At 45.7% G+C, this 71,136-nt stretch overlaps 5 protein-coding genes and 1 pseudogene across 6 annotated transcripts; 3 read left to right on the forward strand and 3 right to left on the reverse strand.

The window, feature by feature from the left end:
* Positions 1-4,806: 4,806 nt before the first annotated feature.
* LOC136492671 (leucine--tRNA ligase, cytoplasmic-like) lies at positions 4,807-10,148 on the reverse strand. The gene is made up of 3 exons (XM_066488663.1): positions 9,925-10,148; positions 9,749-9,818; positions 4,807-8,396 (listed from the first exon to the last, which is right to left on the reverse strand). The coding sequence occupies exon 3, from the start codon at positions 8,390-8,392 to the stop codon at positions 5,126-5,128; it is 3,267 nt and encodes a 1,088-aa protein (XP_066344760.1). The 5' UTR covers positions 8,393-8,396; positions 9,749-9,818; positions 9,925-10,148; the 3' UTR covers positions 4,807-5,125.
* A 17,648-nt stretch (positions 10,149-27,796) lies between these two features.
* Positions 27,797-28,953, forward strand: LOC136490619 (uncharacterized). Its single transcript, XM_066486826.1, has one exon. It carries the CDS (start codon positions 27,890-27,892, stop codon positions 28,529-28,531), a length of 642 nt encoding a protein of 213 aa, XP_066342923.1. The 5' UTR covers positions 27,797-27,889; the 3' UTR covers positions 28,532-28,953.
* A 2,569-nt stretch (positions 28,954-31,522) lies between these two features.
* On the forward strand, positions 31,523-34,924 carry LOC136492672 (zinc finger CCCH domain-containing protein 31-like; annotated as a pseudogene).
* A 298-nt stretch (positions 34,925-35,222) lies between these two features.
* LOC136492673 (probable plastid-lipid-associated protein 13, chloroplastic) lies at positions 35,223-38,871 on the forward strand. Of its 2 annotated transcripts, XM_066488664.1 has the most exons (7): positions 35,223-35,342; positions 35,647-35,768; positions 35,945-36,028; positions 36,141-36,237; positions 36,643-36,859; positions 37,419-37,471; positions 38,501-38,871. In XM_066488664.1, exons 1-7 carry the CDS (start codon positions 35,256-35,258, stop codon positions 38,609-38,611), a joined length of 771 nt encoding a protein of 256 aa, XP_066344761.1. In that variant the 5' UTR covers positions 35,223-35,255; the 3' UTR covers positions 38,612-38,871. The 2 variants fall into 2 exon arrangements, with proteins under 2 accessions (XP_066344761.1, XP_066344762.1); XM_066488665.1 differs by lacking the exons at positions 37,419-37,471; positions 38,501-38,871 and adding an exon at positions 37,505-38,341.
* Positions 38,872-39,498: 627 nt separating this feature from the next.
* On the reverse strand, positions 39,499-40,377 carry LOC136494772 (VQ motif-containing protein 17-like). The gene has a single exon (XM_066490949.1). The coding sequence runs from the start codon at positions 40,246-40,248 to the stop codon at positions 39,745-39,747; it is 504 nt and encodes a 167-aa protein (XP_066347046.1). The 5' UTR covers positions 40,249-40,377; the 3' UTR covers positions 39,499-39,744.
* A 20,405-nt stretch (positions 40,378-60,782) lies between these two features.
* Positions 60,783-61,574, reverse strand: LOC136494664 (dirigent protein 2-like). The gene is made up of 2 exons (XM_066490835.1): positions 61,361-61,574; positions 60,783-61,273 (listed from the first exon to the last, which is right to left on the reverse strand). Exons 1-2 carry the CDS (start codon positions 61,528-61,530, stop codon positions 60,916-60,918), a joined length of 528 nt encoding a protein of 175 aa, XP_066346932.1. The 5' UTR covers positions 61,531-61,574; the 3' UTR covers positions 60,783-60,915.
* Positions 61,575-71,136: the final 9,562 nt, after the last annotated feature.

Consider the following 71,136-nt stretch of genomic DNA (forward strand, 5'->3'; position numbering starts at 1 on the left):
GATGACGTCATTCTGCTACGGGCTGTATGGCACAAAGTAGTGGCACTGAATGCCCTCATCAGCGCAGTACAACATTAATTCAACCGACGTTGTTAGTGCGCAGCACGCGTAGCTTGCGACCGCACTCCGCCTCTACAGCAGCCTGCGAGCACCTGATGGCGTCCGCAGCCTCTCCCTTGCTACCGAGGACCATCACCCACATGTAGTGGGAGAGGTCGTCGATGAGCAGCAGGAAGTAGCATCGTCCTCCTAGTGTGGTCGGTGTCACATGGCCACACAAGTCCCCGTGCACAAGCTCGAGCCTCTCCTTGGCTCAAAAGCTCACTTGCTGGGGAAAGGGGAGTCGCCTCTGCTTCGTCAACACGCAGACGTCGCAGAGCTGCTCCACATGGTCGAGGCACGGCAGGCCTCACACCATCTCCGTGGCACTGAGCCGCTTCAGGGCCTCAAAGTGAAGGTGCCCGAAGCGCTCGTGCCACTGCCACACCTCATTATCTCGACGAGCAGCGAGATAGAGGGGTTGTGCCACCTACACGTTAAGGACGTAGAGTCGATTTGCGCTTCTGGATACCTTGGCAAGAAGGCGGCGACGGCGATCCCAAATCCTCAACCACCACGCGCGAACCGTTCTCATCTAGCTGTCCCAAGCTGATGATGGAGTTCCTCAACACGGGGATGTAGTAGACTCCGGTGAGCAGTCTGTGCTCACCAGACATGGCGGTGAAGATGATGAAGCTGACGCCCTTGATCTCCACGCCGGAGGCATCCCCAAACTTGACGGAGCCTCGGACGCTAGAGTCAAGCTCGGTGAAGAACTCCCATCGACTAGTCATGTGATGGGTGGCGCTGGTGTCGAGGCACCACCCGTCAGTCTTGTCATTGTCGGAGCCGTTGCCAAGGAGGGCGTGTGCTTTTGGCTCGTCAAGGTGGAGGAGAGCCGCTGCGGCCGGTGCTGCTGGAGTTAGCTCGATGCTTGCATGTGCCACGAACAGAGCCAGCTCCTCCTCTGCCTGTGCGACGTGGGCCTAGCCACGTCGTGGCTATCGACAGTCCTTGGCCCAATGGTCAAGCTAGCTGTAGTTGCGGCAGGCGTCGTCTCGTGCCGGCTTATGCTTGCCGGCGGCGCCACCCTTGGCGCCTCTGCGGGCATCACCCTCGGCACGTCCCCGCGCCCCGGCCTGGGCGTCTCTGCGTGCCTTGCGCGGCTTGCCACGCTTGCAGCTGCCAGTCGCGGAAGAAGGCTCCCCCTTCTTTCGGTCACCTTGGCAGGCATCCCACTGCTCCCGAGTGAGAAGGAGCTTCCCGCCAGTGGTGATGGGCCCCGAGAGAGACTGTGGCTCATCGCTGTCGACGACCTTGAGATGACCTATCGCCTCCTCGATCGACATCGTGCAGAGATCCAGCAAGGACTCGATCGAGCGAGCCATCTGCTTGTACTTCTCGGGGACGCAGCGGAAGAGCTTTTCGACAGCTCTCTCCTCACCGTAGGTGTCATCGCCGAACTACACCATCTTCTGCAATAGAGTGTTGAGACAGAGAGCAAAGTCATCAACATCCTCACCTGGCTTGAAGGCTAGGTTCTCCCACTCCTTGCGAAGTGCCTACAGTGTGGACTTGCGGGCGCGGTCGCTGCCGATGCGTGCCGCAGCGATGGCGTCCCAAGCCTCCTTGGCAGTCCGCTTGTTGGTAAGCGAGAACTGCATCTCGGACGGGACTACAGCGATAAGGGCATCCAGCGCCCGTCGATCCTGGTCGTAGTCGACATCGTTGTACCGGACTGCCTCTCACATGTGCCGCACCTGGAGCTTTACCCTCATCACCGAAGCCCACTCAACGTAGTTGGTCTTAGTGAGGGTAGGCCACCCACCGTCGGGGCCGCTGCCCACTGCGCCACCCGCGCTCGCGCTGCCTCCCTCCCCAGCAGCTCGAGGTCCGCGTTGGCGCTGCCGTCAGCAGAAACGGAGCTGCTGATGCTGCCGCGCAGATCCTCGACCTCTACTGCTGTCGCACGCGCTGCATCCGCCGTCGCCGTTGCTTCCGCCTCTACTCTGGCTGCTGCCAGCTCCGCCGCTGCCAGCTTCGATGCCCTTGCCTCCGCCGCAGCGGTCTCTGCAGCCGCTCGCTCGCGTTCCCCTACCACGGCAAGTTCGGCCTCCTGCCGACGTCGCATGCTCGAGACGACCGAGCGATGAGACTGTCCTGCGGACATGACGCGCTACCGGGAGGCTGCTGCGTGGGGAGAGGGCTGCTTCAGACGGCCGGAGCTGCTGCTACTCTTAGCTGGGGCTGTTGCGAGGCTAGGAAAGAAGATGAGCAGGAGATGCTCGGGCTACAGGATAATACGGCTCTGATACCAGTTGTTAGTCGCTGAATTCTTACTCTTGGTAGTAGCAGAATTCTTACTCTCATCGAGAGATGATGACACTAGGAGTTGGGGCAATTTTTTTAGTTTATTTCCAAATGTCATGTCAACCTGAAGGGTTGGGGATACATACTTATAGGCTGCTAGCCAGCCAAGCATATGCCAAGATGCTAGTCTAATGTGCTAGTCTAAAATGCTAAGATGCAAGATATTGTCCTAGATGCTAAGATACTGTCCTTGTGGCAGCAACAGCCAGCAGTCCCACAAAGACCAGACCAGCCAGACTTATCCATCAGGGGGACATCTCTATGCTGAATCCTCATGCCCTGAGTTGTCCTTTGATATTCCAACAAGAGATGAATAGACACCCATCGTTCCGGTAGGGGCAGGCTATTAGGCTAATCAGGAATCAAACAAAGCATGAAAAGGACATAATAGTAAGTAATGAATAGCCAAACAAATGGATCTTGTTTCTTCGATGAGGGGTGACTAGTTATTTGCTTGTCATTCTTGCTGGGTGACAATCGAACAAAACGGTAATATCGAACCGTGTTTTTCCAATTGCTACTGAAGACAACGCTGTTTATCATTTTCTTCAGTCGTCTTTTAGAAATGGCTAGTATCTGTTGGTACATATCAAGTGATTCCTCATTGGTCCGTTGAATCAATTAAGTTGGACTGCATCTATATAATGCACATTCCAGGGGATTGTCCATATCCTTTAGAACCAAAACTCTTCCTGGAAACATACATCAGCTTATGGCATTTGCAGTAGCAAACACTTTTCTTGAGAAAAGCTTTCGTCGTTCTCTAACCGATGTTCGATAACAAAGTTCAATCAAATCCACATCAAATCGATCCAATCATTGCTTTACTCCAGCTGGGAATCCACTGGGTGGTGGTCAGTGGTCACTGATCAGCCGTTAGAAATTACTGCAGGTATCTGAGCATATGGGACATTTGGACTGCTCCTGGCGTCTTCAGAATCCAATGATCCGTAAAGAAGCAAGAGAAACCACGGCCGAAAGTGCCGTCCCGGTCGCATCAACGCGCAAATGGTGAAGTATGCACACGCGTCGGTGGTGCATTGCAGTTTAATGCAGAAATACCAAGGATATAGACAGGTTTCAGCTGTTACCGGTTTCTTACTTTTTTACCGGCAACGCAACAAAGGGAAAACCGAGTTAAATCGATCCGATCCAGTCATCGTTTTAGTTTCAATCTGTACAATGGAGAATCCATTGGGGCTGTCACTGACCAGCCGTTAAAAAGAAGAAGTCTCTTCGGAATCTCCATGGTCAGAAACAAGAACTAGAAACCACTGTAGAGAGAGAGAGGCTGCCGTCGAGGTCCCTCTGGGATCGATCGCATAGTGAGACTGTCAGTCTCAATTCTGACAGCCAGAAACCAAAAGAAAAAAGACCACCTGTGAGCTGGTGCAGTATTTGCAGACGCAGGTATACTCTCTCTCTCTCTCTCTCTCTCGTCAATGTATCCGAATGGACGGTGAAACTTATGCAGATATGGGATTTTCAGATTTGCACGCGCAGGCAGGCGTGCCAACGTGGAAAGAATTGGTCAAGAATCTTATCTGGATGCATGTGTGTGTATATCATAGAAATATATCCTTGCAGCTAGGCTTGGTGCTTCGCCGGTTGGTGCTGGGGTAGAAAAGGCAGCAGGGAGGCTGTAGGTGGTGGTGGTCGGCCTCTGAATGCCTGAAGGGCCATTGCAGCGGATCACTGCTCGGCTCATCGGCGCTCCCAACTCCACAGTCCAATCCTTTTCTTTTTCAATTCCTCGTAGGATTCGTCCATGGCTCGCCCGCGCAAACGACATGGCAAGCCAGGTGGCGCAGGTGTCGAGTGTCACAACCCAACCAAAGTACAAACCCACGATGGCATTCGCATCGCATGGTATCTTGTGTTAGGGACGATGATAGATTAAAAAGAATACAAAAGACTATAAAGCAATCCGTAGTATAATTGTTAAAGGGGATTGCTTGATAATTCATAATCCTGCCCAGGTTCAGCTATTTTCCTAAATTCCTTGTATTTGAGTAATAATTTTTCAGTGCTTCTATACACTAATTAAATGACGGATTGTGGTGTACCTATCAAATTTGTTCAGCTATTTCTTTAAATCCTTTGCATTTAGGTGTAATTTTTCAGCTATTTCTCGGGTTGTCTTGACACAAGTTCGCGGAATTAGTAGTCGGAGCATCTGCTCCACCGTCGCACGTACATATACTAGTACTACATGCTATCCTATCAGAGTAGATAAATACTAGTACTAGTGTGTATCCAAGAGGATGTCAGATGGACGCCTGGCTATAGCAAGCAACGAAGGAATTGTACCTTGTTACTCAAGATGTGATCATCATGAGCTTTCGCCTATATTTCTGCACATAAACTGACCATAGAAATGAACACACCAGATCATAATGAAGTAAAGCCGCATCACCTTAACATACTGTGTTGACAATAACAAAACTGGTTTCCCCACACCAAAGGATAACATAAGCTGTTGACAGAAAAACGACGCTAGTTTCACCAAACCGAAGGGCAATCTGTTGACAGAAAAACGACGCTAGTTTCACCAAACCTTAGGACAATCTGTTGACAGACACGAAGCTGGTCTCACCGAAACAAAAGGCTACTGTAAGTGCTCAATCTTTTTAACATTCGACTCTTATATGTGCGGCAAAATGAATAAGAAAAGGGCCATATGCTCGGACTATTAGCAACGGTGCAAGCTCAGTTTTCAGCCCTGTCTGCTGAGGAAGATGGCGATGGGGACACCAGGTGCGTTTTTCTCCAGCAGCGAAACATGCTCACCGGCCTTAGCGCGAGCAGCTTCGTCGGACGCCGAGAGCACCTCGACTTGCTCAAGGCCCAGCTGCCTCTTGATCAGCTCCATGTTCTCCCGGAGAACATCCATCTCACCAAACGGAAGCTTCAAGTCCAACGCCTGAGGACCAACCTCCAATGCCTCGTCCTTCTTCTTTTTTATGAAGGGCATGCACAGCTTCTGAACTTGCTTCAAGTTCATTTCCTGCCCGATGGGGCACTCCTTCAGAGCTTCTGCTATTTCCTTATCAGGTGCGAAGGAGCGACTTTGGCTGTTGAACTTGGACTGCAGCACCCTCAAGCACTGCTCTTTCCAGCCAGAGTAGTGCTCGTCCACATATATAAGGCCAATGCTCATCTTCTTTTCCTCGGCTGGAGGTGCTGGTGCAGCTCCCTTCTTAGGCTTCTTCGAACCAGACTCTTGCTTCTGAAGCAGCTTCCTGAATGAAACTATGGAATCCTGCAAGTATTTATTTGCAATTCTCAGCGTAGGATCAGGGGTGTCTGCGACTGGCCAGCCAGCTTTTATTGCAAAGCCTTCTTTCTTCATGATCTTCTGCCACACGTGCTCAGCGTAGTGTGGGCAGATGGGGGTGATGAGCCTGGTCTGGACATCCATAAATCGCCACAACAGATCACGGTTCATGCCTGCTGCACCGCAAGAGAGCCTGTACTCATCTCTAGCCGATTGGAGGTCATAAAAGCCAGACGTCAGGGCGGCTCTGAACATGAAAGCATTGTAGCTCTTCTCAGTTTCTATGATTGCAATGTTCATCTCATTTTCAAACACACGGTCAGCATATGTAGTGGGCGGCCCAGCTCTTAATTTAGATTCAGCAGCTGTAACCTCTTCCATCCATGAAATTTCTTTTGTAAGCCTCATCACAGCAGAATTTGCAGTTTCAGTGACAAAGTTTGCATCATCCACGCCATCGCCAGCATCAGCAAGGGCAAATCTAGTGGCATCAGAAGAGTACTTTTTGATGGCATCTTCGAGAGTTAAGAAATTCCCTGTGGACTTGGACATTTTTTCAGAATTAAGCATAAGATGCCCATTGCAGCGGAAACCAAGAGGCCAATGGTGCTCAGGAAGAAGTGCTGTATGATTGTATATGCAGAATGTCAGATGGTTTTGAATAAGGTCTTTACCAGACACACGGATATCAAACGGGTACCAGTACTCAAATTCCTGCTTCATTTTGTTCAACAGAGCAGCAGGGATGTCACTTTTTGGTGCTGGACCATCACAAAACACAAAATCCCAGACATCATCCGTCATTTCTTCTGGCCTTACTGAAGATATTTCTTTCCCATACATATTACCATTTTGCAAATGATGTGCAATTGTATAATAAGCCATGTATAGGGTTGAATCAGAAAGAGATTCTACAAGGAACTGCTCATCCCATGGGATTCGAGTACCAAGGCCAAAAGAACGTGAACAAGCCCACTGGTTCAGCCAGCCCAATGTGTGTTCAAAACCATTACGGGATTCAGTTGAGAATGTATTCATGTGGTCCAAACATTTGACTGCCTTCTGCTTCCATTCAGCCTCACCATAAGTTATGTACCACTGATCAGTGAGGGCAACAACACATTCATCACCAGATCTAGACATGACCTTCTTCTCCGGCTCACTATACAAGACGGCTGTGCCTTCTTCCAAAAGCTTGCTTTTAATCAGCGGCTTCGCTTCTTGAACCTTTCTACCACTGAACTCACCCACAATCATTGTTCCATCAGTAAATCCCTTCAGATATGTCATTCTTTTTGCTTCAGCAAGCTTCTCCTTGTCGTTCTGGCTTTTAATCTTAAGATCATGACAAACCTTCTCTGCTGACTTGTCTCCAAATTCAGGAATGTGGATTATTGGTATAATCTCATAAGGAAGAACCCACTCATCTTTCACTCCATACTTTGCTCTCAGTGCTGGCTTTGCGACTAAATCTTGCAGTGCCATGAAATCATCAGGTGAATCACTTGGAACACTAGTCACAATGCCAGTACCTTTGTCAGTCAAGACAGTGAGCATTGGAAGAGCATATATGGTTTCATTGAAGGCAAGAGGAGATTTCAGTGGCAAACCAATCAAATCAGTGCCAGACAGCTCACATAAGCAGGTTGGTTTTTCAGGAACCCTGGATAGGTGTTGGTATGCAAGATTAAGAGCAGACCTGGCTGTAAGGATGAAGACATCAGTGTCGTTGATCTCAAAAGCACCATACATTCCATCAGGAAGGACCCAGCAATTTGTCTGTCCATACATCGTCTCAGGTCTTAGTGTAGCAGCTGCCAAATATACCTTCCTCCCTTCTAACGCCTTCAGCTTGGGAGGAAAAGGTGATATCACCTCCATTTTAATCAAGACGTATTCTTGTGGCTGCACACCTTCACCTGTTGCCCTATCATGATCAGCACAAGGTTGGCCATCCAACGGAGAGTAGATCGTGTACCTCATGTCTTTGACAACCTTGCCCAATTTCTTCAGCTTCCTCATCTGCCACTTAACAAAAGCATCATAGTACGGATTCATGTCAGTAGTTATGAATGACCTCCTCCAGTCGCAACCCAAGCCAAATTTCTGGAGAACCTCCTTTGCCAATGGAGGGAAGTGAGTCAACCAGTGATAAGGATCTTGAAATCTGGCAATTTCTTCATCATCTAGACCAAAGCTCTTCATGATCTCCCACTGGTACTTTTGTGCACCAGCCTTTGCAGTAGCCTTGGACTTCTTCCCCTTAAACTTATCCGGGGCAACAACATCAGCCTGGTCAGCTTGGATAGCATCTGCTACTGCAGCACTAGAACCCTCTGCCACGGGAAACACCGGAGGATATCCATATTGTTGGATTTCCCTAGCAAGCTTATCAGCTGAGGCCTTGATGGGCATTCCAGTGCAGTGGAAAGCAAAAGGCAAAAGGACATTGGAGCCACGAAGCCTGTGGTATGCAGCACCGAACTCAAGCTTGGACAACGAGAAGGCATGGCCCAGATGCAGCAAGCCATTCATGTAAGGGTATGGAAAGTTCCCAAAGAATTTTTCCCCGGGGCTTGGAGGCTCATTGCCAGGATCAGCCTCAAAAACCTTGTTCTCATCCCAAAACTTCTGAACCTCTGATTCATTGTTGAGCAAAAAGTCTGTCCGGGCACGACTCTTTGGTTCATCAGGATTCGTTGACATTTTCCTGGAATATCAACAAAAAAGAATGTCAAAGGCTAGCGTCTCAAATTGATTCTTTTAACTCAACTAAATTCATATCTGAAGTGTAAAAGAGAGAAGAGCTAACAAAGGCATGAAACATACAGAAACAAACATTTATTTTTGAACGAAGTATAGCATCACAATCTCATGTTAACTCGACTGAATTCATATCTTAGGTGTAAAAAAAGAGAGCTAACAGATGCATGAAACATACTTAGCATCTATTTTGAATGAAATATAAAATCATAATTTGATATTAACTCAACCAAATTCACATCAGTAACTCAAAAAGAAAAGTGCTAACAGGAGCATGAAACATACAGATAGTGCTAACAGGAGCATGAAACATACAAGGTATACCATCAGTCCATCACAATTTGATTGTAGTTCAACTGAATCCATATCTCAAGTGTAAAGAAGAGAAGAACTAACAGATGTATGAAACATACAGATACAAGCATTTATATTTTTTTAAAGAAGTAAACCATCACAGTTTAATGTTAAAAGAACTGAGCTGATATCTGAAGTGTAAAGAAATGGAGAAGCTAACAGGCACATGAGAAAAACAGGAATACACATTTACTTCCGAACAAAGTATAACATCAGAAACTCCGCCCAACCCCAACTTCTAAGAAGCGAGACGGCTATGGATATAACATGAGACAAGCAGTTCAGTTCGATTCAGTCTAACCCCAAATTTGTTTGGCACATCAAAGGACTGCTACTGATAATTCTGTCCCTATCATCCACATGGCAAGAGTTCTTCGATATTTTTTGTCCAAGTTTGTTTGCCACATGAATGAAGTCACATCCACCCAGCAAAGGGATCTGCAATGAAATGGATGAACTGAACTACCCATCACAGCAAGGTTGCGGTTGCGGATGGAGATCACTTTCTCTCCTCTCCACCACGCTCACGCTAGAAACCACCCCACCAAGGCAATCAACAAGCAGATCAATGACAACAAGAATCCCCTGTCCAACCCCACAAGGAGAATCTAGGACAATTGCCAAGAAATTCGGTATATAGAAATACAAAATAACAACAAGTATAATACACATATATATTACATGTGAAAGGTCTAAGTTCAAAACCTGCATGAATTACAATATAAATACTACTAGTTCTAGGATGATTTGCTGATTCATTGGCAATGATGTGTTTCCTAAAAGAGAAAGATACGTAAAATCTTAGTATGACATCTGCTTAAGTGCTTATGGCCACGAACTGAACTGCCCTAGCGATCATTGGGACTTACTATACATTACCAAATAGGCAATTACAAGTGACCAAGCACTGAACAAGCAGGGAAAAGGACTGAAAAAACAACTAACCCTCCGTTCACGCAGCAGATGCACCTGACGACGTCCTTGATTCCTCGGTTCAGGAACTTGTCCTCCGAGGCTGCAAATTCGCCCACAATCAATCATCACGGCGGGACAAGAAGAAACTCAGAACCGAAAACGGGCACGTAATAATCGAACAGGACCAACAGACAAGTATGACGAACCTAGACGCACGAGCTCGAGGGTCCGCTTGCAAAGATTCTTGCCGGCGAGGGTACTCGCGATGCGCGCCAGCGCCCCCCGGGCCCTCTTCTTCGTCGGACGTCGGTGCGACCTGGAGAACGTGCCGCGGCTGCCGCGTGCGTGGGACGGCGGCGGCGGCGGCCGTGCGTAGTCGCTAGGAAGTAGCTAGCGCTGGTGTGGAGAAGAAGGTAGGGTTGGATTAGAGTTTGTGCCTTCATTGGGGTTTGGGTTTGGACTTTGGGCTGTATGATAACCCAGAATCTCAGATCCTTCATGAAAAAAGATTAGGCCCAAATCCATGGTAGTGATGGGCTTATATGGGCTGCCTTTGGGCCGGGCCTGGAACCTCGTGTCCCACGTCGCCGGTGGTTGCTGGTTGTGGGTTGTCACGGTCACGGGGCTGGGAAGCCTAGCTAGGCCAGCGGAGTAAGATTTTTTTTTTATTTCGATACTTTTATTAAATTTCGTCTTTTAAAAAACAATTGGCCCTTTCGAAAAATTGTAAAAAAAATCCTCCCGCCAATTGAAGTGGGTGTGCCCCAATAGTTCCCTTCCTGTGTGAATCTCAAAAGATCATAACTTTTATGTATATAGATAAGCTTCAGTGTAGTTAATAGTTATTTGAAAATTTTAAACATCTGCTCCCTCTGTCCTAATTTATTTGTCGTTTTCGGTTTTCATGTCACAAGTTTGACTCGATTTGTAGAAAATACGTGCAACATTTGTATCACTAAATAAATTTATTAAAAACTAGATTCAAAGATCTTTCCAATGATACCAATTATGTACCATAAATATTAATATTTTTAATATATATTTTGTCAAAGTTGTTTCTAGGGAAACAAAAGCGACAAATATTTTGGGATGGAGGGAGTACATAGTTCATGACCATTTCATCTAAAGCCATTTCTATGCTAGATCTAGACACTATACAAATTAGTTTGACCTTAAATTTGCTAAAAAGGTTCTATGAGATACAAAATTGTAGATCTCACTGACCACAGGAACATTCATGTAAATTCTATCCCTATGCAAGGTTATATTAAAAGATATCAGTTCTCTAAGATATATTGTGCTAGTAAGTGGACAGATCAGGGTGATTTCTTCGCTCCCTTCTTAAGTCATATATACCTAAATTTGTAAAGTTTTTGGTATAGGCTTATATGATAACATTTTTAAAGGAATCGTGCTCATTGAGTTATATAACTTTTTGACTCACAACATTTTTTGACTATATATCGGTTGCAAAATAATGGATATAAAAGAACCATGAACTAATAAAGTTATAGATCTTGACATGCTAGAATTTTCGTATATAACTTCATTTTTGTTCGAGGCCGTATGTAAAAGTTAAGTCCTTAAGAAAAGTACTCCCTTCGTTCTAAAGTACAAGACATTTTGATATTTGTAGATATATATTATTCTTACTGTATGTAGATGTAGTGTATATCTAAGTGTGTAATAAAAATTATATACATAGAAACATCAAAACGTTTTATAGTTTGAAATTGAGGGAGTAATTCAGTTAGCGGTAGAATTTGCTGTTTTCAATCCTGTCACTTCAATTAGCGATAGAATATATTTTAGTAATTTTTTTAATATTTAGTAGGCAATTATTTCATTTATTTTTTAAAAAAAAAAAATCTCCGAAACAAACGTGTGCTACTACTTGAGGCCTACATCCTTCGTGGCGGGCCGGACAGGACCCCCCAATTTCATCTCTCTCTCTCATGTAGTAATGGACGGAGGAGAATTCTGTCGTCGTCAGATCGATCACAACTGACGCGACGCAACGAGGGGGACCTCTGGTCCGTTGGCAATGCAATGCAGCAGGTAGAGGAGGTTCCTGCGACGTTCTAGATGGATTCCTCGTCTGGTCCCTCGGCGAGGACCGTGTGAACGTACAACCGTGGCGTGCGCCGCGCACAGTGACCTGCTGCCCGCAGCGGCAGCGGCTGGCCGGCCGGCAGCCATCAGCGAGCGAGCGAGCGAGCGAACGCATGACATGATCGATCGACCTCACCGACGTCCGGTGCAGGTCCGAGTCACGGATCCACGGGTGATGCGATGGAATCCCTCCTGCCGTTGCGCCCAAGTATAGTTGGCCAACGGTACGGCCTGGGCCTGGGCCAAGCACGGTCCGCAGGGTCCTGCCAGCACGGCACGCCGTACCTCCCGTGTTGTGTCTCTCCGGATCTCGTGTCTCTCCTTCGGTCCAAGCACACAGCTCTACGGGTCGAAATCATGGATTTAAATAGCGGGCTATAGCAACACTATAACACCGCTATAGTCTCTGGAGAAAGCTCCCGCTACGCTATTTCTATTTTTCCGCTATATCATTTATAACTACTATATTATGCTTTAACGTCGCTAAATTGATTAGCCGTGACTTTAAAATAGCATTGCTATTTTAACTTTAGCTTTTAGAGTGACAATCTACTTATTATATATTTATCTTTTGTTGTTAAGTTAATCTTTTAGAAAAATGAACACTTGAGTCTCACAAATTATGCTATAATGTCATATTAAATAATATTCCCTAGACTCCTAAAGCCTTGAAAACATATTTGTGTTCAGTAATTTTCACGATTCTTGTGTTTTTATGAAATAATTACTTGATTTTTTATGGTTTTCTTAAAAATCGCTATCTGCCATAGCTTCGCTATAGCTGAGCTATAGCTTTATAGCTTCTGAAAAAAAAGATGCCGCTATATTGCAATAGCCTGCTATTTTAAACCTTGGTCGAAATCTGTGCCGCGTCGGCCTGGTAAGCACGGCAAAATCCATGAGTCGTGCCAGCCCACAACCCGGTGCCATTAAAACACCTCAAACTGCTTCTCTCATGCAACACTTCTCTATTTTCACAATCACATTTCACAATTCATTCACATTTCAGTATTTCACATTCACAAGTAATAAATTAATCACAGTCACAGATTCTTAATTCTAACAAAAGCTAGCAAAGGAGACAAGAGAATTAAAATAACTGAGTTGTTTGTACAATGCTGCCTCATTAAAAACCTTTCTAGGTAAAACTCATCCTTGTGAGAAACTCTAGAAAAGAAAAAAAAAGTGCAGCACAGCTCTTAATAAGTCTCCCATCGTTGTTCAAAGATCCCAAGTCACACAGTCACAGTCACATATGACAGATACAAAATGGAGATAACAGATTAATTAAGCACTCTCTCCTCTCTCAACACTAATTACCAACAGCCCTAGATGTACCAGCCTCAGCCCTAGATGAACCAGCAATACCAGCAGCCCATCTACATCTTCATCGAGGTACAGATTCTTTAAGGAGTCCTTCAGATCTTGGTTGTCAACATTATGTTGTAATTTGTTTTCTTCCAACTCCTAATCCTTTATGCAAGTTAGCATCTCCACAGTTTCAGACAAGAGACGGCGTCGCCACTCTTCAATTATCCTTCCTCTCAAGCTAAAACATGATTCCGAAGAGACAATAGAAACAAGAACATACATAATATATCTAGTCATTATAGATATGATTGAATAGGTTAGTTTGTGGTCACGTCATTAGAGAAGTAAATCAAAATCACCTCATATGCAGTGACATTATTACTGTCTAGATAAAATGAAAGCTCATTAGCAGTAGAAGCAGATGAAGATAAAGTGGGGGCACAGGCAAGGGAAAGACCAACAACAGATCTAGGGCCTTTAAAGATTCTTTCACATGCCTATTTTCTCTTACCTGTATGGATTATAGGCTGTGCAACCCTTTGACTCCTAGCTGCACCAAACTTTCTCTCAGATTTGTTAAATAACTTGTAAATTTTAGTTTTCACATCAGCATAATATGAAGTATAATCACAACCAGTGCTCTCTTTAAGTAATTCCAGGACTCTAAATAAATCTCTCACCTTAACTCTAGGATCAAGAATGAATGCAAATGGATATAACAAAGGTATATGCTGCCAGTATTTAAGGAATTTAAGCTTCATAGGATATACAACAACAATTAAATTTTGATCTTTTTCACTTGCATGTAAATTAGAAGTAATTTCTAGCAGATGGTGTAGGATAAGTGGACTAGTTGGATAATAAACACCAGAAAGAACAACAGTGGAGTCAAAATAGTTCCAGAAACCCTAATATCTTTTCAGCTATATACCAATGCCTTGCAGACAATAATTCAGAGCCATAATTGGAATTAATGAACACAAAAAAAACATGCTTATATGGAACCAAGTGTTTAAGCATGAGATATGTGCATTCCATATAATATCTAAATCTAAGCCAAACTTTCTAGGTCTAACACCCTGAGCAGTACAGTAGTTCTTAAACATAACAATTCTTTGATTAGAGTAATTTAAAAAGTTAATAGCAGTTCTAAAATCTTCTGTGTAAGGTTTGAATCTCTTTAAACCAGATTTTACAATCAGATTAATGATATGACAAGCACACCGTTGATGCACAAGACTGTACTTACGCTTAGAAGGATCAACAAACTCAGGTGTAGGATTAGGACCCAAATTACCAGCAAACATAGGTGTCAAAGTTTCCATAGCCTTAGTATTAGAAGAAGCATTGTCTAGAGTTACAGAGAAAACCTTATCAATGAGACCAAACTCCTCAACCACACAAGCAACTCTTTCAGTAATATTTTCACCAGTATGTTTTACCTCAATCAACCTAAGCATAATAACATTTTTCTGTAACTTCAAATCAGTACTAACAAAATGAGCAATAACACTAATGTAATCCTCCTTAGCATTACCAGACCAAATGTCCAATGTCAGAGCAATAGAGGAAGCAGCAGACAACACATAATTCTTAAGCATATTACGACGTTCAGTAAACAGTTTACTCAGATCTCTAGTGGTGGTCTATCTAGATACTTTAACAAACCTAAGGTTATGAACACGGACAATGTAATCCTCCTAAGCCTCTGTCTCACCAATACCTAACATCAAATCAAGCCTAGCAATCAAGCGATACAATTCAGATCTAGCAACATCAAGGTTATAGCCCCAGTTATGCATAGAACCATCAGTATTGTAAGCAAGCCTAGACTGAACCCTAGCAGCTTGATTAGTTTTCTGCCTACAAGATTTCTGGTGCCTCTTCAAGTGCCAAGTGTCAGCATTAGATCTAGTAGACAAAGTATGCTTACACATTTTATAGGTAGCTTTAGTGTAGATTTTTCTACCATTCACAGTCTCATAGATCTCATCAAAATCAGCCCACATAGCAGATTTACGTTTACCAACACCAGGTCCAGAAGAGGTACCAGTACCAGCAACAGATGGAGTTGAGCCGTTGGAGCAGACCGAGGTCCTAGTCGTCGTCGCCCCTTCACCACCACCGCCATCCAGATCGATCGGAGCAGCAGAGCCGCTACCGACATGGTTACCAAACAAGACAGCACCGTCTTCATGGGTGTTGTCGTTGTCCTCAAGGGCCAGGCCTACCACGATCAGATTGTCGTTGCAGGTGAGCGGCCAGATGATCTCGTCATCAGCACCAGCCATGGTGCCCTCGACCGCGGAGGGCTCTCTAGCACTGTTTCTCAACGGTGCATGGGGCTACCTTGGTCGCTCTATGCCACAGCTAGAGGATGATGCATTGGCTACCGACCTATGCAAAGAGATGGAGAAGGAGGAAAAGAACATATTAGAATAGATCAATCATTATTCATCAATGAAAGAAGAGGATGGTTAGGGCTAGGGTTGTACCTGTGCAACCGAAGCCTGGTTTAAAGGTCCAAATGGCTAGAGGGAGGGTGAATAGCCTATTAAAATTCCTACAACAACACTTAGCAAACTAGTTAGATAAATATTAGGCGAAATGAGTGTTGCGTTAGCCTACTAAAAATATAAGCTACCTACCACAATTCTAGTTTCTATAATCTCTATCCACACAATGACTATGTCACTACACTAAGTTAGTGTGCTCTCAAAGGCTAACTAAAGAGCCACACTAACCAAACTAACAAGCTCTCACGACTAGCTACACTAAAAAGCTTAACAACTAGTTTGCGGTAATATAAAGAGAGAGAGCAAGATGGTTATACCGTCGAGTCGAGGAATGAACAAATCAATCACTAGAATGAAGACCAATCATCTCGAAATCAAATAGTGACACAATAATTTTTTACTAAGGTTCACTTGCTTGTCGGTAAGCTAGTCCTTGTTGTGGTGATTCACTCACTTGGAGGTTCACGCGCTAATTGGCATCACACGCCAAACCCTCAATAGGGTGCCGCACAACCAACACAAGATGAGGATCATATAAGCCACGAGCAATTTACTAGAGTACCTTTTTGTCTCTCCGTCGAGAAAAGGTCAAGAAACCATTACAATCACCACGATAAGAGCCAAAGACAATCATCAACCTCCGCTCGACGATCCTCGCTGCTCCAAGTCATCTAGGTGGTGGCAACCACCAAGAGTAACAAGTGAATCCCATAGCGAAACATGTACACCAAGTGCCTCTAGATGTAAACACTCAAGCAATGCACTTGGATTCTCTCCCAATCTCACAAAGACAATGAATCAATGATGGAGATGAGTGGGAGGGCTTTGGCTAAGCTCATAAGGTTGCTATGTCAATGCAAATGGTCAAGAGAGTGAGCTAGAGCTAGCCAAACGATATTTATAGACACCCCCAAATAATAGAGTCGTTGGCTTAATTATTGGGCTGATTGCGGGATGACCGGACGCGTCCGGTGTAGCGACCGGACGCGTTCGGCCGCTGTGTCTGATCACTGCTTGACCACCATGTGTCCTAATCAAATGAAGTAACCGTTGCCACCCAATGGCCCTCTCTGACATGCTCTGACGCAACACATCGGACGCACTGTAGTGTCGACCGTACACTGGAGGGACAGCGTTCGGTTGAGTCCATAGAGCTCCTAGAGCCACTCAACTACGATCGGACGCGCCCGGTGTGGCCGATCAGACGCAGGAGGGAAAAGGGTCCGGTCGAGTCTAGAGAGCTCCTAGAGCCGCTCAACTATGACCGGACGCATCCGTTGTGGCCGACCGGACGCAGGAGGGACAACATCCGGTCGAGTCTAGAGAGCTCCCAGAGCCGCTTAACTACGACTGGACGCGTCCGGTGTGGCCGACTGGACACAGGAGGGACAGTGTCCGGTCGAGTCCAGAGAGCCCCTAGAGCCGCTCAACAACGACGGGACGCGTCCGGTGTGGCCGACCGGATGCGCCCCTACGTTCGGTCCTCTCTGGACCAACACTCACGCCCCATGTCCGGTCACTGCTACGAGTCAGAGTCCGATCACCTCGGCGACTCTGCCCACGCCTAGCTAGAATACCGGACGCGTCCAGTATCGATATCGGATGCGTCCGATCATGTTTGGAACGCTGCCACTAAGACAGTATCGGACACATCTGATACGCATGTCGGACATGTCCGGTCATCCCGTGACCAGCCCATTCAACCCCTTTTCAACTCTATCTTTTTTACCCTTGCTCAAATGTGCCAACCACCAAGTGTATCACCTTGTGCAGATATGTTAGCATATTTTCACAAATGTTTTTAAGGATGTTAGCACTCCACTAGATCCTAAATGCATATGCAATAAGTTAGAGCATCTAGTGGCACTTTGATAACCGCATTTCGATACGAGTTTTACCCCTCTTAATAGTACGGCTATCGATCCTAAATGTGATTACACCCACTAAGTGTCTCGATCACCAAAACTAAAAAGCTCCTATCAATTTCACCTTTGCCTTGAGCTTTTTGTTTTTCTCTTTCTTCTTTTCAAAGTCTAAGCACATGATCATCACCATGGCATCATCATCATTATGATCTTCACTGTTGCTTCACCACTTGAAATAATGCTACCTATCTCATGATCACTTAGATGAACTAGGTTAGCACTTAGGGTTTCATCAATTCACCAAGACCAATCACCGGTGTTGGAGAAGACGAGGGCAACCCAGAGAAGACAACACACCGATTAGAAGGACGGCGAGCGATGGAGGAGGGGCAAATGAGGACATGAACTCACATAATCACCGAGATCTAGAGGGGATATAGGGATAGGGAGAAGGGAGATGCGGAGAGGGAGGTGAAAGGTCCTTGTGTGGTTTTGGTAATTGAGTGACAACCTAGGTGGACTAATTGTGTTTATGTGAGATACACAGGTGATTAGTCCACAGGTATATGTATGTGAGCAACATATGCTATGAAGGTGTAAATGGCTTAGAGATGTTGCAAAGCTCACACATGTGATGATGAAGGAGCTCATTACAAATGAGACATGACATTGATTCATGTGATCAAGGTGGAGAAGATCAAGATATGACTTGGCTTGATGGACTGGTTGTAAGCGTGAAGGGCAAGTTGGAGGCTTTGGAGCGATGGACCGCATGGCGGTGAAGCTTAAGCAAGACTTGGCGCCGATGGATGAAGGCAACAGTGAAAAGCAAGTGATATCAAGATTGATGAACCAATATGATCACGTGATGATATGAAGTGGATCATATCATTGTTGATCATGTTGGTGCATGTGTCGCATCAATATTGGAGGAGATGGAATGGAATGCATAAGGCAAAGGTATAACCTAGGGCATTTCATTTCACCAGTCATAGGTGTGTAGAGAAGTTGATGATCGGATTTAGGATAGATGGCCGTACTATCAAGAGGGGCGAACTTATTTGCATATCAGTCGTCTAGTGCCACTCGAGTGATCTAACTTTGCATCGTTGCTAGGATTGAGTGGCGTGGCAAGTTGAGTGGCTAATCCTTTGGAAAATGATTGTGAAAATGCTAACACACATACACATGATGGTGTACACTTGGTGGTGTTGGCATATTTACAAAGGAGATGAAGTTGGAGTTGATGTGGATCAACTCGGTGTTGGAACGGAGGCGAGAAAAGTTCAAAACTCCATCGACGAAGTGTCCACCCATAGAGTGTGGACAGTCCGACGGTGCCACCGGCGCCCTATACAGAAAAGATAAGGTCTCATAGAGTGGACCGAACGCTGATCACGTGGTGACCGGACGTTGGGGTCCTACATCCAGTCAGTGGTGGCAAAGAGCGTGCAGGCGTCGGTCTTCGACCGAACGCTGGCGCTAGAGGTGATTAGATGCTGGCAGGGTGCATACGATTAGGCTAACATACGGTGATGTAGGTGACACAAAAAAGTTGGAGAAGGACCGGACGCGTCCAGTCGCGACTGGTACCTTACTGGAAACGACCGGACGCTGGGGTTGCTGTGTCCGGTCAGTTTAAGCAGCTGCGTCCGGTCATCACTTGATTGTTGAGATCAAGCGACTAAGGTTGAACAGAGGTGACACATGGCGAGCATCCGTTGACCGGACGCTAAGGTCCAGCGTCTGGTCGATATGACCGGCGTGTTCGGTCAACCCGAAAAATGCCCAGTGAAGGGGTAACGGCTAGTTTAGCCCATGGGGCTATAAATAGAAGGTGGTCTTGGCCATGGCTATAGTTGAGCACCTCGGGGGACTTTGTGTCCATGCTTGAGAGTGCTTGGGAGCCCTCCATCTCACATATGCTTGATAGTGATCATCCGATTGTGTGAGAGAGTGATTCTAGTGTGATTGCATCGTGAGGTTGCATCGAGTGGCACTAGGTGATCGAGTTGCAAGCCAGTGGTGCTTGTTACTCTTGGAGGTTGCCACCTCCTAGATGGCTTGGTGGTGGTCTTCGTCGAAGCCTGCAAGAAGCTTGTGCGGTGCTCCGGAGAAGAGCTTTGTGAGGGGCATTGTGCTCACCCCATGGGAGCCGCGAAGAACAACTCTAGTTGAGTGTGTCATTGAGCTACCCTCACTTTCGGGGTAGGTTCTTACGGTGCCTGACGTGCGGGTTTGGCGAGTATGCCAATTAGCCGCCGAACCACCAAGTGAGCGATCGACACAACGGGGACTAGCGTGTTGGTAAGCACATGAACCTCGGGAGAAAAATCACCGTGTCAACCTTGTTCTTCCCGTTGGTTTGCAATCCCTTTACACAAGCTTGTGATTACTTATATATACATTGTGCTTGTGTAGTTGCTCTTATAATTAGTTAGCTTGTGTAGCTCACTAGTTACCTTCTTGCATGTGTAGCATAGAAATAGCTCCCTTGCGTGGCTAATTTAGTTTGTGTAACCTTATTAGTCACATTACTTAGTTTGTGTAGCTAAGTAATTGCGCTCTCTAATTTGGTATTGGTTGCCTTGTTATTGAGCATTGTTAGTGAGCATTTGGTGGCTTTGTGCTTTTGCTTATTAGCATGTGTAGGAGCTCCCCTGTTGCTTAAAGTACTAGTGGCATAGGTTTGTGTGACCTTGCTTCTAGAATTGGTTAGGTGAGCTCTAGCTAGCCCGGTACCTTTGTTGCTTAATTAGTATCTTTGGAAGGTGCTATAGAATATAGATAGAGGGGTGTAGTCTTGGCTAGACCGATAGTCTTAATTCCGCACTTGTTTTGGTTAGCCAACACAATTAATTTTAGAAAGGACTATTCATCCCCCCTCTAGTCCGCCATCTTTATCTTACAGGAGGGGATTAGGTAGGAGTAGGGAGCTACTCACCGATGGGAGGCAGATCATTGAGGTCACCTCACCGGAGTCGGGGAGGACGGAGCCGAGAGCCCGAGACGGTGAGGGTGAGACCGCGAGAGCAAGACGCGGCGAGATGAAATGAGCTAGGGTTCAGGGTGAGGGAGAGCCACCGCGACATGCCGGCTTATATATGAGGGGGGAGGCGGGGACATCGGGGAGCGCATGGGCCATGTGGGCGCTGGGCCTTGGGGAGGAGAGGAGAACTAAGGAGGGGGAGGGGGGAGGTCAGGCCATTACTGGGCTATCTGTTGAAGGCGGGGCCATGCCGTGCCAGCCCACGGGCCTGAGTAGCAGCCTAGGCATGACCCTGCTCCCTTAGGCCGGGGTAGCCTGGGCGCGCTGATTATCGGGTCGTGTCGTGTTTGGTCTGGGCCAAAATTGCGTGATTAGTGTCGGGCCACCGTGCCTCGGGCTACATGAACAAATTTGCGCCCAAGCAACATCACATCATCAGCTCACGAATGATCATAGTTGGCCATGCAGTCTGAGCCCATCGGCCTGGCCCAAGCACGGCCTAGCCCGGAGGAGCAAGCCATGCTTAGGCCTGACCCTAGGCTAGTGGGCCATCACGACATGGCCTGCTATAGAGCAGCTGGCCCGCTAGCAAGCAGGCCTACCAGTGTCGCCTCCTGGCCTCCCCACCCCCCCCCCCCCGCGCCTCCTCACCTCTCCACTCTCCTCGCCCACTCCATAGTTAGCACTCAGCAGTCATCTCACCTCCTCGTCCGCTCCGCTCTTCGCTCCCAACCCTAACCCTAATCCCTAGTTCCCCACTCGCTCGCCGTGGCGTAGTCGAGCCCTGCTCGCCCAGTCGCCTCACCAGCGGCTGGCTCCACAGTTCACTCCCAACCCTAAGCCTAATCCCCACTCACTCGCCGGCTCACCACGGTGCAATCTTTGCTCTCTCTCTCTCTCTCTCTCGCCCGCATCGGCCGTATCCACGATCTGGCGAATCTGAGCTCTCTCTCGTGATCTACTGATCTCGTTTGTCGTCCCCGAATCCAGTGACCTCGATCCGCCTCTCCTCCCTTCTCCCTCTCTCCTCCCTTCTCCCACTCTCTTCTCTCGCTCTCGGTGAACTATGCGAGTTCGTGACTGTATTCCTGTCCGTCCCTCCTCCGTTGTTTGCCGTCGTTTCTAATCGGTCTCTCTCCTCTGGGTGGCCCTCATCATCTTCGGCACTAGGCTCCGGTTGCGCAGGTAGTCCACTAACCCTAAACCCTAAATCTGTCTTCTCCACTTCTTGTGTCTCTTCCACTAACTCTGGATCTATACCTCTATCTCTCTTACTCTATTTTCTCTTCCGTGCAAGTCGGTTGCCGATGCCTCGTCGTCCTCTTCCTGTGGCATAGACCGGGCACGGTGGTCGCGCGCACCATTAAGGAATGGCGCTGGAGATAAGCCGTCCATGGTCAAGGTCGCTATTGTGGATGACGATGATGTCGTCTATCCACTCACGACAACGATGGCCTGATCGCGGCAGGGCTGCTCCTAGAGGACGACGATGACATCCGTGACGACGCTACTACGTTGTTGGGTATCGATGTCGGTAGCGGCTCTACTCCGATCGATCTGGACGGTGGCAACGGTGGTGGAGGGGCGGAGCCGGCACCGTTGGCGATGGCAACAAGGACACCGGTCGGCTCCAACAGCACAGATGGTACCTCATGCCTTGGTAAGCATAAATTTAGTGTCTGGGTTGATTTTGATGAGATCTATGAGACTGTGAATGGTCAAAAGGTTCGAACTGCTGCTATCTGTAAAATGTGTAAGAGTAGATTGTCTGCTAGATCTTCTGCTGGCACTGGCCATTTGATTAGGCATCAAAAATCTTGTAGGAAAAAGGTTAATCATGCTGCTAGGGTTTAGTCTAAGCTTTCTTATAATCCTGATAGATCAGTGCATAACTAGGACTATAATCCTGCTGTTGCTTGCTCTGAGTTGTGTAGGTTGATTGCTAGGCTTATCCTTCCATTAGGTATAGGTGAGTCACAGGCATGGGAGGATTATATTGTTCTTGCTCATAACCCTAGGTTTGCTAAGGTTTCTAGACAAACCACCACTAGAGATCTTGGTAAGCTGTTTACTGAACGTCATGATAAGCTAAAGAATGTTCTATTGCCTGCTGCTTCTTCTATTGCTTTGACTTCAGACATTCGGTTTGGTAATACTAAGGAGGATTATATTAGTGTTGTTGCTCACTATATGAATGCTGATTGAGAGTTATAGAAAATGGTTATTAGTCTTAGGCTGATTGAGGTTAAACATTCTGCTGAAAACATTGTTGAAAGAATTGCTGCTGTGGTTGAGGAGTATTGTCTGATTGACAAGATTTTCTCTGTCACTCTAGACAATGCTTCTTCTAATGCGAGGGCTATGAACACTTTGACACCTCTATTTATTTTTTACTTGGGTCCTGATCCTTTACCTGATCCTTTGAATCCTAGTAACCGTAAGTACAGTCTTGTACATCACCGTTGTGCTTGTCATATCATTAATCTCATTATAAAATATGGATTAAAGAGGTTAAAATCTTACACAGAAGATTTTAGAACTACAATTAACTTCTTAAATTCCTCTAATTAAAGAATTGCATTGTTCAAGAAATACTGTAATGCTAAGGGTGTTAGACCTAGAAAGTTTGGCTTGGATATGGATGCTAGATGGAATTCTACTTTCCTAATGCTTAAACACTTGGTTTCATATAAGAATGTATTTTCTATGTTCATTAATTCTCATTATGGTTCACAATTGTTGACTATAAATCATTAGTATTTTGCTGAGAAGTTATTGGAGTTCCTAGAACTCTTCTATGACTCCATTGTTGTACTGTCTGGTGTTTATTATCCTACAAGTCCACTTGTTCTGCACCATATCCTAGAGATTACTTCTCATTTGCATGCATGTGAAAAAGATCATAATCTAAGAGCTATTGTATATCCTATGAAGCTTAAGTTCCTTAAATATTGGCAGTACATACCTCTATTATATTCATATGCATTCATTCTTGATCCTAGAGCTAAGATGAGAGGTTTCTTTAATGTGCTGCAATTACTTGGTGAATACACTAGTTCTGAGTACAGTTCATACTATGCTGATGTCAAAACTGAATTGTATAAATTGTTTAACAAATATGAGAGCAAGTTTGGTGCAGCTAGGGCTTAAAGGGTTGCACAACCATCACATCATATAGGTAAGAAAAAGCAGACATGGGGAAGAATCTTTGGCCGTGGATCAGGTGTTGTTGGTCCTTTCCCTCTCCCTGCCACTTCATCTTCATCTACTTCTGCTGTTTCTGAGCTATCAGCTTACTTAGACAGTGATAATGTCACTTCTTATGAGGATGATTTTAACCTATTTCTGTGGTGGCGTGACCACAAGCTAACCTTTTCAATCCTGTCTATAATGGCTAGAGATATCATATCAGTTCATGTATCTACTGTCTCTTCAAAGTCTTGTTTCAGTTTGACAGGTAGGATAATTGAGGAACGGCGACAGTGCTTATCACCAGAGACTGTGGAGATGCTGACCTCCTTAAAGGACTGGGAGTTAGAAGAAAAAAGGGAACAACATGCTGTTAACAACCAAGAGCTTGAAGACTCATTCCAGAACTTGTACCTTGATGAAGATGGATCTGCTGGTGGTGCTCCTGGTACTTAGTGAGGTATTGAGGTTGAGACTTGACTCCTGAGTGTGTGTGATCTGTGACTATGAAAGGGTGTGTGTGACTGTGAAAGACTTGTCTATCATTTGAACAATGGTTAATTAAGAGCTGACTGCACTCTTTTTTCCTTTCTAGGGTTTCTCACAAGGGTGAGTTTTACCTAGAAATATTTTTAATGAGGGAGCATTGCACTAAACAGCTCATTTTGGTTATTTCTGTTGTCTGTCGGCTTTGAACTTTGATTCTGTGAATGTATGAAACTGTGATATGTGAATGTATCGGACATTTCAACTTTGATTATGTGAATGTATGAAAATGTGATTGTATCGGACAAGTTTTGAACTTTGATTTTGTAAATGTAAGAAACTGTGATGATGTATTGATGTGAACTGTGAATGTATGAATTATAAAACTATGAACTGTGAACTGTTATCTATTTATAAAATTGTGAATGCAAAGGGTAACAGACCGCGAGCTGACATGGCCCGTGCTTCTGGTCATGCTTCGCGGGCCGACCCGACACAGAAATCGGCCTATAGGGTCGTGCCTGGGCCGAAGGCCAGACCCGTGGCCCTATGAGGCACGGCTCGTGAGGCACGGCGTGCCGTGCCGGCCCATTGACTATCGGGCCGTGCTGGCACGGGCCCGTGCCATGCCGTGCCGACCGGGCCCGTTGGCCATATATACGAATGATTGATGTCTCCGACCGCTTCGCAAGTTGGCATTCGCTTCCATGCATGGCGAGCGAGGGCATGCATGCGCGCGAGAGAGAGTATCCTAACAACTGGATTCGCACGGCCTCTCGCAGGCACGCAAGGCGCATGAGTGCACCGTGCACGCACCCATCCATCATCCATACCTGCGCAGCGCGGCCAATAATGCATGCATGCATGGCGTCGATCTCTCGTCACTCGACGACCGGCCGCAACGAACCGAAGTAGCCGGGAGGAGGAGAAAGAAGAAGAAGAAGACAGGAGCTGGCTGGCTTAAAGCCAGGCTGGATCCTCGGTGTCCTAGGTAGCTCTGGAGTGTGAACAGGCCACAGGGGTTCATAACAGACAGTGTTGGGAGGCCACGCAACGTTCCGTGGAGGAGAGACTCTTTCGTCGTCCTTGCATTGCTCTACCGCTGCTGCTCCTGAATGAAACGGGATAAATCACAGCGAGGATGGCCGCTTGATGATGCTTGTTTTGCTTATCTAGCCAGGGGGGGCAGCTGTTCTGCACACCGTGCTATAAAGCACTCGAGCTGCAGCTGAGCACTTGTCCAAGTTGCAGATAGTGACACTGACACACCATATATGATGTTAATGATGCATACAGTAACATTATCTGTCACCAAAAAAACATCAGAGTTGCCGCACTAGTGTTCAGAGTTGATCAGACATTCAGACGGTAGAATCTTCTCGTATTTTTCTGAACCGATGCTGATCATCAGTCCGTTTGTCTTCTTGTTCTTTTTTTTCTTGCGAGGAAAGTCCATTTGTCTTTAGCAATCAGCGAAACAAAAGGCCTCATCGATACCGTCGCGGCGCGTATTCCGCTATGGAAGGGCCAGCTCATGAACACGGCAGGGAGGGTTGCGTTTACGCAAGCGACGCTCTCAGCCATCCCAGTGCACCTCTCCATTGCCGTATGTCTGTCGCCATGGGCGGTCGACTGCATTGATAAGCTGCGTCGATCGTTCATATGGTCTGGGTCGGCCTCGGTGGCCGCGGGCAAATGTCGCGTGGCCTGGGACGTGGTCTGTAGGCCAAAGGAGCTTGGGGGCCTCGGCGTCATCAACCTGCGCAGGTTTGGTCTGGCACTTAGACTGCGCTGGGAGTGGCTGCGGAAGGTCGACCCAAACAGAACTTGGATCGATCTGCCAACAACAACCGACAGGACCACGAGTGCCCTCTTTCGTGCAGCAACAATGGTGGCAGTCGGGGACGGGACCTCAACGCTGTTTTGGCATGACTCATGGATCCATGGATGTTGTGTACAACAAATTGCGCCGGCTGTGTTTGCCTCTGTCCCACGGGCGAAGACAAGGTCACGGACTGTGGCGTCGGGATTGGCTGGCCACGCATGGGTGTCTGACATCACCGGTGCGCAAACTGTGCAGGTATTCCTCCAGTACCTGGACCTCTGGGAGCGGGTGCGCGGGGTACAGCTGGTCGCGGGGGTTACGGACTCCGTCATCTGGCGTTGGTCCGCTGACCAAAAATACTCCGCGGCGTCGGCGTATGGTGCGATGTTCATCGGATCGACCACACCTTTGGGTGCCAAGCTGATATGGGGGACGCGGGCACCGCCGAAGGTCAGGTTCTTCTTCTGGTTGGCTATGCATCGTCGTTGCTGGACAGCAAATCGCCGGATGCGGCATGGCCTGCAGGACAGTGACGATTGCATCATGTGTCTTCAAGCATCTGAAACTCTGGACCATATCCTGCTGGGCTGTAGCCTCAGCCGCCAGGTCTGGATAATCCTCCTGTCCAGGCTTGGGCTCACAGCCGTCGCCGCCCACGGGGACGTCGACACCTTTCGCTGGTGGGCCTGGGCTAGGCGTAGGGTGCACCGAAGCAGCAGGAAGGGCTTCGATTCGTTAATCATGCTAACCTGCTGGGTGCTTTGGAAGGAATGCAACGCACGGACGTTCAGGAATGAAGCCAAGGACGCCCGAGAGCTGTGTTTGGAGATCCGACAGGAGGCTGACTTGTGGTTGAGGGCTGGGTATTCGACCCTGTCGTCGCTCACTTCGTTCATGTAATTGGTCACTTGTGACGTTGGCCTTTTCTTTTACCGCTCTGTTTTCTGTTTTTTTTCCTAATCGACAGGGCAACCTTTGGTTACCTTACGTCGACGTTGCCGTTGTTTGTTTGGATGTTCTCTACTTCCTCTTAATGAAATACGTGCTACAGTGCACGTTCGAGAAAAAAAGGCTTCACCGAGGAGGAAGTCATATACACTACATTCCTGATCTGGTGTGTACGTGCATGTGCACCACGGTTTCGTTTCTCTACTAACTAACGTACATTTTACACGGCCAAACAACACTGAACATTGCTGCACCCCACCATCATGTTCACGTTTAAACGTACAAAAAATCCACATGGGCTTATTTGAATGCCCATGTATTCACCTCAATCTTACTGCAACATACATGGATTGGAATAAATACATGAGTATCCAAACAAGGTCTTAGTCCACCTAAGATCTTGCTTGGATGATCCTTGTTTCCAAGCAAGGCTTAAGCGCGATGATAACTCACACTTCCCCATCGCGAATTCCAAATTTCCATAGCTGATCGAACGACAACAGCAGCGCATGCAGAGAAATTGCTAACAAGATCTCCAAATTCCGTTAATTAATTAGGACGCCTACGATATCACGATATCCTGAATTCCTGATTGACCGATCAAATTAAACCCTACATTCCATTTTCCAAAGCAGAAATATATACTACTTACCATTTACCAATCAACTAACGATTATCCGATAGATAATATAATAGATATGATATCTGTTCCGCCCTACGGAGATATGGTGGCATCGCTGCGGAGGCCACGGTGAGTCGGTGACACATTTCCGTACACAAGGAGGCCGGTCCTTATAAAGGGCATGGACTAGCACTACCGGCGGGCGTCGTCGATTGGCACACCTCCGATCCACCTCCGCCCCCATCTCCATCTCTCCACCGCCGTGCCAGCTCGACCATTCTTCCGGCCGGCCAGCTCGACTACTCCACATGGAGGCGCTGCTCCGCTCGAGCTCCAGCGGCATCTCGCCAAAGATCAGCACGATCCTGCAGTCGCACGTGTACCCGCGGTTCGGCCGCGTGCTGCGCGCCCTCGCCCGGGTCAAGTCCGCGCTCCTCGACGCCCTCGGCAAGACCAAGTGGGGCACGCGGCGGCGGCGGAGGAAGCAGCTGCAGCAGCACCGCGCGAAGAAGAGGAGGAGCAGCAGCAGGCATGGCGGCTGCAGTTTCGCGAAGAGGCCGCCGCATCTCACCTGGTCCGGCGGCGGCGGCCTGTCGCCGGCTCGGACCGCGGCCGAGATGGCGCTGGACGTGGACTACCACGTGTACCCGTCCTACGAGTCGGTGTGGAACGCGGTTGTCGCCCCCGCGGCGGCGGCGGCGGCTCCCGGCGAGTGCTGCGGGTACCTGCGCTGGCTCGAGGAGGAGATGCCCGACGAGGTGGTGGTCATGGAGGACGACGACGACGAAGGGGAGGAAGACGACTCCTACATTGACGGCGCCGCCGCCGCCGGCGGGAACGAGATCGACCGGCTAGCGGAGCAGTTCATCGCGAGGTGCCGTGCCAACTTCTTGCTGGAGAAGCAGGAGTCGTACGACCGGTGTCAGGAGATGATCGCCAGGAGCCTTTGAATCCGTCGTCTTCGTCAGGATTATCCGATGCGTTTTTCTTCTTCTTCTTCCCCACACACAACCCTCTGGATTTGGCGCTGCGTACGTGTTCAGTGTTCATAATAATCTGCGTACTGTAGTGGCTGCTACATCTGCATGATCGAGTGCTGCAAGCTAGCGTTTGTGGTTCTTTTTTCTTTCTAGCGTCGAGATTGATGAAATATATAGCACGCCGTATACGTAAATTCATGGAGCTGCTGCTGTGGCTTTCTTGCACCTTGAGAACACTGAATATGCTTCTTCAGTTCAACAGGAAATGTGCAAGCGTTTGTTGGACCGGCATGCTTCGTTTGAAATTTCTAAGGGATATAACATCTCTAAGTCAAAAAAAAAAAGGATATAACATCTCTAGCGCTAGAAAAGATGTTTGAGTTCAGTCCAAGTTTTTTTTTTTCGGTTGGGTGTATCATTAATTAAGAAGTTGAATTCCTTGATAAGCCATGACTGAAAGTACTGTTGGCTGATTTGTTATGTCGTTGTGAGAGAAAAATATTGTTCGTTGGTTAAAAAAAATACAGCTTATAAGCCAAGCGAATAGGGCGCAGTGGAACAATCTGCTATGAATTCTTGCTTGAAGTGGAGGCTTATCCATATCTGTATACTCTTTTATTTTGCGCTAATATAAAAAAAGGAAGATTGACAAAACATTTCATCTAAGCAATCTTTTTTTTAAACAACAATCTTTTCTTTGCTATAATAAATGCTAATAGATCCACAGCCCATAGGCAGTAAAACATGGAAATAAAATCAAAGATCTAGACAGCCCTAGTGCTTGAGTTTCATTCATCATACGTTATGATTGCTATATTTGGATCCGACTTCCGAGACACTAAATCAAGAAGTTGATCCTAATTTACCAGAAAAAGGGGAACAAAATCAAGACTTGTTGCCTTGTTCCTAGCACAAAATAATTAAATTGATCAATCAATTCGACCTATTCCCAAAATCAAAATATCGAAATAAATCCACACATATTATCGTGATATATATCCTCCTCCTGCACCAAATTCACGCACACATAAAAAAGGAAAAAAATTGGATGCATACTGTATTTATCATGCCTCCATACATACATGCCATGGATAGTTGCCATGTATCCAGTCAACATGATCTAACCGTGTGTTTAGGAGATTCCCTCGCAGGTGGTTCCCACACCCCCTGCTTTTTCATCTCCACCATGTGCGGTTGGATTGTGTTGATCGGACAGATGGCAAATATGCATGGTATATATGCACGGAGGCACGGTGGATATCGTTTACATCTATTTTTTTTTCCCTAAAAAAGCTTCTATTATTATTAGGTTCTTTACCGTTAACATATTTAAACTTTGACCATCAAGGTTTTTTAACGTTTTCATTGAACATTTGAATTTATTCTTTTAAAAGAGATTAACTCTGCTTTTTAATTTAGAAAGGAAGGTGCCATACAAAGTAATACTGGGGTTACCAGCTACAAAAGGAAAGCCACTACTATTCATTACAAAAAGATCTAAATCTCGACGACATCTGAAAGCAAATAATTAAGAACTAGGCTTGAACTCCTTAAGCCATCTCAGGATCTCTTCCTTCAGCTGAATGATTTGAGCTCTGTCCACCTCCTTAAGTAAGCAGCTCCATTTCTGCATGAATGATAAGGCAAACGTATATGACATCAGCGGGCGCTTTGGGAAAGCGTTTTTCAATCGCCATTCTGTTCTTGCAGGTCCATAGGGCCCGAGCAAATCCTGCAAATGCAAAAACAATTAATCTTTTCGGCCAGGGCCCCTTGCCCAGATATTTGAATTTGAATTTATTACTATAGCTCGGACTTTCAAATAGTAGTATTATAATAAGTTTTTCTAGATTTTGATTACATTTCATTCTTAAATGAAAACGTTGATTCTTTTATAGAAGTTCTGAACCGAACAGTTTCTATTTGGGCTCGGACACGAATCCTTCGCGACGACCAAATCGTCCTGCTCGAGCGAGGCCCAAGGCCCAACCTCCGTTTCTAATAAGGAAAAAGTCTACATTAGCTCCTTCAATTTTCGCGAAAGTCCGCTTTTTCTCCCTGATCTCTAAAACCAAGCAAAACATCTCCCTTAACTTTTTAAACCGTTCATCTTACCTCCTGGCTCTGCTATAAGCAATTTTGAAGGCGGTTTTGTCCTTTTCTTTTTTATTTATTTCTGCTATTTTTTAAAAAATCATAGTAAATCACAAAAAAATCATAAAATAAAAAATTCAATTTTATTGGACTCCGCATAAGTAGATCTACACAGTGAACTATAATATGATATGCTTTAGCACAAAGTTTTTGCTGTGGCTTTAGATATATGCTTTTTTGTATTTAATTGGAATAATTCATAGCTGTAGTTTCTATGGTTCAATTGTGATGAAATTTTTATGGGGGGCTAATTATTGTATGATTGATCTGTAGTAAAAATTTCATACTCATTGGATCATGTATAACTTAGTTATAAATTTATTTATATTTAACATGCATAAACCTAAATAAAATCTATAACTAAGTTATACATGATCCAATGAGTATGATATTTTTACTACAGTTTTAACATACAATAATTAGTCCACCATAAAAATTTCATCATAATTGGACCATAGAAACTACAACTATGAATTATTCCATTTAATTACAAAAAGCATAAATCTAAAGTGACAGCAAAAACTTTGTACTAAAGCATACCATATTATATGTTTACTGTGTAGATCTACTCATATGGAGTCCAACAAAATTAGATTTTTTATTTTATGATTTTTCTATGATTTACTATGATTTTTTAAAAATTTAGCCAAAATAAATAAAAAATAAAAAAATAAAATTACCTTTAAAATCGTTTATAACAGGAGCGAGGTATTTTAAAATTACCTTTGGAGTACTGTTTAAAAAAAGTTAAGAGACGGGTTTTACCCGTTTTTTTGAGCTCAGCGAGAGGGAGGTAATGTTGATTTTTCCTTCCAATAAAACCAAACAGCAACCTCTCGCAGTCCTCCTTTCCTCCTTTGCCTCCGACCTCCGTAGCGAATCGGATCGGGGCCTAGGGTTTCGGCGCGCCTCTCCAACCTGACGCGAGGGCTAGGCTGAGCATGGAGGGAGCAGGCCCGGCCCGGAAGAGGTCCCGGCCGGAGACGGCAAACGGGTCTGCCGCCGGCGGGAAGCGCTCCAAAGGTGAGGCATCGCTATCCCTCCCACCAGTCCCGTCTGCCGTTCGCCTCGATTTTTTGGTTCTACTAGATGTCGGTTGTCCTCGCCCCTTGCGAGAAGTGCTTCGGCGACTGGATCTGCGTGTGTCCTGCGAGAGCGAAGCGAGACGGTGTTCTGTTTGGTCGTTTGATTATGCTTGTTATATGCGTGCCGTGTGCGCAATGAGATGCGCATCCGGCGTGTTCGTGACAGGGGATTTAGTGTGGGTCCTGGCTGGTTAGAGATTTTGTTTTCGTTCAATCACAAGCTTTGCTTGCTTCAAGTAATGCGTGGTTTGGTGGAATAGTAGCTCGTTGCCTCCAAAATTGAAATACAAATCAAGAGTTTTCCCCTCTATGCTGAGGCTGTTACTCTCTAACTTCGACTACTAAATTGAACCTTAAAGTCTAGCTTTGTATTTGACTCTCCGAGTAATGTGTGTGAAGATGGATCAAAAGAATACAATCAAATCTGAAGAAATCAGACAGGGTTGCAGACTGAAAATTTGTATATAAATGTATCACAGTTAGATCTGCTTCATATGCAAATGCAAAAAGTATAAACAATTTTACCCAGCTACTGATAAAAAATGATGTCAGTGCTGACTGGTAAGGCAGCGCACTAACATGTTCTTATTTGAGCAACTTACCCTCCTTTAGTAACCACTAGTACTAAGAAATCCTGTGTGTTCCCAAATATAGTTAGGACTATGTGCCTCACGACAGTAGTAATACAGTAAAAATAGTTTAGAACTCATAGTCTGGAAAAGTTATTTAAGAGTTCAGATAGTGTAATAGTATGAGGCTCATCTAGAGGTATTTTGTTGAAAAGGGGAATAGTTTTTTAGAGAAGAAATAGTAATTTGAAGCATATTTGGGAATCGAAGTACCTTTTGCCTCTTGCATCTTGATCAATGTAATTGGACAATTCACCAGTTCAACGAACAAGAAGAAACATGCTAACCTGTGTGTTCCCGGATCTAGTTAGGACTATGCCTCATGACAATATTGGTACAGTAAAAATAGTTTTAGAACTGAAAGTCTGGAAACATCATTTTAGAGTTCAGATACTGTAATGGCACAAGTCTATTCTAGATGTATTTTGTTGAAAAGAGGAATAGTTTTTAGGGAAGAAATAGTAATGTGAAGCATATAAGGGAATGAAGTCGCCTTGTGGCTCTTGAATATTGATCAAAATGCAATTCGACTGTTCATCAGTTCAATGAACAAGAAGAAAGACGCAGACACATGGTATTTGTCAGTGTAGAAACCCTACTAATCTTTGTTTCAACTGTATAGTAACTATCTTCTGCAGGATAACTACAATGCAATCTTTTACCATGTAAAATCTTGTTTGTTCATCACATACATTGGAGATAAATTCTATATACGTACTTGATTAGAAGATCAATAATGCAAACTTCTAACACGTGAGAAAATGTAATTAATTTTATGCAACAGACACGGAGTCATTTCAAACTGGTCAATCAAGCAAATCGAAGCCTTGCACCAAGTTTTTCAGGTTATAATCTTAACCTATCCGAAATAACATCAGAATGGTAACCTGTATCTTTTTCACTCTTCTTACAGCAAATCAATTCTTTGAAAGTTATTATATATGCCAAAGATGTATGGAATATTTGAATAACGCTAAATTGTGATACATGAGCTGCTCTATTTTATTAATATATCTCAGTAGATGAACTTGCCTTTTTCCTCTGGTTACTTAAGAGTTTATGAGTACGATACATGCCAACGTTCAATCCACTCTTGCTTTATGGTGCATTTAGTATAGACAGGGTACAAGGTATTGATTTTTGTTGTTTTGATTAATTGGAAATTCCTTTTTAGTGATGGACGTGTTTGTCAGAGTAGATTCAAATTTCATTTTGTTATTATATTATGGTATTATGCTTTCTTTACTTTGTTATTGTTACTTCAATATGCCTGAATATATGGTTTAGATGTTTGGGTATTTTATCTCTTATTGAAAGCTCATTCCTGCATACTTAAAATCATTTGATAAACCTTCATAAATAATATGGTCTGCTTTTAATGTTGCAGTACCATCGGGTGCCCGTTTGGTGAGGGATGCCATTTTCTGCACTTTGTCCCTGGTGGTTACCCGGCAGTTGCAAAAATGCTCAATCTAGGTAGCCCTGCTGTATCTGCGCCATCAAGGACTCATGTGGATCATGCCGCTCTTACCGGTGCCTCTCATCCAGTTTCGACGGGCAAGACACGCATGTGCACCAAGTACAATACTACAGAAGGCTGCAAATTTGGTGATAAGTGCCACTTCGCTCATAGCGAAAGAGAGCTTGGGAAGCCAGCCTACATGTCTCATGAAGGACCTCCTATGGGTGGTCGATATGGAGGCCGACCTGAACCTCTGCAACAAGCTTCCATGGGCCCTCCAGCTGGAAACTTTGGTGCTTCGGCGACTGCCAAGATCAGCTGTGGATGCCTCTCTTGCCGGTGGCATAATTGGTAAGGGTGGGGTCAACACTAAGCAGATAAGCAGAGTTACAGGCGTCAAGCTCTCCATCCGTGACCACGAGTCTAACCCCAGCCAGAAGAACATTGAGCTTGAAGGCAATTTTGACCAGATCAAGCAAGCCAGCGACATGGTGAGGGACCTCATCGCGACCATCAGCGCAAGCATGCCGGTGAAAAACCCATCTGCTGCCGTGGCGCCAGCAGGAGGCCGAGGCGGTGGTATGGGGGGCAGGAGCAACTACAAGACGAAGCTGTGCGAGAACTTCTTGAAGGGTGCCTGCAATTTCGGCGACCGGTGCCACTTTGCCCATGGCGAGACCGAGCAGCGGAGCGGTGCTGCTTGAGAGTCGAGGTGCTCTAGGCATGAGAGATGCCCTGTGCTCTCGCCATTTGCTACTGTGAATTTTTCTCCTTGCAGCGTTAGGCGGTTAGACTGTTGTATTGCGATTTCAGTCGATTAAACTCTAGATTTCAGCTTTTTTTTTAATATAAGTTTGAGAAAACGTTAATCTGTCACTCATGCCCCTGAATGTTATGACTTGATGCAACTTGCATTTTGTTGGTCAGTTAGCAGCTGCTGGCCCATGACAAACCTGTGTGACTGTCCTAACGTTTGTCGCTGTGTAAAACTGTAAATTGTCTAAAAACATTATAAAGACATTTGAGGTGGAAATAGGAGTAAGTAGATGGAGGCCGAAATGAAAAATATCAGACGACTTTTCTCGTCTAGGAGTATTCTTTACGATTTCCACGTCGCCTAGGCAGCAGCCTTCAGCAACAGCAACTCACCAGTCACCACCTACCGGCGGCTGTAGTAGTCTGTAGACTGTAGCACGAGAGAGAAATCTGTAGCCCAGCAGCTCGTCAGGCATGGCGGTCCGCCGTGGCACTGACCCCGGCCTCTCCAGCGCTCCTCCCTGTCCCCTTCCGCGGCCAGCCGCGACGGCCGGGCTGCGCCTTCTCGCCCCGGCCGCCCCCGCTACTCCGCGGGGCGCTGCAGAGCCATGGCCCAGACTTTCCAGGGGGGCGCCGCCGCCAGCTACGCCCGCGAGATGGAGCGCCTCTCCGCCAAGGAGTCCCTGCTCCTCGCCGTGAGCTCTTGCTCTTCCTCTGCTCTTCTCAGTCCCTCGCCTAGTACTACTTGCTGACCTTCCTGTGAGGTGCCTGCGGGAGGCTCTTGTCCCCACACCGTACCAAATTGTAGGCGATACTGTCAAATTCTAACCTGCAATTTTAATCTAAATTTCACTTCGATTTTTTTTCTCCACAATCTCAGCATGGAAATGATATTTTTCCATGATTGTGTGTCCGACTTGTGAAATGACAGCTAGTTGATACTGAACTTTTGAGGCATTTCTCAACTAGGGTATGTGAATTTCCTCTTACCAATTTCAGTTTAAAGATGCTGGGGGTTTTGAGGCCTTGGTCAGCGGGAAGACTACTGAGATGCAGAGGATCGATGTCAATGAGCGAATTGTTGGACTTGAACGCCTGAATCCGACACCACGCCCCACAACGTAAGTGTTATGGCTAACAAAAAACGTATTATGCGCTGTATCTTGCTTGAGATAATTTTCATAGTAACCCTATGAATAAGCACTAAGATGAGATGAACTTTCTTTCATTCTGACCAAAAAAGCTTTTCTGTGTAAGCATATTACATTAACTTGAATTCCTTCTATTTACTTTGCAGGTCGCCGTTTCTGGAAGGTCGATGGAACTTTGAATGGTTTGGTGATAGCAGTCCTGGAGCATTTGCGGCCCGTGTTTTGTTTGAGTATGTCCCTGTCGCTGTTTGTTGGGTGCAAGTTATAATTTCAATATTTCATTTGACTTGAATTCATTTCAAGTCAAGCTTCTCCTGATAGCATGTGTGTTCTAATTTGAAGGAGGTCACCTACAGCTGTTGCACACTTTACGGGACTTGATGTGTCGATCAAGGATGGATACTCCAAGCTCTCATCTAACCTCAAGTTTCTAAATACGGTAATGCCAGAAGATTTTAGGAGTGTACCTACTATTTTTGCATAGTTTATGGGATCCATCTTTGATTCTTAAGTTTATTGGTTCTATATGACATTTATGTGCCTGGCAGTATCGCTTACAAGTTACAATATGCAGGATTCACCTTTTATAATAAAACCAGTCTGTGTCTATATCTGTGTTAGTAATAGATTGTGCGCAAAAGCTTCCATAAGCTGAGGATACTTCATAATTATGCTGAAGTCATTTATTAGCAGGTCATTAGTATCTGTATATATATTTTTTTGAAATTAGTACACATTAGTATCTGTATTATCTGCAAGCTGAATGTTTCTGTGTGATTGGGGATTATTTTATTGTTGCACTGCCATTCTCACTATTTAGCAACTTCCTTTTTTATGTTTCCAGATACAAAGCAAGTTCCTACTGACAACTCAATTGTCCGTTGAGGGCCCCATCAGAATGAAAGAGGAATACATTGAGGGCCTTATAGAGATTCCCAGAATCAATGAAGAATCATTGCCTGAACAGTTAAAGGGCTTGCTTGGCCAAACTGCAGGAGCTCTACAACAACTTCCTAGCCCTATAAGGGATGCTGTTTCAGAGGGGCTTAAAGTGCCACTTGGTAAGTATGCAGGGCTTCACACTCTTGTAGCAATATGCTAGTTAGAATACTATCAATCTATCATTGCTGGAACTATATATACTAGGCACACACGCTTCTAGTTTCTGAGGACATATTGCCTGCTTAGATAAAGAAACTACTGATTTTGTTATGTGAATTCTTTTTGTCAATGGATTCTTGCCAATTTATTTGCCAAAATATTAAATTGTTGAGGAACATGTTAACATTGGCAGTTGAGGAATGCTTCTTTGGCTTACTCTCAGGGTTAGGAAACAGAATCGGTCCTAATATTGGGAGGGATCCAATTGTTTATAGGGTCGTAAAAAAACCCCTTTATGATTTTTTAAAAGTGACATTCCTTTTTTACATGTAAATTTAACAGTCATTTCATTTACGTTTTGATTTGCTTGGTTGTATCGGATTGGAGTTGGAGTGTTGGACTATAGTAGATTAGTAGGTCAGTATAGTTATGGTAGTTTTCATGCCATTGTTGCATGACTGCATAATAGCTGCATTCCATGACTTCTGTAGTTACATTACATTCCGTTATTAATTACAGGTGGAGCATTTCAACGCTTATTCATGATCTCTTACTTGGATGAAGAAATATTGGTATGTTTCTTACTTTCTTTAATGTACTTGCAGGGGTACCAAATTCATTTGCACTGATATATGGTTATCTCAGCAGTCAGCACAATCACAAGACAAATGACACAGTGTTTAGTTATTGTACTTTCTAAAGAAAACAAGAGCCACAAATAGAATAGAGAACAAATTGGTTGTCATGCTCATGCACTTATTGAATTTCTTGTTCTGCCCTTATCAGACTTCAATTCTTAAGCTCATTGAGTTGAAGGCTGATGACCAACTGAATCAGAATGCCACAAAGGTTTATTGTCGTTCACTGTGCGCAGTTTAAGGACCTGTTTGGATACCAAGGGCTAATTGTTATAGCCAGCTAAAAATTAGCCAAAATTAGCTCTAACCCATCTGAACAGCAGGCTAATAGGTGGACTAATTTATTAGCCAAGCCTCCAAATAGTTAGCCAACTAGCTGGCCAACCCCTAGCTCCAGCTAATAACTAGCTCTAGCTGAGTGAAACAGCCCCCAAATACGTCGCTTAATTGAGTTGAGTACGCATTCAGAGTGAAACAGCCCCCAAATACGTCGCTTAATTGAGTTGAGTACGCATTCAGCATGCTTTTAGGCGAATGCTATATTGCTATACACAATAGCTAAGAGAAGGAGAAATGGTTTGAATTTGAACACACATACATGTCAGGTATTTTTTTCAGTCACAGATAAGACGCTAGTAATTATCACCCTTCCAGATTAACTGTTTATTGTGTTCTCTCATCATTTTGACTTGGCTCTCACTGTCACTGTCATTGTCCACCTGATTGCCAGGAATGACTCTTCCCTGAAACCTTCGATTTGTATTGTTTATTTGCCCATCCTGCATGAATAATGGATTTTAAACCTCATGTTATTTTACCTAACATTAATTCTGTAGTGTGTGTGGGTGGGTGGGTGGGTGGGGGTGGGGGGGGGGGGGGGGGGGGGGGGGGGGGGGGGGGGGGGGGGGCGGGGGGGAGGTGTGGATTACAACTTTCTCATGGTTTTGCTGTAATCTTCTTCAGATTATCAGAGATGCTGCTGGAGCACCTGATGTCTTAACCAGACTTGAGGGGCCACAACCGAATCCAGGTGATGGCACAGCAGATGCAGTGATATCAGAATATGAAAGCTAATGCCTCAGTACTAACTGTAGCTCCACGCCTAGCTCCTGTTTATGGCTCCTTTCTCCTTCTCTTTGGTCATTTTCTCAGGCTTGCGCATATATAAAGGCTGTAGTGTTGTCAACGATAACGACCGCTTGAGTTTTTTTTACTTAGTACATCCCTTTCGGCTATTCTGATTTTCTGAATGTGAGCAATAATATCAAATGACCATCATCAGTTTATATGAAACAAGGTAAAAAAAAAAAAAACTACTGCTTGTTCAGAGTTAACTGATGAGTTCCAAGATACGGCCTGGTAATCGCTCAATGCCGCACAGAGCAAATGACAATGTGCTCCATGTCCAATGATGGTGTGCTAATGTAAAGGCCGTTCTGCTCTCATCAGCAGGGCAGCTGTGCAGCACCAGTGGCGACAGCAGCAACTGCTCCCCCCCCCCCCCCCCCCCCCCCCCTCTCTCTCTCTCTCTCTCTCTCTCTCTCTCGAAAAAGCAGAATGCCAGACAGTGGTAACCTCGTGTAAAACAATCAAAAGAATTTTGCTGCAGTAGACGCAAATCTGTGTGTTTATTTTCTTGTGATCATGTCTGTTTTGCCCTGCGAACGTGCGGCGCAAGTCTTGGTTCTAAACGAGTAAATAAGAACTGAATTCTGACAGATTAACACTTCAGAGTTCAGAGAAATCCCTTTCCATTTGCAGTTGCAGCGGCATTCAGAGGTAAAGAGACTAGTAGAGTTCGAATCAAACACTGACAAAATTCGTTGTAAATAAAAACAAAACTAATTCGGCTTTTCCGTTGGGCTCATGAAACCATCAAAAAAACTGAACCGGCATTTCCACTGGGCTCATGAAACTATCAAAAAGACAGCTTTGGAACAATGAAACATGGCCAAAGAGACGAACAATGGAAATACATGTCCGGTGATTTATCGTTGCAAACCGAGCAAACTCGATATCTTTCATCTCATAACTGTAAATTCTCATCGTTCTCTAATGCAGGAACATAACTGTAAAGTCTCATCGCTCTCTAGTGCAGGAACATATATAGTGACTGACCAGGAGATTTATATGGGAAAAATATGCCCGGCTCTGCCAGCGCATGCACCTGATCATCGGAAATTAAAACCGCCCGCATGCACCTGAGATCAGAAATTAAAATCGGCCACGGCGTCCATGTCGCAGGAGCTGAAGAGGAAATCCTCGAGGCACTGGTGGAAGCCGTCGTCGTAGCCGTCCAACTCGAGAGCGCGAAGGAACCCTCCCCCTTCTCCACCCGACGGAGACGACGCCTCGGCCTCCTGCTCCTTCACCTTCATGTCGATCCCCGCCGCGGCGCCGGCGCCGGCGCCGAGGCTCTCGTCGCCCGCCGTGTCGAACGACGAGACCGAAGTCGGCGGCGACGGCGATAGCGACGCGTCGCCGCCGGTGGACGCCGACGACGCGCAGGAGCCCTTCTTGGGTGGCATCCCGGTGAGCCTCTGGACGAGCTCGCGGAAGTGCCGGGCCTCCGTCTTGATGATGTGCGGCGCCAGGACGTGGATGATCCTGATCTTCTGCGGCGCCGGCTTCGCGATGGCGTGGGAGAGCCGGTGCGCAGGCGGCGGCGATGACGATGCGCCGCGGGACGGGAGCTTCTCGGCGTGCTTCATGGCGTCGCCGCCGGAGAGTACGTGGTTCGTGTGCGTGTGTGTGTGTGTGTGTGAGAGAGAGAGAGAGAGAGAGAGGCCGAAGGAGACGGAGGCTGACCCAACCAGTACCCGCCACCGCCAGTGGAGAAGGAGCTGCGAGCACAGGAGGTTTATATAGACGCTCGGGGGCCTCGGGGCGGTTCGGTGCCCTTGGTCCTTGTCCTTGGTTCTCTGCGATACATCGTGTGCCAGCAGTCGGATCGGAAAATCCAACGGTCCATGCGGCGGCCTGTGCGGTACACCGTTTGCTCAATCTTACATTCATATAGTACATTTATTAGTTTCTTCATACATATAATTGGTACATTCATTTTCAAGCGATAGCACTCACACTTAATGATATGTCAGCATTTATACGATTATTTTGGATAAATTAATCTACAACAGTGTTCATTTTTTTTTTGTTTTTATTACTTAATCATATGCATTTTGTACATTTATTCCATTGCATGGATATAGTACAACAATGTTCAGTATTGTTTTGTGTTCTCTACTTCCCTTAAAAAGGTTCTCGGAGCATCTCCAAGAATTCCCAAAACACTCTCCCAATTCTTTGTTTTTTTGGCGAGATTGAAAAAATTCATCTCCAACAGCTCCCAATCCCACCTCCTAATCCTTTAGGACTTGAGAAAAAATGACACAATGCGCGCAAAGATACGCGCCCTTGCTGTCGCGCGGATCCTGCATGCAAACGTCAGGTTTCCCGGGAGTTCCGGTGTTCCTCTCTCCCTTGCGCACGGCGTCGGGTTGATCAGGCTGCAGATCACCACGAGGATGCCGACGTCCTTGAGCTCGACGCGCCCGTCTTGGCGAGCAGAAGCTCTCTTCTCCGTGAACGTGCGGGGGCGCTTGAAGCCCGAGCTGCCCTGGGGCTACTACGGCAACGGCTTTGTGCTCAGGTGCACCGAGTCCACGGCGGCCCAGCTGACCTCTTCGTCGCAGCGGCGCTGCGGATCCTGCTCGTCGGCGTGCTTGTCGTGGCTCCTAGCTCGGCCGTGCGGCCCTCTGCTCGCCCGCGCCGGTGCTGCCGCCGCTGCCGTGCCCGTTGCGGCCCTATGCTCGCCCACGCCGGTGTGGCCGCCGCCGCCGCGCCCAAGGCTCCGCGTCGTGGCTGCTACTGTGCGACTTGTACGTGCTTGTTCTCAGGCACGAGCACAAGGCAGCAAGGCCACCATCTACGTGCTTCTCCTCAGGAGGAAGAAGATGATCGTATTAACGAAAATGCCATTGAATGATTGGAATATGCTTTTGTAATATGTTTTTAGGAGTGAATTATTAGAAACTCTTGAAGATGGTCTTGTTTAATCCTTCTAATAGTTTTTTAGGAGTTGCTAAACTACAAGTTTTTAGAAAGAAAAATAGAATACTCTTGGAGATGCTCTTAGTTTGGGCCTATATATAGATACTCGCTCTATCTGCGTTAGCAACATGTGTCAGGTGCAAATGAACCATTTCTGCAACATGCTTCCGTTTGGGAATAAATAGTTTGTGCATGGATGCTAAAAAACAAAATTAAAACTAACACCTCAGTCTATACTGACGTAAGCGACAGTTAAATGGTGTAATAATTTATACTATACAGAAGCTTAGTAGCAGATAAAGTGTGTATAAGAAAAAAAGAAGATATTTTGTTGATCAAGAGGCTTTTCTTCTACATATCCTTTTTGCGATTATATATATATATATATATATATATATATATATATATATATATATATATATATATATATATATATATATATATATATATATAACTACTGTTCTGTAGCTGGCCATAGAATAACTTATTATGTGGCTACTTTGAGTTACGATAATTACTATTCTAATTTACAAGATTACAGTAACTCCTTACTATGTGATTTACTAGAACATTATGGTAAATATCACCGTGAGTTATAGTAACACGATCCTTTGTTGTTGTCAAATGTCGTCGTTTGGTTTCATAAAGACATACTCCTAGGCGTCAAGTTGACATAAGAAAAAAGGACTAGTACAAAAGTAGTGAGAAATAAATAAAGTGGTAAACGAGGTGACAAGGACCTCTCGAATTGGAAAGTTGGTCACTGCAGCGCATGCATGTACACCTAGTACTTTTCCAGGGGCGATTAACTTTTAAGACCATATGTACTTGTCATCCCCTACATGTCTTTAATACATTGGTTTGCTTATCTTTATCTATCTGCTATCCTCATCTACAACATCCATATGTTTGTGCCGAGTTGGCTTTATATAATTTCCTTGGACCTTTCATGGTGTTGAAAAGTTGTGAGGCGTGTGTGCGTGTGCATGAATATGTGCGGTTGAACAATATAAATCATGCATCTATATTCAAGCCAGGGAGGTCATTGATCAGTACATGTATTGCTTTTAATTCAAGAGTCAACTTGTTTGTTTAGGTGCATGTCAACTAGTCGGCCCTGCTAGCTTGCCTCTCTATTCTAGCCGGCCCATTCTGTAACTCAAACAGCTAGCTAGCTGCTAGTGTTAGGTTTTTTAATGGTACACTACTACGGATATAATTTGTAAAGACTCCTCATTTTATGAATAGAGGCGGCTTAATTTAGAACCGCCTCTAAAAACGGTTTCTGAAACGAGCCACCTCTAGAAATACATTTATAAGAACGATTGCTATTTTTAGCTACCTCTACAAATGTCGCTATCTTTACGGCTGGCCCTAGATGCAAACGCCTCTACAAAGGAAAGTCTAGAGGCGGTTGGACTTAGAGCCGCTTCTAGAAAATTTATTTCCAGAGGCGACTGAATCTAGAGCCATTTCTAAAAATAGGTGCAACACAATAAAATTCATAACTTTTCCAAATGTAGTCGAGTGAAGACAAACTTAATATCAAAGTTGTATATATCAAAGAGATCTACAACTTTGTAGTTGATAAATTTTTTATTTGATGTGCATTTCCAAATGTAGTCATGCTTCATACTTGTTAGTGGTAACAGTAGGTAACTTAGCACCTTAGTCGGTAGAACTAGCTCAGTAGCTTGACAAATGTATTTTTATTTTAAGAGTTGTTGTTGCCGTATTACTAAGTGTTGCATCATTATTTCATGCATGTAGACTGCGAGTTGGTAGAGTTCGTGCCTGTGGACGAACAGGACTACGAGGAGATTATTGAGGAGTACGAGGAGGAGATTCTCATACAGAAGGGAGCCCCGGAGCCGTTCGTTGCTGACTTTGTTGACACACCGCCTGCCCAAGGCAAGCCCCGGTACATAACCCTTATTTTGAATGATCACATAATATATATGATGTGCATTTACGTACAAGCATTTTATGGAAACTACATGCATAAATATAGCTACCTATGAGTCCTACTAGTATAGGTTGAGTAGCTGTTATGCTTAAGATTTCGGTAGCGTGAGTAACCTGCCGTTACTCACAATAGGTGATAATTATGATCACTCATGATAAAGTGGTGGAAAGAAAAAATGGTGACCGGGCAGGGACATGGTTTGGGTATTGGTGGGTGTAAGAGGTTGTGTCCTGCGGCTAACAGGGCATAGCTTGGTTACACTTTTTCCGTGTCTGTGTCAGTTAAGGACCGGCCGTTGCGTTGGGTTCTAGGCAAGTCACAGATTTATTATCCCGAGCACATACTTGGGTATGGGCGCAGGGAAGACTTGTTGCTCTCTTGTCGTGGGTTATGGCTCTTTCCGGACCGACTGATTGGAGGCGGGAATGGTGGAGGTCCTTGCACCGCACTGAGTCTAGGACTCAGGATCGAGGGCTTGGAGTCCAAGTTTGGATGGGGACCTAGGACCCCGTGATAGGAGAGTGATGGGTTGGTCCTGCTTGTGCCTGGGGTACAAGCGGGGCGTGTATTTTTGGGGTACCCAGCTAGGGGCATTGATTCACAAATCACCGGGCAATCCGGTACGGCTTGTCTATAGTCTAGCACCGTAGTAAGAACTGAAAGATGAAAGGTGAAGAAATAGAACTGATTGCTCAACCCTTGCTTGAAAGTAGAACATGTGCTTACATAGAAAGGCTAGATAATAAATAAATCATGACTGCTAATAATAATATAAATAAGGATTCACTATTAGTATTGCTTTCCGCAAAAAGAAACCCAGCAAACCATAAAGCTTATCATATTCCTTGAAGTCAGGAAATTATTCCCACTAGTCGGATAAGTCTTGTGAGTACATTGTGTACTTAGGGTTTATTTACCCCTGTTGCAGGTTCAACTTGAGGAGTACCCGTTGTGTGAAGGATTATTCTGGTGGGCACAGATGGATCCTTGCTCATTATCGATAGATGTTTATTATCATTCTGCTGTTTAATATTTCACACTCTTAATTTGGTACTGTAATAATATATTTTTAAGAACTTTTGATGTATGAAATGGATTAAGTATTGAAACTCGTTTTCATTATTGGATCCTTGGGGAAAAATGTGGACTTTTCGGGCTCTCCCTTGGGGTGTGCCCGACAAAACCCGCCCGCTGTGGCGTGCTTTTGGGGTGCTTAGTGTCTGGTGGAAGACGAGCGCCTCCGTAAGTATGTTATTTTAGGCGGTTCTGCCACAGTTGGTACCAGAGCCAATAATGAGTTTATGAGTTCATCACTCTTTTCCAAAACCTCAAATTTGATCAATAAAAGTTTTGCAAAAAGTAGGATGCGATAAAATTATCTAAATAAGTATAAGCCCTAGCAATATGGTCTATCTAGGATAGCGGCACTGGTTTTATCTAATCAGTTTTCTGCAGGTACACTGACTTACGTGGCATAAGAAATCGCTTAGCATACGGAAAGTGAGTGTGCGATGTGCCAAAATTTTACGAATGTCGCTATATTCTGGCTTGAGTGAGCGTATAGGCTGATGCATGCATCATGATAAGAGAATCTTGCTAAAACTAAATTCCCCCTACACGTATAAATTAGATTAGTAAATTGATAGGATAAACTAAAAGAATGCTTTAATAAATGTCTTGTCATTTCTCTAATCCCTTGTTTCTGATCTGGAGGGTGGTTCTAAATGGATGGTTCCTATCTCTTACAGATGAACCTGAGGTCCGGTTGTGGGAGCACCAGTGCCGGGGTAGGCCACGGTCTTGGTGAGGGCCAAGGTGAAAGTGGCCGGGGCAATGAGCACGACAACAGGGAGAGCCATGAGGCTCCACTTTTGGCTCCTCCCCCTCCACCACCACTGCCTCTGATAACTCATGCAGAGATGATGGCGGAAATGTTGGCTGCTCGCCGCGAGTCAGCTCGTGCCATGGAGCTACTGGCATAGGCTGTCGGTGGCTTCGCTCGTGGAGGCCACGGGGGCAAGGTGGGAACAGGGGTGGTGGCCATGGTCCTGAGGGACCCTGCTCTTATTAAGATTTCTTAAAGACACACCCACCCACGTTCACACTGATGGCTGAGCCCCTGGATGCGGAGCATTGGCTTCGCATTATGGAGCAAAAGTTTCTGTTGCTCACCATAACGGATGAGCAGAAGGTGCGCTTTGTGGCGCAATAGTTGTTGGGGTCTGTGAGTGCATGGTGGGATACATTCAATGCCATGCAATAGGTGGATCATCGGGTGACCTAGCAGGAGTTCACTACGGCCTTTAGAGAGTATTATATTCCTGCTAGTGTTCTCAACAAAAAGTTGACAGAGTTTCTGGACCTTCGGCAAGGGAGTATGTCCATGATGGACTACGTCAACAAGTTCAACCACTTGTCCTAGTATGCTGAAACTCATGTTGACACAGATGAGAAGAAGAGGGACCACTTCTATCGTGGCCTCTCTTGCAGCCTACAGAAGGAGTTATACACTTAGAACTATCAGACCTTTGGGGCGATGATGAACGCTGCCATTGCCATGGAGGGCTTGCAACGTGACTCGCAGGCAGAATGGAAGCACAAGCGGGTGGCTATTAGGTCCTCTAGTCACCCCCATGCCTAGAAAGTATAGGTTGTCAGGCGGGTGCCCTATTAGTCTTCAGGCGGGCATTCGTTTCGACAGCCTCAGTAGATTTTTTAGGCTCCTTCCACTCAGTATCGTGCCCCTACTCAGCAGGTGCAACATCAGCAGTCTCAGGGACAGCAGGTCCCACCTCATCAAGGACTGGGGAACAAGCCTGGTGCTTGTTTTAAATGTGGCAAGGAAGGCCACTATGCCTGGGAGTGTCCGCAAAACCAGCTAGCCCAGTTTGTTCAGCCTTTAGCTAACTCCAGGCTAATCAAGCGGACAATGATTAAGAAGAAAGTGCCAGTCAGCTGTTCTGGATAGGTTCATTTCACGGAGGCTGAGGAAATATTGCAAAATGAACCGATGATGGCTGGTATGTTCACCATTGATTCCCATCCAACTTATGTGTTATTTAATTCTGGTGCATCACATTTATTTATGAGCATGGGATTTGCATGCCGGCATAATATACCTCTTATGGCTATACCTTTTGCCTATAGAATCGGTACTCTGGGTGCGCAGATGTGCGTTAATACTCGGACGGATACAGTGAGCTTAGTATTAGCCACTCACACTTACCGTCTCTAGTTCATGGTGCTGCCTAGGCAAGACATTGATACAATTCTGGGGATGAACTGGTTGCGTGTATATGGGGTAGTCTTGGATCTGAAGCAGAGAGTTGTCGACTTATGATTTCCTTCTTCTGAGGATAGGATGTCTCTTCTTGTACCCTCAGATCTAGTCTTACCTATTGCTGCTCATGCTGAAGCTTCCCCTGATCTTGCCTCTATTCCTATGGTATGTGAGTTCCTAGATGTTTTTCCTAAAGATCAACCTGGGTTGCCATCGGACAGAGATGTGGAGTTCTCCATTGAGCTAGAGCCTGGTACTGCTCCTATCTCCCGACGCCCGTACCGTATGGCTCCGAAGGAATTGGCTGAAATGAAGAAGCAGTTGGAAGAGTTGTTGGAAAAGGGCTTCATCCGTCCCAGCTCTTCACCATGGGGTTGTCCAGCCATTTTTGTGAAGAAGAAGGATGGCACTCTTTGGATGTGTGTGGATTACCACCCTCTCAATACGGTAACCATTAAGAACAAGTATCCTTTACCTCATATAGATACTTTGTTCAATCAACTAGCTGGTGCCAAGGTGTTCTCCAAGATTGATCTCCGTTTAGGCTATCATCAAATTAAGATTTGACCATAAGATATACCAAAGACAACTTTTTTACTAGGTATGGGCTGTATGAATACCTAGTCATGTCTTTTGGTCTCACCAATGCTCCTGCATTCTTCATGTATCTGTGACCTCGGTCTTTATGCCAGAGCTGGACAAGTTTGTAGTGGTATTTATTGATGATATCCTAATATATTCCAAGAACAAGGAAGAACATGCCCAACACCTTCGGATAGTACTGGCTCGATTGAGGGAACACAAGCTGTATGCTAAATTTAGCAAGCATGAATTCTGGTTAGATCGAGTGTAGTTTTTGGTGTATATTTTGACACCTAATGGTATCTCCGTTGACCCCAGCAAGGTGCAAGACGTACTAAACTAGAAGTCTCCCAAGTCAATGTACCAGTTTCATCAGTTCCTTGGTCTAGTTGGGTACTATCGGCGTTTCATTCCTGACTTCTCCAAGATAGCTCAGCCAATGACCAAGCTGCTCCAAAAAGAAGCTAAGTTTGATTGGAGCCCAGCCTGTGAAGAAGCCTTCGAAGCTTTGAAGAAATTTCTAACCACTGCTCCTGTCTTGGCCCAACCAGATATTGACAGACCTTTTAATGTATATTGTGATGCCTCAAAGACAGGGTTGTGATGTGTGCTTATGTAGGATGGGCGTGTGATAGCTTATGCTTCACGCCAACTGAAAAAGCACAAAGTGAATTACCCCACCCATGATTTAGAGCTAACTGCTGTGGTCCACGCTCTAAAAATTTGGAGGCATTACTTGTTGGGCAACAAAGTACATATTTTTACAGATCATAAGAGCCTCAAATATATTTTTACTCAGTCTGAGTTAAATATGAGACAAAGGAGATGGTTGGAATTGATCAAGGATTATAACTTGGTGGTACATTATCACCCTGGAAAGGCCAATGTGGTAGCTAATGCCTTGAGCCGAAAGTCATATCAGGTTGAAGAAACACCTTTGTCTCTCAACCATGTAGAGGTGCTAGCTCACATTGCCTTATTCTTAGAATTACTTGATCAGATTTTTCTAGAGCAAAGGCAAGACACTTTAGAAATTCATCACATCAAGAAGTTGATTGCCAAAGGGCGTGGTCCTCAGTTTAGTATTGATGAGCACGGAGTAGTGAGGTACAAGGATAGATTGGTGGTTCCATCAAATGAGGAGCTGAGAAGGAAGATTTTGAATGAAGCTCATCATTCAAAATTGTCTATTCATCCTAGTAGCAACAAGATGTACCATGATTTGCGCCACTTTGTATTGGTGGTCCAACATAAAGCAGGACATCACCCAGTACGTCGCAGAAAGCGACACTTGTGGGAGAGTTAAGGCAGACCAGATGCGTACCCTAGGATATTTGTAGCCCTTGCCCATTTCTGTTTGGAAATGGGAAGATATCTTCATGGACTTTGTGGTGGGTTTGCCCCGCACATCCAAGGGCTATGATTCTATTTGGGTCATTATGGACCGTCTCACTAAGTCTGCTCATTTTATCCCAGTTGACACTAGATATACAGCTAAGAAGTATGCCCAGATATATTTTGATTGGATTGTGACCCTACATGGAACTCCCCTTACTATCATCTTTGATAGAGGGTAAGTTTTTGTCTCTTATTTCTGGGAGCAACTTCAGCAATGTCTTGGTACTTGTCTCTTCAGAAGCTCAGCTTATCATCCACAAACTGATGGCCAAACTAAAAGGGTGAACCAGGTACTCGAGGACATATTGAGAGCTTGTGCCATTTCTTTCCCTGAAAAGTGGGATGATTGCCTGAAGTTAGCTGAGTTTTCTTACAATAATAGCTACCAAGAAAGCATTCGTATGGCACCATTTGAAGCTCTATATGAGAAGAAATGTAGGACACCACTTAACTGGGTTAAAGTGGGAGACCGTGGATATTTTGGGCTAGATTTCATCAAAGAGGCTTGAGAGCAAGTAAGCATTATTCAGAGTCCCTTGAAGGCAGCTCAGAGCCGGCAGAAAGCTTATATAGACATGCGAAGAAGGCCCTTGCAATTTATAGTTAGGATTATGTGTACCTCAAGGTGTCTCCTATAAGAGGGGTGCATCGGTTTGGTGTCCGTGGCAAGCTAGCCCCTCGATATGTGGGTCCTTACAAGGTTTTGGAGCAGTGTGGCCTAGTTGTTTATCGTCTCCAGCTCCCCTATATTTTATCTGTGGTACACGATGTGTTCTATGTATCTCAGTTGAAGAAATATTTGCGGGTACCTGATGAAGCTGTGGAAATTGAAGGAATTCCCCTCCAGCCTGATTTGATTTATATTGAGCACCCTGTCAAAATCCTAGACGAAAAGAAAAGAGTGACAAGGAACAATGTGGTGAAGTTTTACAAGGTGCAGTGGCAAAACCACTCAGACGATGAAGCCACATGGGAATAAGAGAGCTATATATTGAAGCACTATCCCCACCTTTTCTCTGGTTTAGATAGGTAGTTGTTTACATTGAAATATATTCTCTATCTCCTTTCCCACACTAGACACATGAAATCTCGGGTCGAGATTTTGTTTTAGGAGGGTAGATTTGTAACACCCTTAGTGTTACACTATAAATCTTTTGCTAAAACACTGCATGGGTATCCTGTTTATGTGATAGTGTATGAATTATAGTGTGTAAATCAATTTCGGTGACTCGAAACGTTCATCGGAAACGCGAAACGAATGTTATATTTTATGTCGCGTCATATCACTTAGGGTTCTAAACGATTTTTTGTTGAACAAAAATGCTATAGAACGCATAGACAAAGCTTTGATAAAGTTTGTAGTACAAACTTCATAGGTGGTGATGAAATACCAGCGATCACGAAAGGAATTCACTAGCTAGCGTATCGTATAGCTTGGAAATCAAATTCAACGCGAATCCGATCGAGACTTGGTTGAATTTCCTAAGTCGAAAACGCTTTGACGAAGCATACTTCAACAATTTTTGTAGAAGATTTGGGTTAAGTAATGGTGTGGTATTAGGGCTTGTTTTAGAAGTTTAACATACCCTCTTGAGTCTAGAAAAGCTAGTTTGGCATTTGAATCATCGAGTTTCATTGTTGGAACGCTTTAAAAGTCATGCGCATGATGTTTCCAGCCAAGTTCATCGCATGGACACGGTCACCACTACCCTGTACCATCGGCGGTGTGCTGGTAGCTCATGCACGTGTCTGGCCATGACTGGCTAGCCACGGTGGCCGGCTGCCCAGGGCGTGCAGCTGTTCCTTCCCACTGCCACGGCGTGCGCTCCTGTCTACATTGCTAATAGTGCCCTTGGGCCGCCCGCGTTGCGTCATTACCGGCCCTACTCCGCCAGCCGCTGTCGCATCCGCCTGGCTGCTCTACCACCACCTCTGTCGCCACGGGCCCGATGCCCTGGTCGGTCCGCTGCCGTCGTCACCGGCACGCGCTCGTGCTTCTGCATCACTTGCGCTCGCGTCACTTGCGTCGCGACGTCACTCACTACTACACGTGCCCGCTGCACCGTCATATGGCATGGTCATTGTCGTCTTGCGAGTCAAGGCGCTGCGGTCGCACGTTGTAGTGCCGATCTCGTATGTGCACGTGGAGCCATCACCCGTCGCACTACCGTCCTATCCCATTTAGTGACTGCGCCACGCCATGCTCCTATCGCAGTCGTCTTGAATGGCGTTGCGCCGGCCAGATGAGCCACGCCAAGGCCAACCCGCATCGCCTGGCCCCATCTGTGTAATTGCGCACGCCTGGAGCTTGATTTGGAACATAGCTTCGTGCCAAGCCTACCACTGCTGCTGTCGTTCGACGTCTGTCTTCAATTTGAGTTTTCCCCCCACCGTCGACTCCCTTAAGACCAAACGGCGTCATCCGCCTAATTGGCCTCTCATCAACCACCTCCATCCAATTAACCATGCACACAGCTAGCTCGGGTAGTTAGCTTGTGATTGGAGTTGACCCAACGAGCTTTCATCCTCCAGTGAGGTAATGTGGGGCATTTTCCTCACGGCGGTCCACCATGGCCGTCGAGGCGGGTGCTCGGCCAGGGCATCGCTCCGTGCTCCATTGTCTCAATTGAGCAATGCTTTTGCGTCTCCTTGACATGGTTGACTCACCCGTGTAGCAGCTTCGCCGATAGAGCAGCAGGTCACCAGGGACACCGTCGTCGTGCTTGCCGTGAACCGAAGCACTCCCGCGCACATGGTCAACCACCTTGCCAAGCCTCATGACCACGTCTAGTCTGCCCTACACGTCTTTGGTGAGGCCCTCTTGCTCCTAGGGTAGGTGGTTGGACCGGTTGGGGTCTTGGTCACCCAGGACGTGTTCGCTGCCGCCGACGAACTGGGTTGGATGTCGTTCCTGTGGCCAGCACAGTTGGGTGTAGTAGCGGTTCAAATAGGGCTTCTATCTTGTTGCTCGTAGTCTATAGATGGATAAAAGGGTAGCGATAGAGGCATTGGGCTAGGTGATTTCATCGGCACCGGTGTTGCCGTGGCTAGACCCCGCCGCGGCGCACGGCCACGCCTTCGGGCTGCACTATTCGTGGCGTTTGATACCTCGATCGGTTGCACTTTGCACGTAGAGTGTCATGGTGGTGCTGGTAGATGCCGGGGAGGTTCGTGCTCGTTGGCGTTTGGCTGGAGATGCCACGACCTTTAGTAGTTCTGGCCAGGGACCTTGGAAAATAGGAATTGGATTAAAGGCAGGGTGCTAGATGCAAGTCCGAGACTCAGTTAAATAGGGTTCGAGTGAGCTTCGCGAATAGGAAAGAGAACGAGGGCTCTTTAGCAAAAGAGTCAGCTCACGCACGGTGTAACAACCAGTCCCGACATACATGGCCTAGGCCCACTCTTCCGAGGAGTGGTCCGACCCGTGTAGCAACCTGCTTGAACTTTCGTCCTCGCTTCATTCAAAACGGTTAACCGAAGGTTACTACGCGTCCCTGGCCCTAGTATTTAAGTTGATCTGACGATCCTGAGTTTCCAGGATGGCACTAAACCTGGTTGCACACTGTTTTTCGGGCGCTACAGTACAGTGAACAGTACCCCCGAATTTGACCGTCCCATTTTTGGGTGGACAGTGACAGGTCTGCAGTAGACACGGAGACCGGATGCTACAGTACCGCCTGTTTCTCTGCTACAGTACGCTGTCCCATAACTGGATTGGATTGGGCCCACTTTGGCCCATTAGGGTGTTACACACGATCCCCGCCGTGGGCCACGTCCGTGTGCTGCGTGTGTGGGCCGTGCCGGTGGCTCGCGTTTGCGCACGCTGCGGGAGCATGGGCTGAACCACGAGTAGTGGGCCGCGTGATGAAGTTTAGTTTTCCTTTTCTAGTGAAGTTATGAATGTTTATTCAATTTAGTTTTGAGCTGAACTTTGTAAAATTATAGTAAATGTTGTAGTTATCCAAAAATAGTGAAACAAAATTCGTTAGGTTCACAAAAATGCTATCTAGCTAATGGTGTAGTTAGTTTACAGTTAGCTATGATAATGATAGGTTCATAAATTGAATTTAGAAAGCTTAGTATTAGTTAGCTTAATATTTGTAGGAATTTTTGTGGCAAATTAATGATAGCTTTGGCCACAAAATTTTTATAGTAGGATCATTAGATTATTATACACTCACTGTAATTTTGGTAGCCCTAGAGTAGGTTGATAAATAAAGTAGCTAGTACTCCTTGTTTTATCATATATAGAGTAAATTGGTATTAAGAGTAAGAATACCTTTAGTTGCTAAGAGAATATATGTCGTGCTTCATACTTGTTAGTGGTAACAGTAGGTAACTTAGCACCTTAGTCGGTAGAACTAGCTCAGTAGCTTGACAGATGTATTTTTATTTTAAGAGTTGCTGTTGCTGTATTACTAAGTGTTGCATCATTATTTCATGCATGTAGATCGTGAGTTGGTAGAGTTCATGCCTACGGACGAACAGGACTACGAGGAGATTATTGAGGAGTACGAGTAGGAGATTCTCATACAGGAGGGAGCCCTAGAGCCATTCGTTGCTGACTTTGTTGACACACCGCCTGCCCAAGGCAAGCCCCGGTGCATAACCCTTATTTTGAATGATCACAGAATATATATGATGTGCATTTACGTACAAGCATTTAATGGAAACTACATGCATAATATAGCTACCTATGAGTCCTACTAGTATATGTCGAGTAGTGTTAAGCTTAGGATTTCAGTAGCGTGAGTAACCTGTCGTTACTCACAATAGGTGATAATTATGATCACTCATGATAAAGTGGTGGAAAGGAAAAAATGGTGACCGGATAGGGACATGGTTTGGGTATTGGTGGGTGTAAGAGGTTGTGTCCTGCGGCTAACAGGGCATAGCTTGGTTACACTTTTTCCGTGTCTGTGTCGGTTAAGGATCGGCCATTGCGTTGGGTTCTAGGCAAGTCATAGATTTATTATCCCGAGCACATACTTGGGTATGGGCGTAGGGAAGACTTGTTGCTCTCTTGTCGTGGGTTATGGCTCTTTTTGGACTGACTGATTAGAGGCGGGGATGGTGGAGGTCCTTGCACCGCACTGAGTCCAGGACTCAGGATCGGGGGCTTAGAGTCCAAGTTTAGACGGGGACCTAGGACCCCATGATAGGAGAGTGATGGGTTGGTCCTGCTTGTGCCTAGAGTACAAGCGGGGCGTGAGTTTTCGAGGTACCTAGCTGGGGGCATTGATTCACGAATCGCCGGGCAATCCGGTACAGCTTGTCTATAGTCTAGCACCGTAGTAAGAGCTAAAAGATGAAAGGTGAAGAAATGGAACTGATTGCTCAACCCTTGCTTGAAAGTAGAACATGTGCTTACATAGAAAGGCTAGATAATAAATAAATCATAACTGCTAATAATAACATAAATAAGGATTCACTATTAGTATTGTTTTCCGTAAAAAGAAACCCAGCAAACCATAAAGCTTATCATATTCCTTGGAGTCAGGAAATTATTCCCACTAGTCGGATAAGTCTTGTGAGTATATTATGTACTCAGGGTTTATTTACCCCTATTACAGGTTCAACTTGAGGAGTATCTATTGTGTGAAGGATTCTTCTGGTGGGCACTAAGCTCCCTAAGAGCTGGCTACATCGGACGGTTTTCGTCGAGCACACCACAAGGGAGAACTCGAATAATCCACGTTTTTCCTCTAGGATCCAATAATGAGAATGAGTTTACAATACTTAGTCCATTTTATACAACAAGAGTTCTTAGAAATACGTTATTACAATACTAAGTTCAGAGTATGGAATTTAAACAGCGGAATTACAATAAACATCTAACGGTAGAATACAAGGATCCGTCTATGCCCACCAGAAGAATCCTCCACACAACAGCTACTCTTCAAATAGCACCTACAACAGGGGTAAATAAACCCTAAGTACACAATGTACTCGCAAGACTTACCCGACTAGTGGGAATAATTTTCTGACTCCAAAGGATATGATAAACTTTATGGTTTGCTGGGTTTCTTTTTTGCAGAAAGCAATACTAGTAGTGAATCCTTATGTATGTTTCTTATTAGCAGTCATGATTAGTTCATTATCTAACCATTCTATGTAAGCACTTGTTCTACTTTCAAGCAAGAGTTGAGCAAACAGATCCATTTCACCATCTTTCATCTTCCAGTTCATACTACGGCGCTAGGTTGTAGACAAGTCGTACCGGATTACCCGGTAATTCGTGAACCAATGTGCCCAGCTGGGTACCCCGAAACACACACCCCGCTTGTACCCTAGGCACAAGCAGGACCAACCTATCACTCTTCTGTCAAGGGGTACAGGTCCCCATCAAAACTTAGACTCCAAGCCCCCACACCTGAGTCCCAGACTCAGTGTGGTGCTTAGACCTCCACCATCCCTGTTTCCAATCAGTCGGTCCGGAAAGAGCCAGAACTCACGACAAGAGAGCAACGAGCCTCCCCTGCTCCCATAAACAAGTATGTGCTTAGGATAATAAGTCTGTGACCTGACTAGAATCCAATGCAACAGCTGGTCCTTAACCGACACGGATAAGGAAAATAGTGTAATCAAGCTATGCCCCATTTGCCGCGGGACACAACATCTTACACCCACCAATACCCGTACCACATCCCTATCAGGTCTCTATTTTTTTCACCATTTTATAATGAGAGTGATAATAATAATCACCTATTGTGAGTAACGGCAGGTTACTCACGCTACCGAAAAACCTAAGCATAGCAGCTACTCGATCTAAGCTAGTAGGACTCATAGGTAGGTATATCTTTGCATGTAGTTTTAATATAAATCCTATAACATAAATACACATCATATATATATTTCCAGTGATTATTCAGATAAGGGTTATGCATCAGGGCTTGCCTTGGGCAGACGTGGTGTCAGCTCATTCAGTCAGTGGCGGCTCCGGGACCTCCTCCTACACGAGAATCTCATCCTCGTACTCTTTAATCACCTCCTCGAACTCATGATCTTCGATGGTCACGATCTCCGCCAACTCATTCTCTACATGCATGCGATGATGATATAACACTTAGCATTAAGACAACAACTCTTAAAATAAGAATACACATGGTAAACTACTAAGCTAGCTCTAGTGACTAGGATACTAAGCTAACTATCATCTTCATCAAGTAAAGTGTTGGTGTCGGTGCGAAAAGTGACCAACAAGTAAATATTTATAGTTTTGCCGTGCGTTGTGATCAGATGTGGCCTAGCACTCAATGACACAGGATTTATACTGGTTCGGGCAACATGCCTTACGTCCAGTTTTGGTCGGTCGGTGACTTTATTCCTGAGCCTAGGTGCTTGAAGTTTGCTATGGGGTTACAAACGAGTATGAATAAGAAGGGGGTGTTAAAAGCCCGGTCGGACTCTGAACCGAAGGGCCAAGAGTGACGGGGGCTCTAACGTGCGCTAAATATCGGAGCGTATACTCTGTGGTCTACCTTCTCTTTTTGAGGAGAGCCAGAGTCAGAATCCTCAGATCCGGTCCATCTTTTAGGGGAGAGCTCATCCCCTTTTATAGTCGAAGGGGATTGGCTCTTACAAGTCAGAGAAAGAGAGAGAATGTGTACGTGTGCTACCTAGTCTTATTACCCACGCTGTCGGATATAAGACGGTTGTCGGCGCCCACAATATTGCTTATGTCAGATGCATGTGGCAGGCTCCATCGTGTTCGTCTGATATGGCAAATATCGGCGGCCACAATACTATTAGGCAAATGTCGGCGGCCACAACACTGTTTGGGTTCTGACACACCTAGAAGGTTGCATAGTACCTATCTGGCATGGCCTGATGGCACCGTCCTGCAGGTGCACAGGGTATGGCAGGGTATGGTCCTCGGTATTGCGGTTTGACTTAAACGCCTCACCTTATCTGCTCCGCCTGATCCTTGTGCCCTCACCGAGCGGGAGTCCCCAGTCGGTCGTTCCCAGTCGGCCCCGACCGTGTCGGTCGGGGAAGAGCTGCAAACAGAGGTCCGGCGTATTCCCGGTCGAAAAAGGAGGTCGGAGTCGGACTATGTCCCCACCTTGGCCAGGCCTTCTGGTCGGGGACCGGATAGGTCCTTCGTCCTATCATTAGATATCTGGGCCGGCCCGGGAGACGTGCGTTGTCGCTACGCCGCCTACTGGATCGAGTTTTTATAGGGAAGCAGGTTCATTGGGGACCCCGGGTTTATGAACTCGACAGTTAGGTTCAACTAACAAACACCTAGCTTTATAAATGAAGAATATATATTTATTTCTACTAATGATTTATTGTATATTTGAAACAAAGAGCATTTAACTACCCTTATGTTAAGTCTATTCTACAGCTAAAAAAATTATAGTGAACACATAATAATACAATGAAGCTACTGTAAAATTTTCAAAGCTGAAGCTATCACCATTTTACCACAAAAATTCGTACAATTATTTAACATAATCATATTAAGCACTCTCAAATGGTAAAATAGCCACTGGTATCAATAAATATGTATACGAACTAACTACACTAACAGATAGAGCACAATTTTAAGAACCTACCAAAATTGGTTTCACAATTTTTGGACATCTACAGAATTTGCTATAATTTTCCAAAGATCAGCTTAAAACTAAATTAGAAAAACATTTGCTAATTCGCTGGAAAAAGGAAAACCAATTCTCGCGCGGCCCATCCACGCGGCCCACAGGCGCGCAGCGCGCGCACGCGTGGCCCGCAGGCGCGGCCCACGCACGAGGCAGCCCGCGGCGGGAGAGTCCCACGCGCGTCACATTGTTAGCCACTGCAGGCATGGCTGCGAAGACGACGATAGTGGCACAACAGCCACGTGTGGCTGGCTCCTGGCGGGGCTGGGTGACGACGACGACTGCGGCGACGGGGCGGAAGAAGAAGAAGCATGGTCGTCGTCGTCGGTGGACTCCAGCGTCACGTACGACGGGCCCCTGGAGCCGGCGGCGGGGGACGACGCCGACGCCGAGGCCATGTCGGCGTACGTGTCCGAGCTAGAGCGGTTCCTCCTGGACGACGACGAACAGCCGGAGGTGGATGAGAGCCTTCTCGGCGTCGTCGACGACTACTTCGCCGGTGACCAGCTACTTGCCACCGCCGAGGTCGTCCCGGCGGCGGGCGGTGCTGCTGGGCGGGCTGAGGGAGGAGGAGGAGGAGGAGGAGAATGGCGACGACGGCGCGTACGTTCTTGCCGCGCGAGAGGACGAACAATTGGACTCGAGGAAGCGCGCAAGGTACGAGTGAAATTTTTTAGGATCAAGCTAGTAAAAACTTAAATGGGTCTTTTCCATGTACTGCAGTTTTATCACTGGCGTCACATCACATGCAGCCTGTTCGCTTGGTCGTATTTGGCTTATAAGCCATGACTTATCAGCCAACGAACAGTATTTTTCTCTCACACCAAATCAGCCAACAGTACTTTCAGCTATAGTTTATAAGCCAAACCAGCCCAAACGAACCGGACGATGATCCATCAAGTTTTAGAATCTTGGCGATGCTTAGCTTAGCTAGCTAGGAAATGAATGCCGGATCGATCGAAATGGAGCAAGGCAGCAGCAGGCTGTAAATAATTAGATCCCTCAAAAAAAGCTGTAAATAATCAGCACTTTTAGTTTTAAGAAAATTTCGATCGATCAATGGAAGTTGTTTGCTTGTATAGAAATTTGAATTTTGTGGCTGCCTGCCTAGCGATTGTTTATTTACAAATAATAATGCATGCATGCTTCATTCTCGTTCTTATATACCTAGCGATTGTTTTCTCTTGATATCTATGGCAACAGCAAATTTGAATCGGTTTGCTCCTAATTGTAATATTATATTATTATTAGTATTAGGAACAAGATCAAGGGACAGCCATGCTGACGCCATGGGGAGAGCTGGAGGTGATGAATCTGACGAGACGCATCTCGCTCAGATCCAAGTGCTGCATTTAGAATGTGGCCCAGTGGGTTCATCGCTTGATCTTGTGGAGTTCGAGCTCAGCTCTCGGATGGGCCTTGAGTCTTTGACCGAACAAGGGATACCCGATCAACTGTGCAAGAGCGTCTCGGGCTGAACCGAAGCGCAAGAGGCGGGCACGCCGGGATGCTCAGGTGCAAACAATGACGACCCAAAAAAGCAAAACTCGAGAGAAATGGTGATGAAATGCAAGCGGCGTTTCTCGATTTTCGTCTCTCGTTCTACACCGACCGTGCACCAAATCCGTGCTGAATTGTTTGGAACCTCAACAGCAGATTAATCGGGATCAGTAAAATGTATGACCCTTCATCGGAACATGTCACAAGGATTTTTAGATTGCTGTGTAATGTCTGACGCACCTTGAGCTGGACATATAGGGTGTTTTGATTGTGTTTCTCCACCTAGGTACCAAAATAAGCCTGGTGTTCTAAGTGATTTCTGTTACTAATAATGAACGGTACTTACCAATACCATCACGCTAATGTTGTGCTTCTCTCGACCATCTCCGTTCTGGCTCCCTGGAGTATCTGCTCGGGTATGTGGGCACTCAAGTTTTTGAGGAGTGTATTGTGTATAGGTGCGGCTTCTCACTTTGTTCAACTACTTCCAAATACCAATTCATCAGCATCGACTACTTCTGGTGTAGCTTTGTTCTTGGGACGTAGGACAGCACTACGAACTCCTAACTGCCCTTGCGTTTCGTTCCACAACTACTTTGAGTAGGACACCATGCACGGATGATGATAGCGCCTTCGGTGTCATTTGCACTCACTACTACACAAACTTTTTTTTAGAGACGCGGCTATTTTAGTGTACAGGTGGCTCTATCAAAGCCCACCTCTAAAATGGTTTCTAAGCTAGTTCGCCTCTAAAAATTGACTTTTAGATGCAGCCCAACCTCCTATAGAAATCCCCTCGGTTTTTAGAAGTGGATGGAAAGCCCAAAACTACCTATAAAAAATACTTACTCCATCTATAAAAGAATGCAATTATAGGAGTTGTGTCAGTCAAACTAGTTTAAATTTGACCAAATTTATAATGAATAATATTGATATTTGTGTCTTCAATAAAATGTACTACGAAAATATATTTCATAATAAATCTAATGGTACTTATTTTTATCATGAATATTAGTACTTTTTATATAACTTTATTTAAAGTTTAAATTGTTTGATTTCTCGTAATGCAAAAATTGCATCTTTTTTAGGACAGAGGTAGTACTATTTTTAGAGGTGGTTCGGTTTTAGGGTCGTCTCTAAAAATATAGGCGGTTAGCTATTTGGCCTGCCTCTAAAAATATATGCAACGCTGTAAAATTTATTTATTTATTTTCAAATCAAGTCCGATGAAGACAAGTTTATATCAAATTGTAGCACTCGTCGAGTACTATAGTTTTTTAGTTGACAACCTTTTCATTTGAAAGCATTAAAATCTCAAAAAAATTGTTTTAAATTTTCATAATTCGAAATTCAATTATTTTAAGCTTTTCAAATTATCTTAGAAGGGCAAACGGCATAAACCAAAGTTACGTTGTAGTACTCGAAGAGATCTGCACAGTTTATTAAATTTTCATTTGAAACCATTAAAGACCTAAAAATTATGTTTTATTTTTTTAGATTTTGAAATTTATTATTTTTTTAAAAAATATCAAATGACCACGGACGGAGAAATGTCCTAAGTCATATTTTTGTCCAATTTACAAAATCTGTAAAACGCTTTTTTTTTCTAGAGACAGGCAAGTAGAGGTGGACTAAACAGTTGCCTCTGATTTTTTTTTAGAGACAAACAAGCACAGGCGAACCAAATGGCCGCCTTTACAAACCTATTCCAGCCGCCTAAAAAAAGTAGTATGTATGTAGCAGTGGCTGGCTGAATACAATCTAAATCCCTCTCTGCTGGTGTGTTTTTTCCCATACAAAATGAACATGTTGGGGTATTACTGTCGGCATGTACGTATGTATTAATCATGAGACTTGCACACATGCTTGTCACGATTGTTTGTATGAATTACTATATTAAAATATACCGAAAATTGAATACAATTCCACCAGTTCAAATGCTTATTCGGACAAGTGTACAAACATATAATCAAATCTGAAAGCAAGGACGAAATGACGATCAGTGGGCCAGGGTGAAGTACATGTCGAAGACGAAGACGCTGGTGGTGTTGGTGGAGCTCTGCAGCCTGCTCTTCATGTACCCTCGCGCGAACCGGAGCTTGCCGGTGCCGCCCACGATGCTGCGCTCCGAGGGTCCCCCCGTCGGGTCGAGCTGGCCCTGCGTCGTCAGCGTGCTGCCGCTGTACTCCCCGTAGTCGCCGGAGAAGACAAAGTCGATGGCCGTGAATATGCTGGAGCCGTCCAACGACGCGTTCACCCCAAAGCCTTGCGCCCTGCCGATGAGCCGCGACGCCGGGTCCGGGCCTTCACGCAGCTCGTTGTCGAAGACTGACACGTCACCGAACGCCGGCGCGCTCCTGCATATGATGTGTCAACAGCCACCATTAGTGTACACATCATGCGTGGTTAGTAGTGTCAACGATGTATATATGAGACGTATGTACTTGTTGAGGCTTACGACGCTGACGATGGTGGCGTTGGTCGCGCCGGCATCGACCTCGTGGAAGTAGAAGTGGAGGTGGGTCAGCTTCTCATCCGCGGCGGCGGCGGACGCGGCGGCGCAGCAGGACAGTAGCAGCATGAGAACAAGGGAAGGGCACCGAGCAGCGGCCATGGCTTGGTTTTCTTCTTTCTATACGCGCGCGCTCTTTCTGTATGACACCCGCCGGTCCTTCTTATAACGCCAGCCGGGCTGACTGGGTGACCGAGAGCGCCAGACTTTTGCATTGGAACGTGACAGGTTGGTCCTGTACTTACGATTACTCTACCTTGCACGCCAAGGATGCATGTCATGCATTCAAGCGGCCACTCCGGTGTGCACTGACCAAAGCAAAGCTTCTTGTCCTTGGACTGGTCGTCGAAGCAACCGAATTTTTTATTTTTTTGTCCTTTTTTTGAAAGTTTTTTACAAATATGCCCTTAGAGGTATGCTTTCAAAATCTGGACCCTTAGCTCAGCGTCATCGATGGTGGTGCCGAGCTTACACGTCTCGGCGTCAAAGGGCTTGGCGCCTAGGTCGGGGGGGGGGGGGGGGGGGGGGCACGTTGGCAACAAAGTAGAGCCGGGGGTGACATGGCAGCCAGCTCGGCGCCGTGGATCTTTGCGCCATAGATCCTAGCGCCGAGCCGGCCTTACAGGTGGGTCCTTTTCCTTTCTCTCTTCCTTCCTTTCGTTTTCCTCTCTTCCTTTCTTCTCTCTCGCCCAACGCCTCCCGCCGCTGCGCCCCGTGCCCCCATCCCGGCCGCACTGCCCCGCCTGGCCGCCCCACCGCCGCGGTCGCGGCCTGGCCTAGCGTCCGCGCCCCGCGCCCCCATCCCGACCGCGCTACGCCGGCCGGCTGCCCGGCCGCCGCCGCGCCCCGCTCGAGGCAGCCTCCCGCCGCGGCCAGCCGGCCAGCGGTGGCCGCCGCGGCCATCGCGCCCTGCCCGTCCCGCGGCGCTGGGCCAGGCGCTGCTGCCTCTCTGTCCTCCACGTCCGCCCGGACGCGTAGGTCGTTCTCCGCCACCCCATCCCACGACCCTCCACCGTGCCCGGCGCCTCCTCCTGCTCTCCACCGCGTCGTGCACTGCCATCGTTGGACATGTAAATTTCGTGTATATGCAATGTAGTTAGATAGTGAGGTTGAATTGTGGTGTAGTAGTTAGTTTATTGATGTACTTAGGATGGTAACGTGATAACCTATTAAGTTTAATTAGTTGGTGATCTAGAGATTAGGTGATAACCTAGTTAGACTATTTACTTACTTAGTTAGCTATCTACTTAGTTAGTTATGATAACCTATTTAGTTTAATTAGTTGGTGATGTAGTCATAATAAGGTGATAACCTAGTTGTTGGACATGTATGGAGCTAGCTATTATGTTATTTGCAAAGCTAGCAGTTACCTAGTATGTAGTTGTTGGCACATAATTTGGACTAAACGAAATGTGTTTGGATTTGTGTATGAAATAGATGGACAACCTAGTGAGCATATATTATGGAGGCACCGTGGAAAGAGATCGTTATGGATATGTTGAGTTTGTTGACATGCAAAGCGTGCCTGTGTTATTCAATGAGAAGCATTCATTTAGTGATTTGGTTGTAAGGGCTCGGGAGGAGCTACATTGCCATGATGATGATGGCATCGCAGTTGAGGGTGTACTTCACCTAGGTTTCCCTCCCAACATCCTTAGGAAGATGATCCTATTGGGTGTGCAGACCAGTGGAAGAACTATGTGAGATCGGCTATGAAGTGCTAGTTCTAAAGTTTGGACGTGGTTGTGCGTCGGGTGTTAGTTGATCCCATCCCTCATGGGTTTTCCCCACCAATGGGTCAGCAGGCACACTTCGACCCTCCCGTCCCAGAACCTGATATGGATATGGAGGTTGCACCTACGGTTCCTAATGCTCAATCTGCCCCCAATGAGCTAGTTGGAGATGCTTGTCAGACTCATGATGTTGTGGCAGATCCTCCTCATGAGATCCCTTTGACACAGAATCATCCAAGTAAGTGTCTTATCCGTATGGTTATTGGGAGCTTACCCTCTTTCTTACATCCATTTTTTCATTCTTTCCTCAGTTTTCTACATATGTTGTAGGAGACATTCCTGACAATGTGGATGTGTCCTGTGTTGCTGCGCAAGTGCACTATGGAGATGGATTTCGTGGCTCCAATAGTGTTGAAATTATGAATGATTCGGAGCCATATGAGATGGCAAGTTCTCTTGATTCTGATGATGATCGCCCTATTGGAGAGCTGACAGAGAGTGATGTGGAGATGCTGAGGCGTATCTTTCCTGGCCGCCATGATCCAAGAGTTCACAAGTTCAGCGATCTTGCTCATTCTGATCAGGCGTGTGCAGAAGGATGTTATGATGAGCTCCTAGAAGCTCCTGAGGCTAGCTCTAACATGGTAATTGATAAGGGTAGGGTATTCAAGGACCTCCCTACATTGAAGAGGTGGTTGTAGACGTTTGTAGTGATACGAAAGAGACCTTACAAGGTCTTGTATTCATATGCGGAGCGCCGTTACATAGCTGTGTGTGACAAGGAACGCTGCCCATGGAGGGTTTGTGCAAGGAAGCAAAAGGTCACCGGAAAGTGGAAGATCACAAAAGTTGTCGAGCCACACAATTGTGCTGACCATGTGCTGACACTGAAGCATCGGCAGGTGACATCTACCCTCATTGCCAAGCGGTTGATGGGAATATTGCAGGTAGAACCCAACATGAAGGTTAGGACAATTATCAGGATCATTGAGGTGTTGTATGGAGGTTATGTGATAACTTATGGTAAAGCTTGGAGGGCTAAGCAGCGAGCATGGAAGATGATATATGGGAACTGGGAGGATGGGTATGAGCAGCTGCCAGTACTTTTCAATGCAATCTAAGCGGTGAATCCAGGCATGCATTCTGAATACATCCCAAAACCAAATGCATGAAAGGATGGGAGACAGATGTTCTTCCGTGCTTTCTGGTGCTTCCCTCAGTGTGTCGAGGCCTTTAGGCACTGTCGTCCCATCTTCTCCATTGATGGTACGTTCTTGATTGGCAAATATAAGGGCACACTTCTTATAGCCATATCCTATGACGCGAACAAGTTGGTTCCTTTGGCATTTGCTTTGGTTGAGAAGGAGAACAATGCCAATTGAGGATGGTTCTTGAGGCTAGTCCGGATACATGTGGTTGGGCCGAGCAGGGAGGTTGGCATCATATCTGATAGGCACCAGGGCATACTTAATGCCGTACGAGAGCAGATAGAGGAGTATGCACCTTTGCACCATGTCTCAATTTATGCTTGTAATTGTGTCAATTACTTGTACATTTCTAAGTTTATGTTTCATTGTATATTGAATTTCTATTTCATTGACTTTTTTTGTAGGATGGCGTAATTCCACCTGCTCGACCCGGCGTACGAGGAGACCCACCGAGGACGTCTCATAGCAAAGGGGCAGGTAATAATCTATACATTTTGTTTAAATTTTTGTAAGTGTACATGTGTTCATAAAGTAACGGGAGACTATATTTTATTCCATGTAAGACCTTCCGCTCCTTTGTCCTAGAACCCACAATGGGTTCTTGGACATGCAGTACGACAACAGGTACACTCTTTTTCTATAAAAAGCTGGCCTAGATGTCATCTCTTTTCAAGTTCGTCGTGGGATGCCTAAGTTCAACTTAGCGGCCATAACTGCGTTGGTTGACATGTATTATCTTCAATCATTGCCTCCATTTATGGCCATTTGTTCACGCGTTTGCCTTTTTGACATGTAATCTTGCTTTGTCTAAAATGTAGGTGACGGCCGGAGACTCACAGCTTTCACTTGCCTTTCGGAGAGATCACAGTCACACTCTAGGACTGTCAGAAGATGCTAGGCCTGAGGATTCAAGGCAACGCATTGACTGGGCAGTGCATGTCAGAAGGTTAGAGCGGGCGTACATTGAGTTCATGAATGAGCTAGATACACTCACGATGTCTAGTGTAAGTAAATTTTATTTCCCATGCTAGTTTGAAATGGTTTAGTATAGCATCTAACATCTTGTTTGGACATGTTGCAGGTGTTGTGGGAGTCGTACGATGGAGAGGGGGCACATCTTTTTTAGTTGAGCAACAAGTGTGGGTGCGACGACAACTTCTATAGGATGAGGTGCCCTCTAATCTGTTTCTATGATGTCGAGTTCCACCTGCCAGATAGAGTTGCACGTCAATTTGGAGTGAGACAGCTTTGGCCAATGGCTTCATTCTCGACTGGCGTTGACTTACACAAGTGTTTTGCTATTTCAATTATCTCGTGATGGTCCATTTCCATTAATTCCTATATAAGATGAAGTAATGATGACATACGTGCACTTTTAATATGGTGACATGTACATGGATTGAGAAGAATGTGCGTGTATGGACATTTCTTGTTCTCATCATTATGGCAAGTTATAGGACTATGGGTTCAACCCATGTCGTTTTTTTTCTCTTCTTTCTTTGAAACCCACATGGTAACATTTTCCATAGTGAAGCTTACTGTCGGTGTTTCGAACAAATACCGGCTAGTAAATTTATGATTATTGCGTGTTAGGCCCGGATGGTGCACTAAAGGACACGAGGTTTATACTGGTTCGGGCTGAACGTCCCTACGTCCAGTTTGCTGTTGCTGCTCGTGTTATTAATACTAAAAATGGTTCGTAGTAGGGGTACAAACAGTCGAGAGAGGGACGAGTCCCAAGTCTTTGATGGAATGATCGGAAAGGACGCCAAGAGCTTCGTCGCTGCTCAGCTGTGTGTGAAGCATTGTGTGTTCTACTTATCTGTCAAGAGTCGCCCTCCTTAGTGAGGGCCCTACCCTCCTTTTTATAGACTAAGGGAGGAGCAGGGGTTATAGATGTGAGAAAAAACCAGAGGCCAAGAAGCCCCATCGAAGGTGTTGAGCCCTCCTTTTCCGCTGAGCCAGCCTTGCTGACACGGCTAGACGGTGTCAGGGATTGGTACGTTCGCCGGGTGCCCATGTCCTGGCGACACCATGCCCTTACCGGATTAGCAAGTGGCCATGTCCCGTCCCGCCCCTCCGGGCAGCGTGTCGGACAAGGGTGTTGACCTGCGGCCCTGTGGGGAGCAAGCAACACGGTAACAATACGTCCATCACTGTAGATGGCACGAGTCTCTTCCTGTACCGTAGTGGTTGTCGTATGCCGATGTTAGTATCCACGCCCGAGGGCTGGTGGCGGCGCCTACAACACTATGGGACAAAATTCGGCGCCTACAACACTATTCGAGTACTGTTAGGTCGGATAGGGCTTAAAGCGCCCATCCCATCGTATCCTGACGGTACCTTCCTGTAGGCATGCAGGGCATGGTCCTCAGTATGACAGTTGACTCGAGTGTCCTGTTGTACCCTGTGCTTGTCAGCATGAACGAGCAGGGCGCAGTCATTGGGTGAGGCAGAGCCAGCCCTCAGTCGTCGGGCGAGGCGGAGCCCACCCTCAGACGTCGAACGAGGCAGAGCCGGCCCTCAGCCATCGGGCGAGGCGGAGCCCGTCCTCGGTCGCCAGACGAGGCGGAGCCAGCCTCGGGGTTCGGGCGAGGCGGAGTCAGCCCTCGGGGGTCGGGCGTGGCAAGAGCCAGCCCTCGGGGGTCAGGCGAGGCGGAACCAGCCCTCAGGGGTCGGGCAAGGCGGAGCCAGCCCTTGGGGGTCGGGTGAGGCGGAACCAATCTTCCGTCGTTCGGGCAAGAAGTGTAGTAGCATTCTTGTCTGACCGGAAGCGTCAACGTCGATGGTTATTAGCCCACCTCATTGGGTACCCCGATATTAGGTCCCCGACACTTACATATGATGATACTGTTATGTATGATTTTTTCAATCACTCTGTACCTTTCTTGTGAAGCTTATATCAAATAGTCACGTCATATAGCTTAGGCGCCATCGTTTTATAGCATCAATTTCATCCCTAAGAAACTAACATCTTACGTGACATGCAGGTTGGATCGTTAGAAGAACAGGAAGAATTTTTATTAGGAGAAGCACCACCAGTACTATATTGAACAATGGGACTATTGCACGACAATGTGGACGAGAACAATGAGCCGCACATGAAATGGGAGTACAGGCGCTACCAAGTTTGGTACCAAGGTACGACACATTGCTGGCTGAGGCTACAATGGACAAAGATGACTACGCCGACATCGAGTCTTCCGATGATGAAGGCACGGTTTACAACCAAACTACTCGTGTAGGAAGGCAGGTGGAGGTAGGACCAATCTTGGATAGAGTGGTAAGTCAATTGCCTTATTTTTTCTATATTAGTTGCATACCAATACATTCTGCATTTGAGGTCTCTATTTTAGTTAGTGGCACCTTCGAGTCGTAGCATCCTTATAATTAATTTAATCATGCCTTCAGAAGAGGACCGGATGGAGTTTGATGCATGACCAAATGGATATTGTGATGACCTGTAGGTGACGGTACAAATTCTGATGGGTTTAGTCCTAGTAGTTGTTTAGTGAATTTTTCTTCTATAAAAGAAAACAAAATTTGTTGCTATATGTTGAGAAGTAAATGTAGGAGTTTTAATTAGAAGCTATCTTGATTAAAACAAGCTTTGTTTGGAATTTTATATGAAAAAACAAGCTTTGTTTGTAATTTTAGAAGAAAAAAAGTTCCTAATTGTGGTTAGTTCATTACTTAATGTTTATGTTAGGTTGTGGAGGAGGCAACTAACCACCACAATCTTATTGAGAACTTTGTTGCAGGGCAATACCCTCAAATGCTCGGTTGAAGATATTGAGTCCTTTCGTCCAAGAGTCAGGGAATGACGACACGCGTAGCTTCCTAGACGTAAGATTCAAAATATTCTTTTAAATATATTATTAATACGTTAAATTCTTTCAGTTAACATAATTTTGTACAACAGAGACTGTCACGTCGGCTACGCTATGCGGCTGCTCGTTGTGGTTGCAGGACAGCCACGACGCAAGACGTGCACGTTTCTTCCGTAGGCAGAGAAGGCTTAGGTTCATCTAGCCAAGCATCTATCGGGTCCATAGGCTTTGCGTACGAGGACAAGGACGAGGACGACGATGAGGTGGACCAAAGGCATGAGGAGCTTGGCCCGTCTCAGCTCCAGGACGCTCCCTCGACAAAGCCTACATAGCCTTCAGGCGATAGGCGATGCCATCCACCTAACCCTTACACTCCAGGCACCGACGCCCTTGGTCACAAGGACAAGGGTAAGACTAGGAGGCAGTGAGAGTTTGAGGTAGATGTTATTATGTACTATTATGGACTTTGTGGACTTTTATTATGAACTATTGTGGACTGTATGGACTATTATTATCGACTATGAACTATAATTATGGACTGTGTGGACTATTAATGTGCTCATGTATATGGTTTCAGATGAATGTGGCATATATTTGTATGTTTTGAACATGTTATATTGAGGTTAAATATTCATCTCATATTTGTGTATGGATTGCATAAAAAAATAGGAAAAATTTTGCCAAAATTTTCTACCTAAAGTACGTATTAATCAGCGTCAATAGTTTTTTCCAGTTCATTAAGTAATCAATTTGTTTTTTTGTTATGAGTATGCATATATGCCTCTTGGCCTACCGTATTGGTTGAGATTATCTTTTCTTTCATGCAAAAGAACCGAACATGATTATGTAACACATCTAATATCTCTGTCTATATGTGTCCTCTTCATCGGACTTGGCTACCTTGCAAGGATCGTCGTAAAAGTACATGGGCACTGGAACACCACTAGGCAGAGGCAATGGGTCGAAAGCATTTCCGGTCATCCGGCCCATAACTACAATTTAGCCATTTTCGTTCTAAGAACCGAAAGCAATTAACATTAAACCCTACACCTATGGTTTCCCATTTGATCCACAACAATGAACCCATAATATAACGTGCGCTGAGGTTACCTTGGTTTGCTAGCTTTTCCACACCTTGGCATCCTACGGTTGCATAATATAAATATTAAAATTGCGTAAAACCCTGAGTAATGACGATTCTTAAGTTGAAAAATCCGACTAATATATACCGAATCGATATGAAAAAAACTAGGATGGGAGCGAGGATACCTTGCTCTCGAAGATCTACGGATCAAATCAAAGTTTCAAGGTCCAATATGCCGAATCGTGAGGTAGGGCAAAGTGGGAAGAGAAAAAACCCGAGAGTTGAGGTAGGGCAAAGTGGGAAGAGAAAAAAACCCGAGAGGGGGAGAAAGAAGAGGAAGAAGCCTCTGGCAGGAAGGTTGAGCGCCGGGTTAAAATACCACCTCGGCGCCATAGATCTTAGCGCCGAGAACGACGCCAATAACCATGGCGCCAAGCTCGGCGCCAATAACCCCGGCGCCGTGCTGCCTGCCAGGTCAGCGTCCACGCCGCCAACGTGGCTCCGACCTAGGCGTCAAAACCCTTGGCGCCGAGACTTGTAAGTTCGGCGCCACCAACGATGGCGCCGAGCTAAGGGTCCAGATTTTAAAAGTATGCCTCCAAAAACATATTTGTGAAAAACTTAAAAAAAAATTTAAAAAACAAAAAAGTGGGTCGAAGCAACTTGTTCTTGGACTGATTCAAACGTCCATTATTCTTCCATATGGGCAAAGCTGGAACAACCACTCACCTCTCTAGAAAACTCTGGATTTGCAAGAGTGGTCAAGCGATGACATGATGCGTCTCCATTACGTCAACTCGACGGTCTCAAATGGAAGCTGGAGTGTACGAAAAATTCGGGTACGTATATATATACGTTACGTACTACAGTACTTCTCTCGATGGATAGTCAATTGTGTTGACCAGCCCTGAAAAGTAGATAGCGCAGTTCGTATTAATTCCTCACGCACGCGACAGCGGCGTAGTTATTGTTGTCGTTCGTCCAGAGAGTCCATGCATACCCGTGCGGGGTAAGTGCGTGCGGTGTGATATGCATGTCCAAACTAGTCACGATTCAATATTTGTATTAGAAATGTTTATTCAACCTTTTCTTCTTGGGTCAACATGTTTTTCATATTTTTTACATTGACCATTTTGGGTGATTGACATAATAGCAATAACCGATTAAAATTCCAAGAGCGATGTATCAAACATTCACTAGTAGAGAACAGCCTTTCGATTCAGCACATTAGTCTTGGCTAGCCTTGACCCGGGACTAATATGGTTTCCTAGATTTCAGAGGACCTTTAGTACTGGTTGGTAACACCAACCCGGACTAAAGAGTCTACGTTAGTCCCGGTTGGTATTACCAATCCGGACTAAGAGCCTTGACCTTTAGCCCCGGTTGGTACATCAACCGGACTAAAGGTAGACCCTTTAGTTCCGGTTGGTGTTACCAACCCAGACTAAATGACCTTTAATCTCGGTCGGTGTTACTAACCCGGACTAAAGGTCCTCCGATGGACTAGTTCAAAAGAAAAGCATCCCACCAAGGTCACATGTGCTGTGTAGATATGGTAGAAAGGTACGCGCGAGGCCATGCATGAGGTCTTCGCTTTGATTCCCACGAGCCACAGGGGTGGAAGACATATTATTTTTAGCTTGGGAGGACCTTTACTCTCGGTTGCCTCAAACGGGACTAAAGGACAACGCTTTTAGTCCCGGTTGGAAAAACCGGGGACTAAAGCTAGTTTCCTACCGGGATTGTTGCCTACTTTCTCTACTAGTGATTGAATTGGAATAAATATTGATATAGGGTCTGTTTGGTAGTTGTAGTAAAAAAAGGCGCTTCTTATTAGAGAGGTTGCATGCATA

Source organism: Miscanthus floridulus, chromosome 11, assembly GCF_019320115.1.
Source record: "Miscanthus floridulus cultivar M001 chromosome 11, ASM1932011v1, whole genome shotgun sequence".
NCBI lineage: Eukaryota > Viridiplantae > Streptophyta > Magnoliopsida > Poales > Poaceae > Miscanthus > Miscanthus floridulus.

What these genes read in the sequence shown, in the direction of transcription:
- LOC136492671 (XM_066488663.1), bottom strand. Translation starts at nt 8,392, where the DNA reads ATGTCAACGAATCCTGATGAACCAAAGAGTCGTGCCCGGACAGACTTT.
- LOC136490619 (XM_066486826.1), top strand. Translation starts at nt 27,890, where the DNA reads ATGGAGGCGCTGCTCCGCTCGAGCTCCAGCGGCATCTCGCCAAAGATC.
- LOC136492673 (XM_066488664.1), top strand. Translation starts at nt 35,256, where the DNA reads ATGGCCCAGACTTTCCAGGGGGGCGCCGCCGCCAGCTACGCCCGCGAG. An exon ending in AGGAGTCCCTGCTCCTCGCC is followed by an intron (nt 35,343 to 35,646) that starts GTGAGCTCTTGC and finishes TACCAATTTCAG; the next exon opens with TTTAAAGATGCTGGGGGTTT. An exon ending in GGGGCTTAAAGTGCCACTTG is followed by an intron (nt 36,860 to 37,418) that starts GTAAGTATGCAG and finishes TATTAATTACAG; the next exon opens with GTGGAGCATTTCAACGCTTA.
- LOC136494772 (XM_066490949.1), bottom strand. Translation starts at nt 40,248, where the DNA reads ATGAAGCACGCCGAGAAGCTCCCGTCCCGCGGCGCATCGTCATCGCCG.
- LOC136494664 (XM_066490835.1), bottom strand. Translation starts at nt 61,530, where the DNA reads ATGGCCGCTGCTCGGTGCCCTTCCCTTGTTCTCATGCTGCTACTGTCC. An exon ending in AGCGTCGTAAGCCTCAACAA is followed by an intron (nt 61,274 to 61,360) that starts GTACATACGTCT and finishes CATCATATGCAG; the next exon opens with GAGCGCGCCGGCGTTCGGTG.